The following is a 72,089-nucleotide window of genomic DNA, read 5'->3' as shown; positions in this document are numbered from 1 at the left end:
GCATGAGTCAACTGTCAGAAAGAGACTGCACAAACTTGCCCTACATGGGAGGTCAGGAAGGAAGAAGTCCGCTCTCAAAAACGAATATCAAGACCAGAGTGACGTTTGCCAGACAACACCTGGGTAAAGACCAAAACTACTGGAACAATGTGCTCTGGACAGAGGGCATCTTTTGCAAAAACAAAACACTGCCTTTGAACAGAAGAACCTCATACCAACCGTAAAGCATGGAGGTGGTAGAATGATGGTTTATGGCTGCTTTGCTGACTGAGGGCCTGGCCAACTTGCCATCATTTAGTCAACTATAAATTCCAAATCTTACCTGAGAATTCTTGAGGAGAATGTGAGGCCATCTGTCAAGAAGCTGAACCTGAACCGAACAAGGATCTTGCAACAGGACAATGATCCAAAACACACAAGCAAAGCTACAACAGAATGGCTCAACAAGAAGAAATGGAGGGTTATGGAATGGCCGAGTCAAAGCCCAGATCTGAATCCTGTCGAAATGCTGTGGGGGGATTTGAAGAGGGACGTGCATGTATGAAATCCCTCGACCATAACACTGTTGAAGCAGCACTGTAAAGAAGAGTGGGGGGGGAGGGGGATCCTCCCAGTCGATATAAGAGACTGATAGACAGTTACAAGAAACGGCTACATTAAGTTATTTCAGCAACACCAGCTATTGAAGCTAGGGATTTACATTTTTAATTTTAGATGTTTTTTTGTAATGAATAAATGATTACAAAGTATAATCTTTCAGTTTCATTTGTTAAATTAGGTTATCTTTGTCTGTCAATAGTGTTGAAGTGAAGATTACATATCCATCTGTCCAAATAAAACAACTTTCCAGGCGGTGTACTTATTTTCCCCTACTGTATTTAGAGTTTGTCTGCTTTAAGAACGCATGCAATGCTATGGTTCTGCGTCCACCATAGTTGCCGAATCTTTGCTTGAAAGAATGGTCTGAGAGGGAAAATATTGGAGATGGCACACTGAAAAGGGTTTCACTGTGAGCAGGGTTTATGGGAGGATTCAATAACACTTCACAGGAGATGGATGTGTGTGTTTTCAGGTGGCTCTCGTGTATTTAACCTACTTGGACCTGGTTCTCCTGACACCAGTGTAACTATACTGAATCTGGTTGCTTTCAAAACACACATCCTGACATGTTACTGTACAGCTTGAATGATAGAGCCTAGTGTGAAGACAGTGGAACCTTTTGCTCGTTGTGATCAAGCTAGCTTGCTAACGTCATGTACAATGTGTATCTTGCAAATCACATCCTAAAGGTGATATTTTCTGGTCTTTTGAAAGCAAAATGTATTTTGGAGAACTGTCACAAACATACCAGGGAACCGGATTCATATGTGAAAATGACCTCGAGGGTCTGGAGAGACAAATTTATGACATGATTTCAAGGTATTCATATCCCTTAACTTATTCAAGCAATCAATCACATTTATTTATAAAGCCCTTTTTAAATCAGAATATGTCACAAAGTGCTGTACAGAAACCCTGCCTAAAACATCAAGCAATGCAGATGTAGAAGCACGGTGACGAGGAAAAACTCCCTAGGAAGAAACCTAGAGAGGAACCCGACTCGGAGGGTTGGCCAGTCCTCTTCTAGCTGTGTCAGGTAGAGAGGAACCCGACTCGGAGGGTTGGCCAATCCTCTTCTAGCTGTGTCAGGTGGAGATTATAAGAGTACATGGCCATTTAAGGCAGATTGTTCTTCAAGATGTTCAAATGTTCATATATTACCAGCAGGGTCGAATAATAATCACAGTGGTTGTAGAGGGTGCAACAGATCAGCACCTCAGGAGTAAATGTCAGCTGGCTTTTCATAGCCACGCATTCAGAGGTCGAGACAGCAGGTGGGGGAGAGAAAGTCAAACAGCAGGTCTGGGACAGGTAACACATCTGGTGAACAGGTCAGGGTTCCCTAGCCGCAGGCAGAACAGTTGGAACTGGAGCAGCAACACGACCAGGTGAACTGGGGACAGCCCGGAGTCATCAGACCAGGTAGTCCTGAGGCATGATCCTAGGGCTCAGGTCCTCCGGGAGGGAAGGGAGAATTAGAGGGAGCATACTTAAATTCACACAGGACACCAGATAAGCCAGGAGAATGACACCAGATATAACAGACTGACCCTAGCCCCCGGCACATAGACTATTTCAGCATAGATTCTGAGATGGGTGGGTCAGGGGACACTGTCGCCCTGTCCGACAATACCCCCGGACAGGGCCAACCAGACAGGATATAACCCCACCCACTTTGCCAAAGCACAGCCCTCACACCACTAGAGGGATATCAATAGACCGCCAACTTACTACCCTGAGACGAGGCTGAGTATAGCCTGTGAAGAGCTCCTCCACCGTGCGAGCCAGAGGGGGCGCAAAACCGGACAGGAAGATCACGTCTCTGACTCAACCCACTCAAGTGCCGCACCCCTTCTAGGGATGACATGGAAGAGCACTAGTAAGCCTGTGAATCAGCCCCTGTAATAGGGTCAGAGGCAGAGAATCCCAGTGGAGAGACAGCAAGGGCAGTTCATCGCTCCAGTGTGTTGCTGTTCACCTTCGCACCCCTGGACCAGACTACACAACCATAGAACCTACTGAAGAGATGAGTTTTCGGTAAAGACTTAAACATTGAGACTGAGTGTACGTCTCTCACATGGATAGGCAGATCATTCCATCAAAATTGAGCTCTATAGGAGAAAGCCCTGCCTCTAGCTGTTTGCTTAGAAATTCTGTTTGCTAATTCCACATTTTACAGCCTGAATTCAAAATGGATTGTATTTATTTTCCTCACCCATCTACACACAATATCCCATAATGACAAAGTGAAAACATGTTTTTAGAAATCTTTACAAATTTATTGAAAATTAAATACAGAAATGTTATTTACATAAGTATTCCGAACCCAGAGTCAATACATGTTAGAATCACCTTTGGCAGCGATTATAGCTGTGAGTCTTTCTGGGTAAATCATTTTAAACACTATTTTGTACACAGTAAGTACATGCAACTTACGTTAACCAAATTACTCTTGAACCTATTTAGGTTTGCCATTACTAAGGGGTTGAATACTTAGACTCAAGACATTTCAGCTTGATTTTGTATTAATTTGTAAAAATGTCTAAAAACATAATTCAACTGACATTAGGGTGTATTGTGTGTAGACCAGTGACAAATCTAAATTGAATCTATTTTAAATTCAGGCTGAAACACCACAAAATGTGTAAAAAGTCCAGGGGTAGCCTAGTGGTTAGAGCATTGGGCCAGTAAAAGAAAGGTTGCTAGATTGAATCACCGAGCTGACAAGGTAAACATCTGTTGTTGTAGTCAGCCTGGAACGTGGTCTATAGAGTAGGCCTATCAAAATACAAAGACAATTGATGCAGATAAGGGATATACACAAAAAACACAAACAACAATGTGCAGTGGGCTAATTAACCATGTCCAGGTGCTGAGTAATGTTTCCTGAGACCTAAGACTGTTTCCTGAGCTAACACAGTCATTGGGGAGAACACAGTCATCGCATTAGTCATCGGGAGCTAACACAGTCATTGGGGAGCTAACACAGTCATCGGGGCGCTAACACAGTCATCGGGAGATAACACAGTCATTGGGGAACACAGTCATCGGGGCTCAGGGGAACACAGTCATCAGTTATCGGGCGCTAACACAGTCATTTGGGAGCTAACACAGTTCAGCTTTTTTGTCCAGGACTAACACAGTTATCTGTGTCCAGGAAACCAGACAAAGTGTGTTGTTAATTAGAGTGTGTGGAATGTGGATCTCCAAAGCACAGCCATCGGGAAGCTAACACGATTCCCCAAGTCAACAGGTTGTTGGTGTTTTGGAGTCTTTCACACTGTCCGTGCAGAAGAATTTTCCATTGAAAGGGCTTTTTTGTCAGCACACAAGACTGACAGACAAACAGAAAGACAGACGCAAACCCAGCCCTGGGAAAGAGATGTGTGGATTCCAAAGCACAGCACCACGGCACGATTCCACACACAACACACCACGTTGGTGTTTTGATTCCACACACACACCACCAGAAGAGCGTGATTCCACACCTGTCACACACACGACTGATTCAGACAAACAGAAAGGATTCAGACAAACCCAGCCCTGGGAAAGACGGCGGATTCCACACACACACACCACGGCAGATTCCACACACACACCACGGCAGATTCCACACACACACCACGGCGGATTCCACACACACACACCACGGCGGATTCCACACACACACCACGGCGGATTCCACACACACACCACGGCGGATTCCACACACACACCACGGCGGATTCCACACACACACCACGGCGGATTCCACACACACACCACGGCGGATTCCACACACACACCACGGCGGATTCCACACACACACACCACGGCGGATTCCACACACACACCACGGCGGATTCCAAATCTCGTCTCAGTGGTGATTGCAGGGCCTGGAGCAGAGAGCTGTGTGAACGACATGCCTTTCTAAAGCACAGCATTAATAATACTTCAGCTTGACACTTTCAAATAAACACCAGGCTACCAACTATGAGGTTATGACAATCAGGCATGATAGACTGTGGTAGACGCCAGACAAACACCAGTGCATGTAGCTACAGAAAGACCACGCCCCTAGTTAGTTATCTCTCTCAGAAATATTTCAGAGCTTAGCAGATGTCAGATAGGTATTTACAGGCTAATCTTAGTGCGTGTTATGTCAGGTAGGAATGCAGGCCAGGCAGCCATTTATAATTGACTACCTGTACATTCAAGACCTCGTAAATAGATTCTGGAGAGGTGTTACCAAGTGAGCTTGCCAGCGTGCGTGCGGTGTGTGTGAAACTGAACTAACATGGAGAGAAATCAGAGAAATCAAGCATATGGGCGACATCTCACACATGCACTCTGAACAAACATTTCCTCTTAAAAGATAACTGTTGATTTACTATACATGATGAGGGAGATATCATACTGTATGTAGTTATTTCTTCCTCGTAAGCAGTTTGTTTCTGGTCAGGACACATGGTCATAACTAGGTCTTGAACTGTTTCCTGGTCAGGGCACATGGTCATAACTAGGTCCTGGACTGTTTCCTGGTCAGGGCACATGGTCATAACTAGGTCCTGGACTGTTTCCTGGTCAGGGCACATGGTCATAACTAGGTCCTGGACTGTTTGCTGGTCAGGGCACATGGTCATAACTAGGTCCTGGACTGTTTCCTGGTCAGGGCACATGGTCATAACTAGGTATTGAACTGTTTCCTGGTCAGGACACATGGTCATAACTAGGTCTTGAACTGTTTCCTGGTCAGGGCACATGGTCATAACTAGGTCCTGGACTGTTTCCTGGTCAGGGAACATGGTCATAACTAGGTCCTGGACTGTTTCCTGGTCAGGGAACATGGTCAGGAAAACCTGGCGCTAAAAATAATCATCAGATCTCCTTCCGGTGAGAGAAATCATCTCTGTTTGGTTCAGCACAGCCCAAACCCTGACCAATAACACTGAGTTTTGTGCTGAAAGGATTCTACTTCATATTCAGAAGGAATGTGAGGGAATTGTATATTCTGCAGGGTACTTTACTACATTCCTCTCACTGTCAGATTACAACCTTGCTAAAACAACATGTTCTTTTCCAGAGGGGAGTGTTTTCCCAATGCTAGTCCTGTGGTGTCGTAGTCGGGAAGAAACACCTTAGAGCAGTGTTTCCCAAACTCCATCCTAAGGACCCCAAGAGCTGCATATTTAGGTTTTTGCCCTGGCACTACACAGCTGATTCAAATAATCAATGCTTGATGATTAATTGATTATTTGAATCAGCTGTCTAGTGCCAGGGGCAAAAACCAAAACACACCCAGGAGGTTTGTGGGAAACCCTGTCATAGGACATCAATTAGAACCTGTGTTACCCACTTCTATAAATCAGACGCATTGTAGTGTTTCCTGGTTGACTGCTTTTACAGCTCAGGTACATGAATATGATGGTTTCCTACCACACACACACACACACACACTGAGGGGCAGGAAGGAAAGTGTGCTCATTGGCTAGGAGATTTACCCTCAGGCAGAATGTGTGACTTTGTTTCCTTGTCATATCTCTCACAGGAAGAGAGGCTTTAAAGAACAATTCTTTGGGGATGAACGGAATGAATTAGATTCTGCTTGTTTCATATTTTTCTCTCGATCTCACGTCGAGAGCCAGAGGCAGATTCTTTTTTATTTCATGTCTTTGGTGCCTTTTTCTGTGCATTCAACTGTTAAAGATTCTACGGTGGATTTAATATGAAGCTAAAGCATTTCACTGCTGTCTTATCCAGGTGTTTGTAGCTTCAGGACAAACTGGCACCATTAGTAACATGCTTGTGTACTTTATCCAATCAGTGTAACACCTTACCAGCAGCTAGGCTACTAGCTGAAGGCTGAATACAACAATCTGCTGAAGTCACCAATGTCCATTTGCCTAAGTAAATAAATATCATGTCATTTTAACGTCAATTTGATGATTTACACTAAAGGTTATTGAGTTAAACTCATTCAATTAAAGTCAAAGCTCTGTCTTTTAACCCCAGGGGAGTGAGGTTGCTGAAAGCAGGAATCCTCCCCCGGCCTTCTATCCTGATCGGCCCAGGCCCCGGCTGGACTAAACCCAAGGAGGAGGTATGCAGGGCTGGTGTCTGCCAGGGGCCTTCTGGGGGTCAAATCTCCTCCAGCTGGGAGCCTATCAGTGTGGGAAACCGTGGGGGTCAAATATGTGCGTGATTGCATGTCAAATCAAAGTTTATGGGTCACGTACAGAGATTCCCAGATGTTTTCACAGGTGCACTGAAATGCTTGTGTTTCTAGTTCCAACAGTGCAGTTATAATATAAAGCAATACAAAACAATACACACTTAATCCATAAAGTAAAAAGAAGGAAATGAAGAAATATCAGAGCGAACAATGTCATATATATATATATATATATACACACACACACACTACATGACCAAAGGTATGGGGACACCTGCTCGTCGAACACATTCTCATTTACACCACTCCAGCCGACGCTTGGCATTGCACATGGTTATCTTAGGTTACTCGGCCATGGAAACCCATTTCATGAAGCTCCCGATGAACAGTTCTTGTGCTGATGTAGCTTCCAGAGGCAGTTTGGAACTCGGTAGTGAGTGTTGCAACCGAGGACAGACGATTGTTACACTCTTCAGCACTCTGCGGTCCCGTTCTGTGAACTTGTGTGGCCTACCACTTCGCGGCTGAGCCGTTGTTGCTCCTAGACATTTCCACTTCACATTAACAGTACTTACAGATGACCGGGGCAGCTATAGAGAGAGCAGAAATGTGACGGACTGACTTGTTGGAAAGGTGGCATCCTATGATGGTGCCATGTTGAAAGTCAACTGAGCTCTTCAGTACGGGCTATTCTACTGCCAATGTTTGTCTATGGAGATTGCATGACTGTGTGCTCAATTTTAGCCATGCTTGTTAAGTGTGCCTTGAATTCTAAATAAATCACAGATAGTGTCACCAGCAAAGCAACCCCACATCATTACACCTCCTCCTCCATCCACCAAATCTCAAATTTGGACTCATCAGACCAAAGGACCGATTTCCACCGGTCTAATGTCCATTGCTCGTGTTTCTTGGTCCAAGCAAGTCTCTTCTTATTGGTGTCCTTTAGTAGTGGTTTCTTTGCAGCAATTCCACCATGAAGGCCTGATTCACACAGTCTCCTCTGAACAGTTGATGTTGAGATGTGTCTGTTACTTGAACTCTGTGAAGCATTTATTTGGGCTTCAATTTCTGAGGCTGGTAACTCTAATGAACTTATCCTCTGCAGCAGAGGTAAGTCTAGGTCTTCCTTTCCTGTGGCGGTCCTCATGAGAGACAGTTTCATCATAGCGCGTGATGGTTTTTGCGACTGCACTTGAAGAAACTTTCAAAGTTCTTGAAATGTTCCGGATTGACTGACCTTCATGTCTTCAAGTAATGATGGACTGTCGTTTCTCTTTGCTTATTTGAGTTGTTCTTGCCCTAATATGGACTTGGTCTTGGACTTGGTCTTCTGTATACCACTCCTCCCTTGTCACAACACAACTGACTGGCTCAAACTCATTAAGATGGAAAGAAATTCCACAAATGAACTTTTAACAAGGCACACCTGTTAATTGAAATGCATTCCAGGTGACTACCTCATGAAGCTGGTTGAGAAAATGCCAAGAGTGTACAAAGCTGTCATCAAGGCAAAGCGTGGCTACTTTGAAGAATCTCAAATATAAAATACATTTGAATTTGTTTAACACTTTTTTGGTTACTACATGATTCCATATGTGTTATTTCATAGTTTTGGTGTCTTCACTATTATTCTACAATGTGAAAATAGTCAAAGTAAAGAAAAACCGTTGAATGAGAAGGTGTGTCCAAACCTTTGACTGGTACTGTATATAATGTGTGTACATAAATAGAAAAGGTGTGTACAGCACTAGTTATATAGGATGAGCCATGACTAGATTACAATATTTACATATAAAGTGGGTTAAACAGTATGTAAACATAATTCATGTGACCAGTGTTCAATGACTATGTATGTAGGGCAGTAGTCTCTAAGGTGCAGGGTAGAGTACCGGGTGGTAGCTGGTTAGTAACAGTCTCTAAGGTGCAGGGTAGAGTACCGGGTGGTAGCTGGTTAGTAACAGTCTCTAAGGTGCAGGGTAGAGTACCGGGTGGTAGCTGGTTAGTAACAGTCTCTAAGGTGCAGGGTAGAGTACTGGGTGGTAGCTGGTTAGTAACAGTCTCTAAGGTGCAGGGTAGAGTACTGGGTGGTAGCTGGTTAGTAACAGTCTCTAAGGTGCAGGGTAGAGTACTGGGTGGTAGCTGGTTAGTAACAGTCTCTAAGGTGCAGGGTAGAGTACTGGGTGGTAGCTGGTTAGTAACAGTCTCTAAGGTCCAGGGTAGAGTACTGGGTGGTAGCTGGTTAGTAACAGTCTCTAAGGTGCAGGGTAGAGTACCAGGTGGTAGCTGGTTAGTAACAGTCTCTAAGGTGCAGGGTAGAGTACTGGGTGGTAGCTGTTTAGTAACAGTCTCTAAGGTGCAGGGTAGAGTACCAGGTGGTAGCTGGTTAGGAACAGTCTCTAAGGTGCAGGGTAGAGTACTGGGTGGTAGCTGGTTAGTAACAGTCTCTAAGGTGCAGGGTAGAGTACCGGGTGGTAGCTGTTTAGTAACAGTCTCTAAGGTGCAGGGTAGAGTACTGGGTGGTAGCTGGTTAGTAACAGTCTCTAAGGTGTAGGGTAGAGTTCCCGGGTGGTAGCTGGTTAGTAACAGTCTCTAAGGTGCAGGGTAGAGTACCGGGTGGTAGCTGGTTAGTAACCGTCTCTAAGGTGCAGGGCATGGTACTGGGTGGAGGCTCTCTGTCCCAGCTTTGATGCACCTGTACTGTCTCCTCCTTCTAGATGGTCCTTGATGATCTTCTAGATGGTAGCGGGGTGTACATGCCGTGGCTCAGGTGGCGGAGGTCCTTGATGATCTTCTAGATGGTAGCGGGGTGTACAGGCCGTGGCTCAGGTGGCTGAGGTCCTTGATGATCTTCTAGATGGTAGCGGGGTGTACAGGCCGTGGCTCAGGTGGCTGAGGTCCTTGATGATCTTCTAGATGGTAGCGGGGTGTACAGGCCGTGGCTCAGGTGGCTGAGGTCCTTGATGATTTTCTAGATGGTAGCGGGGTGTACAGGCCGTGGCTCAGGTGGCTGAGGTCCTTGATGATCTTCTAGATGGTAGCAGGGTGTACAGGCCGTGGCTCAGGTGGCTGAAGTCCTTGATGATCTTCTTGGCCTTCCTGTGACACTGGGTGCTGTAGATGTCCTGGGGAGCAGACAGTGTGCCCCTGGTGTTGCGTTGGGTTGACTACACCAGCATCTAGAGAGCCCTGCGGTTGCGGACGGTGCAATTGCCATATCAGGCGGTGATATAGCCCGACAGGATGCTCTCAATGGTGCATCTGTAGAAGTCTGTGACGGTCTTAAGGGCCTAGATGAATTTCTTCAGCCTCCTGTTGCACCTTCTTCACCACACTGTGTGTGAAGGGACTAGTTCATCTCTTCAGTGATATGCACGCTGAGGAACTTGAAGCTTTTGACCCTCTCTACTGCGACCCTGTCGATGTGGACGTGCTCTCTCTGTTGTCTCCTGTAGTCCACAATCAGCACCTTCGTTTTGTTGATGCTGAGGGAGAGGTTATTTTCCTGGCACCACTCCACCAGGGCGTTTGTGTGTGTGTGTGTGTGTGTGTGTGTGTGTGTGTGTGTGTGTGTGTGTGTTTGCTTAATGGAGCATGTGTTGACTCTTCAGACGATAAGCATGCAGCTTGCCTGAGAATGGACTCCCATAGGCCCATTAAGGCATCATTCCTACAGAAAATGAATCCTTCTCAATCTAAGTGCAGATGCCGGCGCCCAAATCCACCCCCCTGCAAGACATTTCAGATCAAAAAACAACAGACTTTGGCCGCTTGTCTAGGTGTCATTGAGTGTCTTTGCTTTTCTGTGGGAATGATGGCTTTGATAATGGAAGTCTATTATCAGGACCAGCTCAGAACATACCATTCAGTACTGTTGTTGCGCTAGCATAGCTGTAGACTGCAGTCTGATGACCTCAGATAGTTGTTGTTCCGGGGGGTAGATCATAGCCGTAAAACATCTCTCTTCTCCATCTCCCCAGTGGGTAAAGTATCATTTGTCTTGGTCCCTTTGATCGTTAAGTGCCACAGAATGGATGTTTACTCTCTCTAGCTGAAATCAACACGGTTATTTAACTCTGAGGATTTTAGATGAAGTCCCTCAGTGGTTGGTAGTGATGTGATTGTGGAGCGTGTGTGTGTGCGTTTGAATGTTTGTATGCTCTGTATGTGTGTGTGCCTGAGAACGTTTCTCTTCCCAGAAGGAGTGAGTCAGGTACTGTTGAGTAATCAGCTGAATTGGCTCCCTCCATTGTTGATGTAAATACTGTGTGGCTATGATGAAGGAACCAGGTTATATTAGTGTCTTTGACGTTGCCTGAACAAAAGCCTTGGGAGAGTCCTGGTCAATTGTGAACGTAAGCTACCCGGTCACTTCTCCCTGTTTGCTCAAAGACCTTTTTATTGCACCATCTGGGCGCGTCGGCTACTGTCTTGTTATGCTAATACAAGAGGGTTACGTCCCAAATGGCACCCTATTCCCTATATAGTGCACTGTTATGAAACACAGCTGACCAGCCATTGTCAAAAGTAGTGCACTATATAGGGAATAGGGTGCCATTTGGGATGCAATCTAGGATATGGCAATGAAAGGATTTACGGTGCCCAGCATTGAGTGAACCGGAAATTGGAGTTGAGTTTTTGGGCAGGGATTTCCCCCTGGCAGACGATAGGCATGACAGGGAGAGGGAGGGGATCAAACACATACAGGAAGTAGATGCTGATAGAGTTGGCAGAGAGAAGAAGTATGGGATGGGAGTGCTGATGCACAAAGCGGGAAGCTGGCTAGAGTGTGACTCTAAAGGCGTCATATCCTCATTGTGCCCTCTGAAAGAACAAGCTATGGTTGACACAGCTGGTTATGACATGTTATGAAACCCAGCTGGTTATGACATGTTATGAAACCCAGCTGGTTATGACATATTATGAAACCCAGCTGGTTATGACATGTTATGAAACACAGCTGCTTATGACATGTTATGAAACCCAGCTGGTTATGACATGTTATGAAACCCAGCTGCTTATGACATGTTATGAAACCCAGCTGGTTATGACATGTTATGAAACCCAGCTGGTTATGACATGTTATGAAACCCAGCTGCTTATGACATGTTATGAAACCCAGCTGCTTATGACATGTTATGAAACCCAGCTGGTTATGACATGTTATGAAACACAGCTGCTTATGACATGTTATGAAACACAGCTGGTTATCACATTATGGCACACAGCTGGTTATCAAGTTATGACACACAGCTGGTTATGACATGTTATGAAACACAGCTGGTTATCACATTATGGCACACAGCTGGTTATCAAGTTATGACACACAGCTGGTTATGACCTGTTATGAAACACAGCTGCTTATGACATGTTATGACACACAGCTGGACATGACATGTTATGAAACCCAGCTGGTTATGATATATTATGAAACACAGCTGGTTATCAAGTTATGACACACAGCTGGTTATGACATGTTATGAAACACAGCTGGTTATGACACACAGCTGGTTATGACACATTATGTCATATAGCTGGTTATGACACACAGCTGGTTATGACACATTCTGACATATAGCTGGTTATGACATATAGCTGGTTATGACACAGCTGGTTAGGATATAGCTGGCTATTACATGTTATGACACACAGCTGGTTATGACCAGTGGAGCAGTGGAAGGTAAACGCACTTAAACGATCCCACCTTTTTATTCTGTGCATATCCCGGACGAGCCCCCAGAAAAGGGGAAACCAAGACAAGTCGCCCATGGGCATACACTACCCGTAGGTGAACTTTGTTAAATACACTAGTTAGAACTGGGTGGACCACCCACTGTATTTTTGGTTAGTTAGTTAGCTGTTGTTAAAGTAGGCTAGTCTAGCTTAGGGGTGTTTTTGAATACTTATTGTTTCTTTTCTTGGGTCCAGCTTAGCCCCTTTTCCTGCTCCCCCCATTACCGTGTGTTTATAAATAAACCTGGAGTTTGACGGTAGATTTCTGTTGTCGTGGTTATTTCGTGCACACTTTTACTTTGTCACAATAATAATTTGCATGAGTTATGTTACGGGTCTCATTACCATCCCCCCTAGACTGTCGGGCCAAAAGGGATTCGTAACATAAGTTTTTTTTTTTTTTTTTTTTTTTTTTTTTACCGTCAAACTCTAGGTTTATTTATAAACACACGGTAATGGGGGGAGCAGGAAAAGGGGCTGAGCTGGACCCAAGAAAAGAAACAATAAGTATTCAAAAACACCCCTAAGCTAGACTAGCCTACTTTAACAACAGCTAACTAACTAACCAAAAATACAGTGGGTGGTCCGCCCAGTTCTAACTAGTGTATTTAACAAAGTTCACCTACGGGTAGTGTATGCCCATGGGCGACTTGTCTTGGTTTCCCCTTTTCCCACCAGCAACAAACAAACACCATAACCAAAAACAATACTCACAGGTGATGACAAAGTGCTATGAGGTGCTTAAACAAAAGAGAGGTTAAGACACAAAGCGAGAGTGAAACACAGAGACCTACAGACATGGCATTTACAGAGAGATTGAGCTAGAGATTGAGCTAGAGATTGCTCCAGAGCAAACAAATGATGGGGTTTTTAAACCATGGGGAAGGAACTGTGATAGGGTAGGAAATAGGAGGAGGTGTGTCTTCTGATTGATGATTGATTGGGGAGTGATGGTTTTCACCTGTGAGGGGAGAAGGAGAGAAAAGAAACACACACAGGATACACACACACTCACAGGATAACTGTATCCGTAACAGTTAACCCACCTTTAGCAGAAAAGTGCATTGAAAGTATAGGGAGCTCTTCACAGTATGTCTCTTCCTTTGGTCTATACTACATCACTAGTTATGATAGTCTCCTTATCACACTCTCTTCACAGTATGTCTCTTCCTTTGGTCTATACTACATCACTAGTTATGATCGTCTCCTTATCACACTCTCTTCACAGTATGTCTCTTCCTTTGGTCTACACCACATCACTAGTTATGATAGTCTCCTTATCACACTCTCTCCTTCTCCCTATTTTTGTCATCTTTCTCCTTCTCTCTCATGTCTCTAGCCTCTCTGTTCTCTCACTCCCTATTTTTGTCATCTTTCTCCTTCTCTCTCATGTCTCTAGCCTCTCTGTTCTCTCACTCCCTATTTTTTATCATCTTTCTCCTTCTCTCTCATGTCTCTAGCCTTCCTCTGTTCTCTCACTCCCTATTTTTGTCATCTTTCTCTTCTCTCTTCAGTATGTCTCTTCCTTTGCTACTCTCTCCTTACACAGCTACATCACTAGTTATGATCCCTATTTTTGTCATCTTTCTCCTTCTCTCTTCATGTCTCTAGCCTCTCTGTTCTCTCACTCCCTATTTTTGTCATCTTTCTCCTTCTCTCTCATGTCTCTAGCCTCTGTTCTCTCACTCCCTATTTTTGTCATCTTTCTCCTTCTCTCTTCATGTCTCTTCCTTTGGTCTAGCCTCTGTTCTCTCACTCCCTATTTTTGTCATCTTTCTCATTCTCTCTCATGTCTCTAGCCTCTCTGTTCTCTCACTCCCTATTTTTGTCATCTTTCTCCTTCTCTCTCATGTCTCTAGCCTCTCTGTTCTCTCACTCCCTATTTTTGTCATCTTTCTCCTTCTCTCTCATGTCTCTAGCCTCTCTGTTCTCTCACTACCTATTTTTGTCATCTTTCTCCTTCTCTCTCATGTCTCTAGCCTGTCTGTTCTCTCACTCCCTATTTTTGTCATCTTTCTCCTTCTCTCTCATGTCTCTAGCCTCTCTGTTCTCTCACTCCCTATTTTTGTCATCTTTCTCCTTCTCTCTCATGTCTCTAGCCTCTCTGTTCTCTCACTCCCCACCCATCTCTTTTTCTCTGGACACTTGCTCCCTCACCTCCATTAAACCTGTAATGGATTTAACGAGGTGGCTGTACAAAATGATGAGCTAGTCAACTTCACATAAAACCTCACATAAAAACCTACTTACGTCAAACAACTTTAAAGAACAAAGTCTTGTTGTTGCAGTCTAGTATTTGTCTAGTCGATTTAATAGATATGGCACTGTGCATATTTTTGTGGAAGCCATTGTAGGTCTAGCATGACAATGTTTGTTTAAAGTTGAGAACTCTTCCAGATATTGCAGTCGTAAGGATGACGCTCTTAAAAAGTCCTTTGTTTAAGACAAAGTCAGACAGCCGTTTTAGCACCGCGTGTTGATATGCATTTGCAGTGATTGTGTGTCTGGGTGATTGTTCCCAAATCCTTTGGGCTAGGGTGTGAGTGGTGATTTGGTCTAAGTACAGGCCTTAGCACCACCCAGAGTAGCCTCTATACTTCCAAAATAAAGGGTCTTATGAAAGAATGTGTTCCTTTAAAAATATAGTCTGCTTCCTTTGTTTACACTTACTGTTTCAAATGTAGAGTTCTCTTCTTCTCATGTCTACCACAGGCACAGCTGAGTATATGGACATGAGATACCATCAGAATACAAATACTGCAGTGTGTCAAAACCTGGGATGGATTATTGTGCAGACAGCTTGACAGCAAGAGGTCTGTTATAGCAGAAATTCAAGACGGTGATTGTTGTCCCTGCTTGTGACCGGACTTTAACCCAACTCATCGGCCTCAGAGAGACAGATCTAAACCTCTCTCTCTCATAGCTGGAATCAGATCTACAAACATTCACTCCAGGTTAAAATGTTGCCCTTTGGCATTGATCTAGGATCAGCTTACCCCTCTCGACATCCAACCCTTAACCACTAAGGGGACACTCAAAATTGGCCTAAGATCAGTCTCATACTACTCCGCAAATAAATCATATGGAGGGGAAGCCATGCCATGACCTTCCTAGTTGGGTAGAGGCAATGATCAGCAGGCTGTCTTTGTATCTTATTTGTCTTGGGATAGACAAACCCTTGTTCTGTCCTAAGGGCAGAATTTCATAACTAGAGGGCAGCTTGTGAAACTGAACCAACTTGCTGCCCACCAGTACACATTTTCATTGCAGCCCCGGACAAACACTCATTTAACTCACTGACGGCTTAATGATTACTTAACAGGTTGAATCGAGTGTGCTTGTCCGGGACTACAGTACAAATGTGTACTGTTGGGGGAACTCGAGGACTGGAGTTCAGACACACTGTTCTAATGCATTTGATCAGCTGATTTTCATAAAATGTCCTAAGAAAATTAAATCTACAGTTGCTTCATCCATTTTTGGACTTCTGAAGCGATGCAATGTAACCATTGATTCTTGAAGAATATAACTTACAGTGAGGGAAAAAAGTATTTGATCCCCTGCTGATTTTGTACGTTTGCCCACTGACAAAGAAATGATCAGTCTATAATTTTAATGGTAGGTTTATTTGAACAGTGAGACAGAATAACAATAAAATCCAGAAAAATTTTATAAATTGATTTGCATTTTAATGATCCCTGTCGGTCTCCTTTCATTCATTTGCGAATGTGCATCAACGTATACAAACAAGAGGAACATAGGGCAGAGGATGAAAGAGAGATGTGTGGGTTGTTCATACCTACCTAGGGATGATGAAGGGCAGAGGATGAAAGAGAGATGTGTGGGTTGTTCATACCTACCTAGGGATGATGAAGGGCAGAGGATGAAAGAGAGATGTGTGGGTTGTTCATACCTACCTAGGGATGATGAAGGGCAGAGGATGAAAGAGAGATGTGTGGGTTGTGCATACCTACCTAGGGATGATGAAGGGCAGAGGATGAAAGAGAGATGTGTGGGTTGTGCATACCTACCTAGGGATGATGAAGGGCAGAGGATGAAAGAGATGTGTGGGTTGTGCATACCTACCTAGGGATGATGAAGGGCAGAGGATGAAAGAGAGATGTGTGGGTTGTGCATACCTACCTAGGGATGATGAAGGGCAGAGGATGAAAGAGAGATGTGTGGGTTGTGCATACCTATCTAGGGATGATGAAGGGCAGAGGATGAAAGAGAGATGTGTGGGTTGTGCATACCTACCTAGGGATGATGAAGGGCAGAGGATGAAAGAGAGATGTGTGGGTTGTGCATACCTACCTAGGGATGATGAAGGGCAGAGGATGAAAGAGAGATGTGTGGGTTGTGCATACCTACCTAGGGATGATGAAGGGCAGAGGATGAAAGAGATGTGTGGGTTGTTCATACCTACCTAGGGATGATGAAGGGCAGAGGATGAAAGAGAGATGTGTGGGTTGTTCATACCTACCTAGGGATGATGAAGGGCAGAGGATGAAAGAGAGATGTGTGGGTTGTTCATACCTACCTAGGGATGATGAAGGGCAGAGGATGAAAGAGAGGTGTGTGGGTTGTGCATACCTACCTAGGGATGATGAAGGGCAGAGGATGAAAGAGAGATGCGTGGGTTGTGCATACCTACCTAGGGATGATGAAGGGCAGAGGATGAAAGAGAGATGCGTGGGTTGTGCATACCTACCTAGGGATGATGAAGGGCAGAGGATGAAAGAGAGATGCGTGGGTTGTGCATACCTACCTAGGGATGATGAAGGGCAGAGGATGAAAGAGAGATGTGTGGGTTGTTCATACCTACCTAGGGATGATGAAGGGCAGAGGATGAAAGAGAGATGTGTGGGTTGTGCATACCTACCTAGGGATGATGAAGGGCAGATGATGACGAGGAGAGTAGGTACATGACATTCTAGGATGCTTCCCTTTTAACATGTGCGTGACTGGTAGATGCCTAGACTACAGAACACACTAACATGTTATTTGTATGGTGCAAATAGGCATCAGTGGAGGCTGCTGAGGGGAGGACGGCTCATTATGGCATCAAACACATGGAAACCAATTAAGGTGCCACCAACCTCTGATGGGCACATGCCTCCACTTTACAGCTGCATGGGGCTCTACATGGGAATTTAAGTTATGCAAAGAAAAATTATGCTTATCTCGTCCGAATATTAAACAGATGGGTTGGAGCAATCGACACTTTATACCCCACTTAATTTCCCAGGCAGCCGAGTGGTTTTCTGACAAGTCCCAGGCCACGTCTCTCTGCACCCTGTTAGCTTTAAGCACATTAGTCTATCTGGCCATGTGCTTCATCCTTCTAGCTATGATAAATCCAGCCCAGTCTCGACTCCATATGGTTATTACTGATTGTGGCAGTGTGTCCGAGTGCGTGTTTGAGAGAGTACAACTGTGTTTGTGTAACGTTGGGGGAGGGATTCTATGATACTGCATAAACACCACTCCCTACTACAACACACACACACACACACACACACACACACACACACACACACACACACACACACACACACACACACACACACACACACGAAAAGGATGCAAGTTGCAACCTCTATGGCAGGGGTGTCAAACTCTTTCCATGCAGGGCCTGGTGTCTGCAGGAGTTAGGTTTTTCCCTTTCAATGAAGCCTTAGACAACCAGGTGTGGGGAGTTCCTTACTAATTAATGACCTTAATTCATCAATCAAGTACAAGGGAGGAGCAAAACCCGCAACCACTCGGCCCTCCGTGGAATGAGTTTGACACCTGTGCTCTATGGTATTCAAATATGCTTTCAAGCTAATTCACATTTCCACTTACCAGGAATACTTGTGTTAAGAATTAACTCCAATTCAGGTGAGAGGACAAGACTTGAATGCAACACTTTAACTAGTTGCCTTATACACAAATTCCAAGCAACTCAACAAGCAGCAGCTGCTACTAACTGCCAATCAGCCTTCTCGCCTGTTTGCAACATTTTAAGTAGTTGTCTTGACCGCAGCTCCTCAATAAGCATCAGCTGCAGATAATTGCTAATCAGCCTCCACACCTGTCTGCACTCACCTTAATCTCCACTGCCTCCCTACCTAAACCTGACCAAACTAACATTCCTCCTCTTTGCTCTGTAGTGCATGTCAAGTTACTAGCCTTATCAAGTTGTGCATCCCATCTCCACCTTCTAGCTAGTATCTCTTGGATTCTTCCACAGATCTCCGGATTGCCATCACTATAGCAACCTAACGACCATTTCTACCTTAGACTCCAAGCCACACTCTAGAGTCCACCGATCAATCATGAGCTGCCCAAATCTGTACCACCATGAACATAAAATTCAAAACCAAATAAATCCTTAACTTCTACCACACCCTCCCCAACCCCATTAAACTGTATCTATGTCATGCTGAAACACTCTACCCTTGTTCAGCATATCAACAACCATTTGAACAGTAACATGTTACCCCTAATATCTATTTTCCCGTCTCCACAATAGCATTCAACCTGGCATTTTTGCTTTCCACAACCCAAGTCGTATTGATAACCTTAACAATAAAAGCATCCTTTGACACCGCACATTCATGAGCACAAGATTTCTGAACAGGCCTTGAAACCATGCCAGGACCACCTGAAGCACCAGCCCCAACAATAGGTCCACTTACTACAGGTACATCCATGTAAACTCCATCAGTCTGACAGTAGGTCCACTTACTACAGGTACATCCATGTAAACTCCATCAGTCTGACAGTAGGTCCACTTACTACAGGTACATCCATGTAAACTCCATCAGTCTGACAGTAGGTACACCTACTACAGGTACATCCATGTAAACTCCATCAGTCTGATAGTAAGTCCACCTACTACAGATACATCCATGTAAACAGCCGCAAGAGCGACATCATTGATCTATACAGAGAAAATAGTCGGCCCGAGAACTGAACCCTGTGGCACCCCATAGAGACTGGCAGAGGTCCGGACAACAGGCCCTCCGATTGGACACAATGAACTCTATCAGAGAAGTAGTTGGTGAACCAGGCAAGGTAGTCATTTGAGAAACCAAGGCTGTCGAGTCTGTCGATAAGAATGTGGTGATTGACAGAGTCGAAAGCCTTGGTCAGGTCGATGAAGACGGCTGCACAGTACTGTCTTTTATTGATGGAGGTTATGATATCGTTTAGGTCCTTGAGCGTGGCTGAGTTGCACCCATGACCAGCTCTGAAACCAGACTGCATAGCGGAGAAGGTACGGTAGGATTCAAAACGGTTGGTTATCTGTTTTTTAACTTGGCTTTCAAAGACTTTAGAAAGACAGGGCAGGATGGATATAGGTCTGTAACAGTTTGGGTCTAGAGTGTCTCCCCCGCTGAAGAGGGGATGACCGCGGCAGCTTTCCAATCTTTAGGGATCTCAGACGATACGAAAGCGAGGTTGAACAGGCTAGTAATAGGGGTAGCAACAATTGTGGTGGATAATTTAGAAAGAGAGAGTCCAGATTGTCTAGCCCAGCTGATTTGTAAGGGTCCAGATTTTGCAGCTCTTTCAGAACATCAGCCATCTGGATTTGGGTGAAGGAGAAGCAGGAGGTGGCTTGGGCAAGTTGCTGCGGGGGGTGCAGAGCTGTTGGCCAGGGTAGGGGTGGCCAGGCGAAAAGCATGGCCAGCCGTAGAAAAATGCATGTTGAAATTCTCAATTATCGTGGATTTATCGGTGGTGATCGTGTTTCCTAGCCTCAGTGCAGTGGGCAGCTGGGAGGAGGTGCTCTTATTCTCCATGGACTTCAGTGTCCCAGAACTTTGAGTTTGTGCTACAGGATGCACATTTGTTTGAAAAAGTTAGCCTTTTCTTTCCTGACTGTATATTGGTTCCTGTCTTCCCTGAAAAGCTGCATATCGTGGGGTCTATTTGATGCTAATTTAATACGCCACAGGATGTTTTTGTGCTGGTCTAGGGCAGTCAAGTCAGGAGTGAACCAGGGGCTATATCTGTTCCTGGTTCTACATTTTTTGAACGGGGCATGCTTATTTAATTAAGATGGTGAGGAAAGCACTTTTAAAGAACAACCAGGCATCCTCTACTGACAGGATGAGTTCAATATCTTCCAGGATATCCGGGACAGGTCGATTAGAATGTCCTGCTCGCTGAAGTGTTTTAGGGAGCATTTGACAGTGATGAGGGGTGGTCGTTTGACTGCGGACCCATTACGGACGCAATGGCAGTGATCTTTGAGATCCTGGTTGAAGACAACAGAGGTGTATTTGGAGGGCAAGTTGGTCAAGATGATATCTATGAGGGTGCCCATGTTAACGGATTTAGGGTTGTACCTGATAGGTTCCTTAATCATTTGTGGATTCAGACACGGTTAAGACATCAGGGTTGGCTAAAGCAGTAACTAAAACAAACTTAGGGAGGAGACTTCTGATGTTAACATGCATGAAACCAAGGCTTTTACGGTTACAGAAGTCAACAAAATGAGACTGACCTGGGGAGTAGGTGTAGTACTGGAGGCTACAGGGCCTGGGTTAACCGCTACATCACCAGAGGAACAGAGGAGTAGGATAAGGGTACGGCTAAAGGCTATAAGAACTGGTTGTCTAGTGGTTTGGGAACAGAGAATAAAAGGAGATTTCTGGGTGTGGTGGAATAGATTCAGGGCATAGTGTACAGACAAGGGTATGGTAGGATGTGAGTACACTGGCGATAAACCTCGGCATTGAGTGATGAGAGAGGTTGCGTCTCTAGGGGCACCAGTTAAGCCAGGTGAGGTCTCCGCATGCGTGAGACACAAGAGCCATCTAAGGCATGTTGAGCGGGACCGGGGGCTCTACAGTGAAATAAAACTAACCGAAACAGCAGCAGACAAGGCATATTGACAGAGAGGCATAAGGCAATCACAGGTATTGGTAGGGAGAGCTAGGACAACAGCTAAATGGCGATGAATGGGCAAAGGGGGTCAGTTAGGTACACACAGGGCCTGAGTTCGAGGCTGGGGTCGACAGATAAACAAAGAGGTAGTGTTAATGAACAGTCCAGCAGGTATCAGCTGTGTAGCAGAGTGATCATAAGGTCTAACGAGCAGCAATAGGAGAGTCAGGGAGCCGTTCTGTAGTCGCTACGACGCTAGGCAAGCCAGAGACACGGCATTCAGAAAGCTAGCGGGCCAGGAGATGGGACTTCGGCGACATCGCAACGGAAAGGCCTGTTGAAACCACCATTTTATTTTACCTTTATTTAACTAGGCAAGTCAGTTAAGAACAAATTCTTATTTTCAATGACTGCTTAGTGGGTTAACTGCCTGTTCAGGGGCAGAACGACAGATTTGTACCATGTCAGCTCACGGATTTGAACTTGCAACCTTCCGGTTACTAGTCCAACGCTCTAACCACTAGGCTACCCTGCCACCCCATTCGGACGTTTACGTCGGCAGACCAGTCGCGATGGATCAGCGAGGCGCCGTGTTGACAATAAGGGGTCCAGGCCAATTGGTAAGATGGAAATCCCAGTGATGACTCCCCTCAACCTAGCATAAGCGCCAGGGACAGGTCTTTTAATCTTCTTCCCATTTTCTGAATCTTCTCTTGCCGAGCCTGGCTTCCACACAATACAAACAATCTACCATTTCCAATGAACCAAGCTAATTTAACTTGACCTACCTCTTTCTCTACGGCGTTAGTTGGATAGGGTGTAAGGCCCTGTAGTCTTAACACCATCACCACTCTTGATTTCTACTTTTATGCTTTCTTTATTAGATGCTCCAATGCTTTCTGTAGCACGATCTCCCTTCCTATGTTGTTACGTACACCTCTTGGAGGGGAACACAACACCCTGCTACAACTCAACTCCCCATGGAGTGAACGATGTATGTGATTGTAGGTGCAGGTAAGGATGACAGAGGCAGAGAATATTACCGTTTACAGGGAATGGATTTCCTTAACACAGTAATGTGGGGGAAAAGGGGCTAGACAGAACCAAAGCAAAGTTAGAGTCCCCTCTCCTACCTAACCTTTTAGCATCTCCTGGCACACAAACCAAAATACAGGGGATGGTCTGCCCAGGTCTTACCTAGTGTGCATAGACAGTAAATACTACAGGTTATGTATGCCTGCAGGCCTCTTGCCTAAACACTCCCAAGGTTCCTTCTTCCCCTCTGGGAACAAACACAGAATAATTACTAACATAAAGTGAAACATTCCAATAATCAAAAACACAGAGTCCTATAGGGATTTAAAAAACGACTAAGCCCTACCTCAGAAGTAGCAGCTACAAAATACCTTCAACAAAACTGTCACTGGGAAACAACCAACACAGAACATCAAAGACGCTCCCTTCTTTTGATAAAGGAACACTGGCTTTTATCCAGCTGGAGAAGGAGTTGGTAATTGAAAACAGCTGTTTCCCCTGACGAGAGGGAGGGTTCAGAGCTCCAATCACCGATTGGGCCAACCAATCAGCTGCTTAAAATCCAGGAAGCCTTCCTGAAATACACACACACAAACACATCCAAAACACAGAAACTGGGGAAGGTAACATATGTCTTTCCACTACTGACCATTCTGGTCATTGACCATTATCCTCCTGCTCCATAACATCAGAATTGACACCCATATTGTTGCTTCACCAACTTTTTCTCCATTTCTTCCACACTACTCGCTGCCCTTTCTGACCTCGAATCTGTATGTCAGACATTTACTAGCCTTTAGTGCTGAGCATTAAGCAACATTTGGGGGTGGGTGATCACAACCAAACTGACAGGATGCATATACCGCCACCTATCATTCTCACATGCATTCCATTTTCTCAATGAATATTCTAAACCTATTTACGTTTCTGGTCCTTAAACTGTCCGTTTTCTTTTCACAGCAATTTGCATGTTTGTTTCCAACCCAATGGATCGACAACGAATGTGCATTTATTCAGATGCAATTACAGGAAAAGCAACACTCTTTCCATTCAAACTGTGGTTTCAGGCAAACTATTGATGTAGCTAGCATGAACAATGCTGTTGCATGATTGCATATGTATTAGAGAAAACACTCATATTTCAATAATAGCGTACTATCAAGTAAGTGACTATATAATATGCATATTATTGCTACTACGGTTCTGTCATCAACATGATTTTGACGAAAAAGTGCGAAAGGATATCCGGTTCGACCGGAAATCTTATATTTGGCGTTACTGCTGAAAGATATGGCTGCATACATTGTATTAGCCTGCTAACTCGACGTTTACTTTTGACATAAGCTTAATTATTCGACCAACGTTTTGAAATTGTATGATAACAAGCAAGTTATATCGCTTCTGTAGACACACAAAAAATCGTTAACCATGTTAACGACTTTCTGAGTTTTTAAAATCACGTTAGCTATCAAGCTATACAAAGGAGAAACCAGTTAGCCAGCTACTAGCCTAGCTAGTACTAGGTGGCTAGCTAGTTTAGCTCCTTACGAAGTGTTTTATTGTTATTTTGTTACCAGATAGATAAAAAAAAAAACATAGCTGGATACATTTGCTGGTGTTACAAAGAAAAAGCGCCTATCGAGCCTCAATGCCCGAACAAGGCCCAAGGATGAATGGTTTTTCCCTCGGCGAACTATGCTGGCTATTCTGTTGCCCGCCCTGTCCCAGTCGCATCGCATCCAAACTAGCCTTTCTCCCTCCCGAACCCACGTACTCCGTACACACGGATGCTAACGGGACGAGTAGCCTGCATCTAACCGAGCGAGCAGACTGGCAGTACTCCCAACGCGAACTGGACGCTGTCGAGGTGTTCAACACCAGAACCAGTCGGGGAAACCGACTGGGTTGCATGTTTGTACGATGCGCACCCAACAGCCGGTACACGTTGCTCTTTTCCCACGGTAACGCAGTGGACTTAGGCCAAATGTGCAGTTTTTACATCGGCCTCGGTTCGAGGATAAATTGCAACGTCTTCTCGTATGATTATTCGGGCTACGGTGTCAGCAGCGGGAAACCGTCAGAAAAGAACCTGTATGCGGACATCGAGGCTGCCTGGCAGGTGCTAAGGAACAAGTGAGTATAGCACTAGCCTATACAGCCAGTGTCAACAAGCTAACATGCAAGCTACATAGCTAGTTGGGTTTATTGTATTGGGCTTTGTTAGTTAGCTAACGTTTGCTAGCTACTGTACTCCATTTCTATCCCCCCTCCACATTTGGTTGCTATGACAACCACTATAACATGCCTACACAGCTTTTTTTATTTATTTGCCTACACATCTGAGAGCAGTGCATTAGCTATTCATTTATATGGCTGAGAGGACTGGTAACATTAGGTTCTGTGCACACGTTTAGGTGGTAGTTAGTTGCATAGTGATTTGATACTTCGCACATATTCAATTGATTTTGTGGCATGCTACTCTAAACATGTCCAGAAGCTTCCATGTTTAAACTTTGATGATCTGTGCAGGCCAGACAACTTCTCTTGAAGCCCACACTGGAACTTTAAACATTAATTTACAATAGTTTGCGTCTTCTACTTAATCAGGTAAAACCTTCTGAATTAGTCCAAAAACATTGATCTTCCAGAAATCATAAAAACAGGTTTGACTTGTCTCCTCTTTATGCCGAGGATGGAGAACTTTAGTTATAAACTAGCCATAGCAGATGACACTAGCTTACTAGCCCAGCTATGAGATGCTTATGGCAGGGTCAGGGCAGGTAAAGCCCCGCCTTATCTCAGCTCACTTGTCACGATAGCAGCACCCACCCGTAGCACGTGCTCCAGCAGGTATATTTCACTGGTCACCCCCAAAGCCAATTCCTCCTTTGGCCACCTTTACTTCCAGTTCTCTGCTGCCAATGACTGGAACGAACTGCAAAAATCACTAAAGCTTGAAGACTCATATCTCCCTCACTAACTTTAAGCACCAGCTGTCAGAGCAGCTCACAGATCAATGCACCTGTACATAGCCCATCTGTAAATAGCCCATCCGACTACCTCTCCCCCATACTGTATTTATATATATATTTTTTAGCTCCTTTTCACCCCAGTATCTATACTTGCACATCTATCACTCCAGTGTTTAATTGATATATTGTAATTACTTCGCCACTATGGCCTATTTATTGCCTTACCTCCCTCCCTTATCTTACCTCATTTGCACACACTGTATATAGACTTTTTCTACTGTATTATTGACTGTATGTTTGTTTATTCCACGTGCAACTCTGTGTTGTATGTGTTGAACTGCTTTGCTTTATCTTGGCCAGGTCACAGTTGTAAATGAGAACTTGTTCTCAACTAGCCTACCTGGTTAAATAAAGGGGAAATGAAAACAATACAAATACAAGGGAGCATCTGCCCTCCTATGCAAGAAGTGCCCTTTTTACTGTTGCCCTTTTTATAAACTCATTACTTTTAACATTTTATTTTTAGTCTCTTTTCTCAATTTGAAATGCAACAAATTGCCTGTCAAACTAGATACTTTCTCATGAACTCATTAATCTTGATAAAAGTCCCCTCCCTTCTGCCACCACGCGCGTCCTCATCGCATGCACCAGCTTCCCACCTGCGCTGGGCAGTGAGTTTGAAATTAATACTGCCTATAGGTTACTTTGGAACTGCTGACATATGTTCCTCAAACTGTGTAGTGAGATGAGGTTAGATACACTTTGAATGCATAGTGGTTTCACTTAGTGATGCACCAATATGACATACCAATATCCAATATTTTCCTTGCCAAAAAAACTATACCTAAATTTACAATTGTAGCTGCCTTTAAGCGTTCTAGTGCAGTTTAAATAGTTGAAACACACACACACTGACCAAAAAGTTATTTTGTCGGCATTTACATATGTCCCCTTTACCAGTAAAACATAATCAAAACCTCCTTCTTTTACTTACTTGCTGTGCTGTTTCATTGTTCATTTGTTCGGTCTCAACCAGGATTTCATCATACCTGTCAAGCAGTGAAGTTTCAGCTCTGTCTCTCTGTGGCCTCTCTTCCTCGGTGCGCACTGTCACCGTGTCCGTTTCCATCTTGTCCAGCTGTCTCTGTAACATTTCACGTAAACCCTGTTTCTTGTCTGCATCGAAGTAGAGGTCCTTGTACCTAGTATTAAGCAGGGTGGCGACACAGTAAAGAGGCTCGGAGAGAATGCCACCGAATCGCTTGTTCACAGCTTCGAGTACTTTTGCAAGTTTTAACTGCCGATACAGACTGTGGGGTTTTGTTGAGCAGGCCTTTCAATGCCATGACAGAGGGTATCCCGTCTGCTACATACGCAGTTGATTAGCTTATTTCTTGAGTCCGTTCGAATGGCGCTAGGAGTGTGTTCATGTTTCCAAGTTTCAAACATGTTCTCAAAAGCCATTGAAATGGCAGCAGTGGTATGAGAACCAGCACATTCTTGAGCATGCAATACGGCTTTCCTCAGTACGGAATCCTTGTCGTCCCACTGTTGCTGTCAGACTCCGCATGCTCATGGGGCTGACATCGCTGGTCCAAATGTCAGCCGTGAAGCTAATGGTAGCAACATGGCAAGTAACTCATATATGTGAGTTTCAACAATACTGTGTAACTCTGGTAGGGCAACATCTGAAAAAGGGCGCCTACTTGGTAGTGTGTACCGGGGCTCGACCAGTAGGCGAAAGCCTTCATCATCCACGACAGAACGGTTGATTGTCAAGGGAAATTAATTCCGTTATCTTGGCGTTAATGGATTTTGCCTTTGACTTGTCTCGCTGAAATTTCCTTACTCGTTCAAATGACTGCTCAACTTGAACTTGTTTAGTTGTTGGAAGTCTGTGCTTAGTATTTTTCAGATTTTGTTCTGTGTAGCACTGTGTTTTTCGTGGCGTCATTACGTTATCAGCTTTGACATCGGTTTTGCATATCGCCATTAAACTAGACATCGGGCCGATGCTGATTGTGGCATTTTTAGCTAATATCGTCCGATTCCGATATGTTCACCGATATATCGTGCATCCCTCATTTCACTAGCTGACCAATCTCACAATGTGTGTTAATAACTTCTTATGGCTGCAATCCCATTAACGGGACCGATATGACAACAGCCAGTGAAAGTGCAGGGCGCCAAATTCAAAACAACAGAAATATCATAATTAAAATTCCTCAAACATACATGTATCTTATACCGTTTTAAAGGTAATCTTGTTGTTAATCCCACCACAGTGTCCGATTTCAAATATGCTTTACAGCGAAAGCAACACAAACAATTGTTAGGTCACCACTAAGCCACAGAATAAACACAGCCATTTTTCCAGTCAAAGATAGGAGTCACAAAAAGCACAAATAGAGATAAAATTAATCACTAACCTTTGATCTTCATCAGATGATACTCATAGGACTTCATGTTACACAATACATGTATGTTCTGTTTGATAAAGTTCATATTTATATAAAAGAATCTGAGTTTACATTGGTGCGTTACGTTGACTAGTTCCAAAAACATCCAGTGATTTTGCATAGCCACATCGATTCAACAGAAATACTCATCATAAATGTAGATGATAATACAAGTTATACACATGGAATTATAGACATACCTCTCCTTAATGCAACCGCTGTGTCAGATTTCAAAACAACAACAAAATAAGCAAACCATGCAATGATCTGAGACGGCGCTCAGAAAAATAATCAAATTAGCCGCCATGTTGGAGTCAACAGAAACCAGAAATGACATGATAAATATTCCCTTACCTTTGATGATCTTCATCAGAATGCACTCCCAGGAATCCTAGTTCCACAATAAATGCTTGATTTGTTCGATAATGTCCGTTATTTATGTCCACGTAGCTACTTTTGTTAGCGCGTTAGGTATACAAATCAAAACGCTCATACAGGTCGAGCATTACTTCGGACAAAAACTTCAAAAAGTTATATTACAGGTCGAAGAAACATTTCAAACTAAGTATAGAATCAATCATTTGGATGTTTTTATCATAAATCTTCAATAAAGTTCCAATCAGAGAAATCCTTTGTGTCTAGAGGAGCAACGGAACGCAGGTCGATATCATGTGGAATGCGCGTGACCAGGAAATGGCTCTCTGCCAGTAACCTGACTCATTCAGCTTTTATTCCAGTCCCACAACACAGTAGAAGCCTCATTCAACTTTCTAAAGATGGTTGACATCTAGTGGAAGTCATAGGAAGTGCAACTTCATTCATATCCCACTGTGAATTCAATAGGACCAACCTCAGATTTCTCACTTCCTGTTTGGATTTCTTCTCAGGTTTTTGCCTGCCATATGAGTTCTGTTATGCTCCGACATCATTCAAACCGTTTTAGAAACTTCAGAGTGTTTTCTATCCAATAATAATATGCATATATTAGCGACTGAGGAGCAGGCCATTTACTCTGGGCACCTTTCACCCAAGCTACTCAATACTGCCCCTGCAGCCTTATTAATCTCTTAGGAATATTTTAATACATTACTCTGCATTTTCTTGGAACCATTAGTGTCCCTAAAAATTGTGAAATATAAGCTGTGTTAATAAAATCGATTCATTCTATAGGCTACATTTAACAGGCTTGATCACTCAAGTGTGAGTCTACCAGTTCAAAGCCAAGTAGAAAAGCCTTTCAATTCAAACTGTGATCCTTATTAGGTCGAGGAATAACCATTTTGCATTCTACTATTACAACTTTCAAGAGTAAGTTGAATCCCCCACCCCACACACACACACACAGACATTTTGCCAACCACGGGTCTAGACTCTAGCTAGCCACCATATACTAAAATATCCACACCAGCCACTAGCCAGCCAACCAAATATCATGGCTATATTATGAATATATTATTTAAAAGCATTGAAGATAAATCATAACCAGTAAAAATATTATAGGTCTAGCTAACTAGCAGATTTACATTCATCGTCATCAACATCAATGTTCAGCTGATAGCCTACCCTCTTTTCCCCATGTCAATCATGTCTTTGGGCCACACTGGGTGGCAGGTAGTGGTTAAGAACATTGGGTCAGTAACAGTAACAGAGAGGTCATTGGTTCTAATCACTGAGCAGACTTGGTGAAAAAATCAGTCTGTGCCCTTGATCAACCCCCTTAACCCCAATTGCTCCTGTAAGTCTGCTAAATGACTCAAATGTAATGAACTAGCTTGCAATTTGTGATGAGTGAGTGTGAGGCCTTAATAAATAGGCCTATGCTAAAATATAACTAGCTACAGAAGCAGTTTGTACAGTATGTTATGCATTTCTACATATGAGTTCTGAAAGTACATGTTTTTTTATATGGTGCTTTTTCTTTTTATCACCTGTCCCCCGAAAGGTCTGTGCACGGTCCTGCACACCACCAGTGTTCAACAAAGGACTAGGGGCCTTGGACTAGCTCCTTTTGTTATTTCCAACCGTTTTCAAGCTACCTTTTCTTATTGGGCTATTGTCGCTTGGCAGCAGTTGTCAAGCAAAGTGGTGTCAAACCAGTTTCCCTGGACTTGTTTGACACAATCAGCCTTTTCAGGAGAATTTCAGCTGTAATTGAGTGAGCAAATTAATGGCTCTATAAAGTTAAAGTGGGCTGTTGCTGCCCTGACGTGCTTCAGGAGAAGCCAGTGTGACACATTGAGAGCCTGCCTTCAGTGCCTGGTGATAAAGCCCCCTTCAGTCACAATGGCCTGGTGATAATGTCCCCTAGTGTAGGAATGCACGTGTGTTTTCAATTGTGTAAGCCTTTCATCATTCCTCTCTTAAACAGCAGTTTGAGTGATACATGTTTGCCTGCCTGTAGGCAGGACTGTGTCATTATCAACTTCCCACTATTTCAACTAGTTTAATTTGCATTCTATTCCGCTGCCTTCCGATGGGTAATGGCAGGAGCTTCTCCATCATCAACCTCACAGCCTACCTGTCTTGGGGGTCTGCCACCATATTTGTTATATTGTGTTTATTGTACTTATCAGTTCAGTGCAACCAACCGTGTGGCATCTTTACCAGTGTTGCAGCCAACTTCACATCATTCAATGCTCTGTGAGCTTTCTTTGGCCTTTTGTAATACAGCTATGATTACAGAAGAACAAATGACTTCCACACTGTAATTCATTTTGTTTGGTCGCTGTCACACACTGATCAATAATCCTCACGCTGAACCTCTTCCCTCAAATGAACATGAATTAAAAATAGGCTCGCAGAAGAATAACACGTACTCCAGCCAGGCCATCTCATCTCCCATTCAAAACATGTCTCTAATTAAAACTGGATTTGACAGATTGTCTGAATGCCATTGAAGGGAGAGCCTTTAACAAGTCCTCCTTTTGTGCATTAAACATGAAAACATTTCATTATGCCCTGACCCTCCTGAGCTGCCTGCCCATGCATGAAAACACTGTTAATCATTCCTCTCTTTGGGGTGGCCGGCGTACCTGCGGAAAAGATGTATGTTTATTCAATATCTTTTTAATCACATTTGGTGGGAAACCATTAAAATTGTGCCTGGAAACAAACACGTGCGCACGCACACAACCAATTTGATTTCTTAGAAATGAAATAGACCTACCTCGGGCTGCTCTCTTGAATTGGACAAAGTTGACTAGTGTTCAGTTATTGAGATGGCTTCATCAATACTGCTCATTAACGGCTCACTTGATGTGGTGTCTCATTCCTGTTGAGTGGTTGTAAAGCCTCTGCTGAGGAGAGCCCATATCTCCCAACCACCCTGCCTGTAACTCACTGACTTCACATCACTCGGATGCCGTTGATTTAAAGGGATTGTTAACCCAAAATATCAGTCTGTCTGCAGGTTTTAGACTTAAAGGGGGCTGTTGTGTCGATCCCACTATATGCGTTCAGAGAAAACCGCAGGCCTCAATCCCATTTGAATTGTAAAGATTGTAAATGGTGCCCATCTTTTCCACTGTTTGACTTGAGACTGTTTTTTAGGTATATGTGAAGGAATCTGTCATTCTTTTATACAGGGGTGGGTGGTGAAGTAGGCCTATCCCTTGAAGCAGGGTGCACGTTTTGGTTTTTGCCCCTGCACTACACAGCTGATTCAAATAACCAACTCATCAAGCTTTGACTATTTGTATCAGCTGTGTCGTGTTCGGGGAAAAACCAAAAGGTGTAGTTCGGAAACCCTGCCTTGAAGTATGCCATGCAGTTAGTTGGCACTATTATATAGGCTAGGCCTAGGTTAGGACCAATATACTAGGGCTGGACGGTATACCGCTATTGATGCACGGACCGGTTTGGGTATTTACTTTACTTTCTATAACGGTATTTCAGTGTTTGGTTTGTTAAATGTGATACGCCACTTAGTTTTTATAGTTTACTCCACTACTTGAGTTGTCTCGCTCCCTCTCACCAACCCCGCCCCCTGTCACTCAAGGACTGCAGTTGTTAGTATTGTAATTCCTAATTCTATGAACGCCTCCATTGAGAATCTATTAGTATTGTAATTCCTAATTCTATGAACGCCTCCATTGAGAATCCATTAGTATTGTAATTCCTAATTCTAATTTGAGAATCTATTAGTATTGTAATTCCTAATTCTATGAACGCCTCCATTGAGAATCTATTAGTATTGTAATTCCTAATTCTATGAACGCCTCCATTGAGAATCTATTAGTATTGTAATTCCTAATTTTATGAACGCCTCCATTGAGAATCTATTAGTATTGTAATTCCTAATTCTATGAACACCTCCATTGAGAATCTATTAGTATTGTAATTCCTAATTCTATGAACGCCTCCATTGAGAATCTATTAGTATTGTAATTCCTAATTCTATGAACGCCTCCATTGAGAATCTATTAGTATTGTAATTCCTAATTCTATGAACGCCTCCATGGCTTTTTCATTCCTTGTCACGTCAAACAACACTATTATTCATTCATAGTGGAGGTTGTGGACAGGTGTCTTTTATACTGATAACAAGTTCAAACAGGCGCCATTAATATAGGTAACGAGTGGAGGACAGAGGAGCCTCTTAAAAAATAAGTTACAGGTCTGTGAGAGCCAGAAATCTTGCTTGTTTGTAGCTGACAGGCCTCATCTTTTTAAGTGGGAGAACTTGCACAATTGGTGGCTAACTAAATACTTTTTTGCCCCACTGCATGTGACGCGTATTGCCAAAATAACCGGCAAGGCCCCCCCAAATGTATTTTCTGCACAACCTGCCCTGAATGACAGGTCGCCATTGTGTTGTGAGACGAGCCTGATGCTGCTCACCTTGCATCGCTCACCGGGATATTCTCTCCAAGCTACATTCATATTAATGTCATGTCAGTTGTTTGAATAGGCATGTGCAGGCCTCCGTCCTCGTGCATTATACGGTTATTTTCAACACCGGTAAGGGCAGTCACAAGGGACAGATTCCTCGAATGTCATTGCTATCAGAGGACAATGAAAAGAAAGCAGAAAAACCCTCCTTTATTGGTTTCATTCTTTTATTACTACTTGTCTTTCTCTGCCATCCCTCACTGTTGCCGGGGTAACGCTGGCGGGAGTGGAGGCGTGCCCCGGCATAGATGAAGTGTGGTTTCCCCCATGCCCTGAGACAAGATTACCTCCCCATTTAGAGGAGATGGTTGAATGCTAGGGAAGGGCCAGGCACAATATCCCCAAGCTTCCAGAAATGGTCTGTTATAATACCCTACCTGTAGAATCAATTCAAATCCAACCTTATGTAGGCCTTCTGAACATGCAGCTGAACATGCAGGTTACTCAGTGCATTAAAAGTACTGATAAGAAAGTACCAACTCATCAAGCTTTGATTATTTGATTCAGCTGTATAGTGGTAGGGCAAAACTCAAAACGTGTGGGGGGGGCAGGACAGAGTTTGAGAAACCCTGAGCAAGTACACTAGTTCTGTGTTGGCCTGAGTCACTTGGCGCTCTGCCCAAAGGAGTGCACTATAGGAAATGAGGTGCCATTTCAGACTTGTAAACTAATTTACGCCTTCTGATTTAGACTGGTCTACCTAGCTAGCACAAGATGGGCTACCTCAACCTCCCTGGCCTTGGTAATGCTCTGCAGGCAGGTGTGATATGTTTCTCCGGATTATCACAGGAGCTGCTTTATAAATGAGGTCACCCTCTGCATTAATCTGCCCTTGGGTACAGTAATATAAAGTCCTGTGGATGCCATACCCTGCCTAGTAACACACCGGCTGCATTTCATTCCAGATAGGTCCTTGCCTGCTCAACGTTTCCAAGATGGTCGTGCCATGTTATTGTTGCCATGCACAACCAGCTCTCTCTACACCAGCTCTAGTCACATCTTCTCTACACCAGCCTCACACCTGGCCATGCACATCTTCTCTACACCAGCTCTAGTCACAACTCCACCTGGCCATGCACATCTTCTCTACACCAGCTCTAGTCACAACCTCACCTGGCCATGCACATCTTCTCTACACCAGCTCTAGTCACAACTCCACCTGGCCATGCACATCTTCTCTACACCAGCTCTAGTCACAACTCCACCTGGCCATGCACATCTTCTCTACACCAGCTCTAGTCACAACTCCACCTGGCCATGCACCTTCTCTACACCAGCTCTAGTCACAACTTCACCTGCATGCATCTTCTCTACAGCTCAGCTCCAGAGCTCACAACTCCACCTGGCCATGCACTTCTTCACCAGCTCTACACCAGCTCTCTTCTCTAGCTCCAGTCACAACTTCACCTGGCCATGCACATCTTCTCTACACCAGCTCTAGAGTCACAACTTCACCTGGCCATGCACATCTTCTCTACACCAGCTCCAGAGCTCTAGTCACAACTGGTTTTTTGTGGAGGAACCCTCCTTCTTTCTTAACATGCACATCAATAAACAAGCTAGTGTTTGCTAATGTCGCTCATTAGTTCTCACACAGCCCCATCATTTAGGCTTAGCCCCATGCTGCACGTCTGTTTACGTGCAGCTAATAACATTGCACTAAATTATTCATTGGTGGGAGGCTTAGCTTTATCAATCCCGCTGAATTAATTTGACCCTTTTCCCCACCCATAAAGCATGTGAACATTGAACCATATCCACGATGGGATTAAGTCATTACGGCAAAATAATTGAAAACTATTTAGAAAAGGGGTCTGGAATATAAGTTGTGCCCACTTTCTAATCCTCCACAGCTGTCGACATGTTATGGGGATTTGGGACAAAATCAAACACTCACTGTCATGTTGGCAGTGTCTTCTCAGAAGCCCTCAGTGGTGCATCATGGTATCTTAGTGCTCCAGGGACTAAGGACTAGACAGAGCATAGCCCTACACCAGTTGTTCCATCCTCCAGAGGGGATGTGCTTTTTAATGCTCCTTTTCTACAAGCGTTAAGGCCCTTCTGCCCCACGGGGGTGGAGTAACACCATGCCCCTTTTTGTTTTCAGGCAAATAGGGTCAACAGGCCAAATGGTTACAATGTGGGTGAAGCACCAGGATGCTCCCTCAGGATGCTCATCCTGTCTCTTCCCTGTTCCCTTCCTACTGTGGCGTGGTCTGGCTAGCCTCATAGCTATGGCTGGTGCTCTGTGGGAGAAGCAGATTCTAGTCTGGACAGTAGAGTACAGGCCAAGCTAAAGAGAGGCTGGGTTACAGTTGATGGTAATGCTGTAGGCTATTAGTATTAGTAGGCTGTAGGCTATTAGACCATGTGACCTGACATGGGAAAACTCCAGGGCCTAGCTTAAAGATATCCTTTGAAAAGAAAGGAAAAGACGAAACTCTGAAATCCTCTATACCATGCAGCACCCTTCCGCCCCAATGGCCGGTGGAGTATCAGTTTCAACGCAGCACCCTTCTTCAGTTTCAACGCAGCACCCTTCCGCCCCACGGGGTTCCGGAGTATCAGTTTCAACCCTTCCGCCCCACGGGGGGTGCAGCACCCTTCCGCCCCCACGGGGGTGGAGTATCAGTTTCAACGCAGCACCCTTCCGCCCCCACGGGGTGGAGTATCAGTTTCAACGCAGCACCCTTCCGCCCCACGGGGTGGAGTATCAGCTTCAACGCAGCACCTTTCTGCCCCACGGGGTGGAGTATCAGTTTCAACGCAGCACCCTTCCGCCCCACGGGGGTGGAGTATCAGTTTCAACGCAGCACCCTTCCGCCCCACGGGGGTGGAGTATCAGTTTCAACGCAGCACCCTTCCGCCCCACGGGGGTGGAGTATCAGTTTCAACGCAGCACCCTTCTGCCCCACGGGGGTGGAGTATCAGTTTCAACGCAGCACCCTTCCGCCCCACGGGGGTGGAGTATCAGCTTCAACGCAGCACCTTCTGCCCCACGGGGTGGAGTATCAGGCACCCTTCCGCCCACGGGGGTGGAGTATCAGTTTCAACGCAGCACCCTTCTGCCCCACGATGTTGATGGGCCTGGAGTATCAGTTTCAACGCAGCACCCTTGCACTGGAGTTGACCAGTTGCGTATGGTTTGAGCCTAGATGTTGATGGGCCTTTGTGCCTCATTTGCACTCTCCACAGCCTGTGACTAGTTGTCAGATCTGTCTAGGTGGTCTCTGCCAGGCTGTTTTCCAGTGAAACGTTTGAATCATGACATGAGTAAAGACCTCACACTCCTGTGCCTCCCACTGATGGACATCTCTCCTCTTCTCTCACCTCTCCTCAGGCTGTCCATCCCAGTGCCTCAGGCATCCATGGACATATGACCTGACCAGTTGTGAATCTCCTCTGTCCTCCTAAGAGAATACTACTCATGCTGTTTAACAAGTTGTTAATGAGCATCTTTAACCCAGCATGTGATAACCTGGTAATATATGTATTAGTCTTAAATAAGACATGGGGACAATGAATGACAATTGGTGCATAAGATGAGTAGCTAGATGGAAACACAGGGCAATAGGCTGAAACGTGGCTAAAACCCAGATACAGAGAATAACTATTGTAAAGAATCAAATAACTCAATTACGACAACACAAAGAAAACAAAAACAGCCAATATACAGGAAAGGACAAAATGGTAGGAAATTAAAAAGTAAAATCTCACATTCATTATTAATGCATTGAGAGCGGCGAATGGGCTTGTAGAATGCCAAGGCTAGGTCTCGCTAAATGTCATCAGAAGTTCAAATTAAATTGTCTGTACCGACGAATACCCGAGGCCCTTGCCCCTTTGTCCTCTCCACGGAGCTTACATCCTTGGAAATGTTCTCTGAACACATTTGCACATACTGTAGGCTGCATCATGGTTTAAAGTGGCTTCCTCTCCTCGTCTTCTCCTTCATCTGACAATTTGAAGGTTGAAAGTATTGTTGGTAGTGTCTACTTGGAATTCGCATGAGTACAAATGAAGGCAAGGAGACGAGAAAACGGGAGGAAACTACTTGAGATGCACGCCTGGAATTTGCTAAATTCTTAGGCAGGATGCTCTGAATAACAACCAATAAGATCCTCTCTTCAAACAAAAGTGCTCAACTCCAACTTCTTCTAACAAACGATTCTTCCAATTAAACATATGATGTATTGTGATAGAAAACACCAAAGAAATTCACTAGTATGGGTGAGCTGGTATTTGTAGTCGTATTTCCACAACAAGTTTGGTTTTGTGATGTTTCAAGTCCAGTCTGAGGATTTAATTCACCTCAGAGCTGGGGTGTTTTCAGGGCAAAATGTAAAGACTGGCAACCGGAGGGTCAAGTTTCTGCCTGAAAACATCTGGAAATGTTTGTTTTGGCTCCCATGAGCCGTTTCGCAAAACTAAGACTACTGTATATAAGGCGCTTTATCTCGCGAACACCCTTCTCTCGCGACACAAAACACTCTTTTAGTTCATGTCCAAGGCACTTAGGGCTTGCTTTCATTATTTCTGCTACCTGTTAACTCTCTTCTTCTGGTTCTAGTGAATGCTCGAGTTCAACTCGGTGCTGGCTTTTTGACTTCAAGGTTAAGAAGGTTGATTTCAAGTCTGTATATTTGGCATGCTATGATGATTAGTCTACTGTTATAAGGATTCAGCAGCCCACAATGTAAGGACTTTTTGAGCGAGCACAAGGTTTCCCAGTACAACTGCTTTCATTCTTGCTCTGCTCTCTCTCAGCCTAACTCTTTCTCTCACCATTTATGGTAAAAAGTATGACGTGTACGGGGGAATGCAGACCTAGCCTATATATTGGGCTACAGTTTGTTGGTTTGTTATGTAGTGGACTTTCTTGAGGTCAATTCAGTGCTGGCCTGGACGTCAAGGTTGCCCTGTCGTTCTAGCCCCATTTTTCCATTGAATCTCACCAATGGATATTTGTTTATGGAAACATGGCATCTGCACTGGGCTTGACTCCTCTTTTGAATATCTCTCTTCCTCTCTAGTAGTTCTCTCTCTGTAGCTTTCCTTCCATTCAGTGCCTCTGGTGTTTGGACAAGTGTTTTCACTGAACACTTTATTTTCCCTCACTCCACATGTCACTGCGTCTCCAAGCGGTGGGTTATGATCAATTCCCTGATTAGCTTGGAATAAGAGAATGTTCTTGTTTTTGTCCAGTTTAAACGCAATTCCATTTCCTGTCCATTTTTCTCTCTCGAGCGAACAGCCCTTTTTCCAGTGATACTTTGGCAGTGGATGTCTTTTTAAATTCCACATATGAAATCACAACTTGGTGTCTCAGTGACTTTTTGACCTGTTTATCTCAATGCCTGACCTTTACTCAGGTCAGGGGTCGTTATTCCTCATGTTGGAGACCCACATGGTTTGTTTCCAGGCATTTTTTATTTTCTTCTAACCCGGTTCTAATATACCTCATTCAACTAGGCTTGAATATTCACTACATTGGTGTTAGAATGGCGTCTGATATGGTATGTTAATACTGGGCTGGAACTAAAATCCTGTACACCTTGTTGCTTTCTCCAGAACTGGGAGAACTGAGCCTTTGGGACGACAATAACAGCTGTGTCTGCAAACAAAGATGTCCAGCCTGTGATGCCTTAGCAGGGGAATTTAAAAGGGAAGTGGACTTCTCATCCTTTTAACATCCCTGGTTAGTAAATGCCTGCTTCAAACTTAAAGCGTCAATCAGCAGTCGAAACGATAACAAAGCGTTTGCTAAAAAGCTGAGGGACGGCACTATGGATGCAAGGACTGACCATCCATGATATTAAAATAATAGTTTTAACCATGTTTTAAGGTTATACAGTTTTTTTGTTTTTACATTTACTTTGTTTACAAACATTGGAGTAAAGTTTATTTTGCGTTCTGATGGGGTAGGACAGTTGAACTAAGCTCCTGAGGCATTTCTACATTATATTCTTTAAGAATCAGTGGGTCCATATTATTAATTTACAAGTCACATTTTTTGTAGCTACTGCAGCTTGCCTCTAAGGCCAAAACCATCAGCTTTTCCTCCTGGATGGAACCGTTAGATTTGGCTCGGGATCTTGTTATTAAAGCTCTCTTGGCTGACCGGCTGAAAAGCGAGGAGCATGTTGTTCACTCACTCCTGTTTCTGTGTTTATTTCTTGGTTACACTATTTTCCTCACTCACCTTCTTGCTCTCTCTAGCTGCCTCTCTCAAACACACACACACACATGGTAATTTGAAGGATCGTGGGGCCGTGACTCGTGTCCTGTAATATAGGTATCTTATTGATACCGGCTCAGTTTCCTACTGTAGGCAGTTGGCTGCCTAGTGATTGCAACATTGGAATTATCCGATGTGAATAGGTGGCAACAATGTTTAGTTTCCAAGTGCTACTGAATAAGCTCATCTGAAATGCACCAATTCCACATGATCCACATGACTCTGCTATATCAATCCATTCCAAATCTTTATACTATACATGACACGGCCGGCATATGTTGGTCTGGTCTAGGGCAGCATCAGAACTGCTGGGACCAGGCCTGAATAACACAATTTGCCTCTAATTTACTTGCATTTGCAGCGGACTTTTTCCTGCTCAAAGTGAGCCGCTGCTGTTGGAAGTCCAAACTGTCCAACTCCTTGGAGCAGCTTAATGTGCATCAGCCTCGTTACTGTGTCTTCGAGAAGGAGCGATCTGGAAGCCATCGGCCTCGTTACTGTGTCTTCGAGAAGGAGCGATCTGGAAGCCATCGGCCTCATTACTGTGTCTTCGAGAAGGAGCGATCTGGAAGCCATCGGCCTCGTTACTGTGTCTTCGAGAAGGAGCGATCTGGAAGCCATCGGCCTCGTTACTGTGTCTTCGAGAAGGAGCGATCTGGAAGCCATCGGCCTCGTTACTGTGTCTTCGAGGAGGAGCGATCTGGAAGCCATTGGCCTCGTTACTGTGTCTTCGAGAAGGAGCGATCTGGAAGCCATTGGCCTCGTTACTGTGTCTTCGAGAAGGAGCGATCTGGAAGCCATTGGCCTCGTTACTGTGTCTTCGAGAAGGAGCGATCTGGAAGCCATCGGCCTCGTTACTGTGTCTTCGAGAAGGAGCGATCTGGAAGCCATTGGCCTCGTTACTGTGTCTTCGAGAAGGAGCGATCTGGATTTCCTCAGGTCTAGGACCGGATATTTTCGTTGAGTTTCTAGCCGGACATTTTTCCAGACGGACAGCTAATGATCTTTACATCGCCTCCTGATGAATTTTATCGCTTATTAACGTTTACTAATACCTAAAGTTGCATTACAAACGTATTTCGAAGTGTTTTGTGAAAGTTTATCGTCGACTTTTTGAATTTTAAAAAATGACGTTACGTTTTGAAACAATGTTTTTTTCGTTTATCACACAGTCTACATATAACGATATCTAGGCTTTATATGGACCGGTTTAATCGAAATAAAGACCCAAATAGTGTTTATGGGACATCTAGGAGTGCCAACAAAGAAGATGGTGAAAGGTAATGAATGTTTTCTATTTTATTGTGCGGTTTGTGTAACGCCGAAATGCTAATTATTTTGTTTACGTCCCCTGCGGGTCTTTTGGGGTCTTACATGCTATCAGATAATAGCTTCTCATGCTTTCGCCGAAAAGCATTTTAAAAATCTGACTTGTTGCCTGGATTCACAACGAGTGTAGCTTTAATTCGATACCCTGCATGTGTATTTTAATGAACGTTTGAGTTTTAACTAATACTATTAGCATTTAGCGTAGCGCATTTGCATTTCCAGAGCTCTAGTTGGGACGCAAGCGTCCCGAGTAGAAGCAAGAGGTTAAGAAGTTTTAGGTTGTAGTTATAGGACTATTTCCCTCTATTCCATTTGTATTTCATTAACCTTTGACTATTGGATGTTCTTATAGGCACTTTAGTATTGCCAGTGTAACAGTATAGCTTCCGTCCCTCTCCTCGCTCCTCCCTGGGCTTGAACCAGGAACACAACGACAACAGCCACCCTCGAAGCAGTGTTACCCTTGCAGAGCGAGTGACGTTTGAAACGCTATTATCTCGCACCCCGCTAACTAGCTAGCCATTTCACTTCGGTTACACCAGCCTCATCTCGGGAATTGGTAGGCTTGAAGTCATAAACCGCGCAATGCTTGGCGCACAACGAAGAGCTGCTGGCAAAACGCACGAAAGTGCTGTTTGAATGAATGCTTACGGGCCTGCTGCTGCCTACCACCGCTCAGTCACATACTTGTATGCTCAGCCAGATTCTATGCAACGCAGGACACGCTAGATAAACTAGTAATATCATCAACCATGTGTAGTTAACTAGTGATTATGATTGATCGTTTTTTATAAGATAAGTTTAATGCTAGCTAGCAACTTACCTTGGCTTACTGCATTCGCGTAACAGGCAGTCTCCTCGTGGAGTGCAACGAGAGGCAGATGGTTATAGAGTTGGACTAGTTAATTGTAAGGTTGCAAGATTGGATCCCCCGGGCTGACAAGGTGAAAATCTGTCGTTCTGCCCCTGAACGAGGCAGTTAACCCACTGTTCCTAGGCCGTCATTGAAAATAAGAATGTGTTCTTAACTGACTTGCCTAGTAAAATAAAGATGAAATAAAGGTGTAAAAAAAAAAAAAAAAAAAAAAAAAGTGTCCAAAAATATAGATTTCCGATTGTTATGAAAACTTGAAATCGTCCCTAAATAATCGGCCATTCCAATGAATCTGTCGACCTCTAATCTGGGCAAATGTTGCCCAGTCTGGGTGTACTTAGCTGGTCCCTTATGGGAACCTCACATCTTTTGTGTGAGTGAAAATAGAAACACACATGAATTTCCCAGGATCCTGAGGATTCATTAACCCATGCAGTTTATTTGCCTTTGAAGTTAGAGCACGTCGACTGGCATTTCTATCAATTAATAAAAAGCATTAGGCATTGAGCCTGCAACATTTTGGCTGACTATCGGCTTTTCATTAATTTTGTTGGGTCCAAAAGCCAGCATTTACTGGCTAACGGAAACCCTGGCGCACACCCTCAAACACAAACACACCCAATCGCACACCTCCTTCAACCGTCCGCCTCCTTAGCTGGGCCTAAGTCTACAGCGTAATTTCATGGGTAAATTTACATGCACCTGCTCACCTTCCACATATTTAGCCATGCCTAACTGTACGGCGTGTTGCGTGTTACATCTTAGCTTGTGGTGAGTTGTGTAAGCATTTGATTCACCCCCATGCATTCCACACTTTCTTGGAGTTCTCAGAGTTCATTCTAAAAGGCCCAACAAAGCAGAACGTGACATTGAGGGCAGTCTCAGGGAACACGATGTACAGCACTCCCTTCCTCTCTGCCTTGCCTGCCTTTGTACGCACGCACGCACACACACACACACACACACACACACACACACACACACACACACACACGGGGTTCGCAGCTGTTTTGTCTCCTCGGCAACTTTCGCCATCAAAGGGGACTAGCCTTTCGAAACCTTTGTGAGACCCAGCCTTTAGGTCACGTATCAAATGTGTTTCCATTTTGTTGGCAGACTTCACCGCATACCTGACACACAGCGCCCCGAAGATCGGGTTCCCTGAGGTTTGTTCTCGCCATGGGAAAGCCTGCCAAGAGTGGAGGAGGAGGAGTGGGAGAATGAAATGTAGGGCTGTCCTCTCGCTACCTCTGTCCTCCACCCATCCATCCCTTATTTTTATCTCAATGCTCTAGCTTGAGTTTTTATAGGGCAGAACTGATGCCTGAAGTGTGTGTGTCAGTGTGCCAGGCAGACAGCTGCCCGGCCTCAGCACTGGCAGCCAGGCTTTAAAGTGACAAATGATCCTCCCCTATTCGGCCTGCTGCCTCCCACTACGAGCCTAGAGACTAAGCTATATAGTAACGTAGCTTAGCTACATACAGTGTATATATAAGTATAGCTCTGTACACAAGTCTGGATTTAACTACACAGCTCTCCTTTCACTGTGTAAACTCAACTCTAACTGATGTGCTGATAAGAGTAGATGTTTAATGTCAGTCGGATTTGATAAGGGTTAAGTATATCAGTGTTTGGTAAATAAGAATTACAGTCTCTAGAAGCTTATTTCATGACATCCTCTAGCTCAATTGGCAGAGCCTGGTGCTTGCTACTGCAAGATAGTGGGTACAATTCCTGGGACCATCCATACATAAAATGTATGCCAGCATGACTAAGTCGCGTCGGGCTAAAAGCCTCTGCATTATTATATTGCATTGTTTACGTATTACATTGTAAACTTTCTGTTATGGCGTGTTGTTGTACAGTGATGTCATGTTGGGTTAGATAGGAGATATTGTCTCCTTGTACAGTGATGTTAGTTAGGAGGTATTGTCTCCTTGTTGTACAGTGATGTTAGATAGGAGGAGGTATCGTCTCCTTGTTGTACAGTGATGTCATGTTGGGTTAGATAGGAGATATTGTCTCCTTCTTGTACAGTGATGTTAGTTAAGAGGAGATATTGTCTCCTTCTTGTACAGTGATGTTAGTTAAGAGGAGGTATCGTCTCCTTGTTGTACAGTGATGTTAGTTAAGAGGAGGTATCGTCTCCTTGTTGTACAGTGATGTTAGATAGGAGCTATGATGTTAGATGGGGGAGGTATCGTCTCCTTGTTGTACAGTGATGTAGTCTGGGTCCGATATCTCCTAGGAGGATGAAGACGGTGGTAGTCTGGGTCAGATATCTCCTAGGAGGATGATGACGGTGGTAGTCTGGGTCAGATATCTCCTAGGAGGATGACGACGGTAGTAATCTGGGTCAGATATCTCCTAGGAGGATGTTGACGGTGGTAGTCTGGGTCAGATATCTCCTAGGAGGATGATGACGGTGGTAGTCTGGGTCAGATATCTCCTAGGAGGATGATGACGGTGGTAGTCTGGGTCAGATATCTCCTAGGAGGATGATGAAGGTGGTAGTCTGGGTCAGATATCTCCTAGGAGGATGTTGACGGTGGTAATCTGGGTCAGATATCTCCTAGGAGGATGATGACGGTGGTAGTCTGGGTCAGATATCTCCTAGGAGGATGACGACGGTGGTAGTCTGGGTCAGATATCTCCTAGGAGGATGACGACGGTGGTAGTCTGGGTCAGATATCTCCTAGGAGGATGACGACTGTGGTAGTCTGGGTCAGATATCTCCTAGGAGGATGACGACGGTGGTAGTCTGGGTCAGATATCTCCTAGGAGGATGATGACTGACTCCTAGGTAGTAATCTGGGTCAGATATCTCCTAGGAGGATGATGACGGTGGTAGTCTGGGTCAGATATCTCCTAGGAGGATGACGACGGTGGTAATCTGGGTCAGATATCTCCTAGGAGGATGTTGACGGTGGTAGTCTGGGTCAGATATCTCCTAGGAGGATGACGGCGGTGGTAGTCTGGGTCAGATATCTCCTAGGAGGATGATGACGGTGGTAATCTGGGTCAGATATCTCCTAGGAGGATGACGACTGGGTGGTAGTCTGGGTCAGATATCTCCTAGGAGGATGATGACGGTGGTAGATCTGGGGTGGTAATCAGATATCTCCTAGGAGGATGTTGACGGTGGTAGTCTGGGTCAGATATCTCCTAGGAGGATGACGGCGGTGGTAGTCTGGGTCAGATATCTCCTAGGAGGATGATGACGGTGGTAGTCTGGGTCAGATATCTCCTAGGAGGATGATGACGGTGGTAGTCTGGGTCAGATATCTCCTAGGAGGATGATGACGGTGGTAGTCTGGGTCAGATATCTCCTAGGAGGATGATGACGGTGGTAGTCTGGGTCAGATATCTCCTAGGAGGATGATGACGGTGGTAGTCTGGGTCAGATATCTCCTAGGAGGATGATGACGAGATATCTCCTAGGAGGATGTTGACGGTGGTAGTCTGGGTCAGATATCTCCTAGGAGGATGACGGCGGTGGTAGTCTGGGTCAGATATCTCCTAGGAGGATGATGACGGTGGTAGTCTGGGTCAGATATCTCCTAGGAGGATGATGACGGTGGTAATCTGGGTCTGATCTATTAACCTTTATTTTGTTTCTTTCCTTTTTTTTCACCCACTTTCCTTCATCTCCTTGTCCACAACTATCGGTCTGTCTATCCCCCCATCTTCTCTCTCTCTCTCTCTCTCTCTCTCTCTCTCTCTCTCTCTCTCTCTCTCTCTGTGTCCTAACCTCCTTCCTATCCAGGTATGGAGTGACCCCAGAGAACATAATCCTGTACGGTCAGAGCATCGGCACGGTACCCACGGTGGATCTGGCGGCGCGCTACGAGTGTGCCGCCGTCATCCTGCACTCACCTCTTATGTCCGGCCTGCGAGTGGCCTTCCCTGAAACGCGCAAGACCTACTGCTTCGACGCCTTCCCCAGGTGGGTTATTATGGGGTGAGATGGTGAAGAATAGGGCTCCCAGGTCTCGGTCTCTGGCTGGCCTCTATCAGATGCCTGTATTATCCATAGGGTTTGTATTGTGTCCCCTAGTCATATTCCATAAGCAGATACTTCCTGTGCTGCTTTATTGTAAAGGGTCGGAAAACTAGAAAATAAGTATTGGTTATCAGATGGAGAACAAGCTATTAGGATGAGAAATACTGTACATTTGGTGCAGGTGGGAGGAACAGATAGCATCAAACTGTTATCAACCCTCAGCCCTGACACCTGTGGAATAATGGCATCAAACTGTTATCAGCCATGAGATCTGTGGGACAGCGGGCAGAAGAGGAGGGGGGGGGGTGGAGAGCGAGCAGAAGTTGAATCTGCAAGTGGCTCTCCTAATCTGGTACTGCTGTAGAGGACTGCTATAGAGGCCTACAGGTAACTGCCAAAATAATGGAAACACTTGAGTAAATGAGGGTTCTGTGTTCTCTGTTATGGTGTGGAGTGCATTATCCTGGCATGGTTTAGGACCTCTCATCATCCCCTTATAGGGTCTCTGTTATGGTGTGGGCTGCATTATCCTGGCATGGTTTAGGACCTCTCATCATCCCCTTTTAGGGTCTCTGTTATGGTGTGGAGTGCATTATCCTGGCATGGTTTAGGACCTCTCATCATCCACTTACAGGGTAGGGTCTCTGTTATGGTGTGCAGTGCATTATCCTGGCATGGTTTAGGACCTCTCATCATCCCCTTATAGGGTCTCTGTTATGGTGTGGGCTGCATTATCCTGGCATGGTTTAGGACCTCTCATCCCCTTATAGGGTCTCTGTTATGGTGTGGGCTGCATTATCCTGGCATGGTTTAGGACCTCTCATCATCCACTTACAGGGTAGGGTCTCTGTTATGGTGTGCAGTGCATTATCCTGGCATGGTTTAGGACCTCTCATCATCCCCTTATAGGGTCTCTGTTATGGTGTGGGCTGCATTATCCTGGCATGGTTTAGGACCTCTCATCCCCTTATAGGGTCTCTGTTATGATGTGGGCTGCATTATCCTGGCATGGTTTAGGACCTCTCATCCCCTTATAGGGTCTCTGTTATGGTGTGGGCTGCATTATCCTGGCATGGTTTAGGACCTCTCATCATCCACTTACAGGGTAGGGTCTCTGTTATGGTGTGCATTATCCTGGCATGGTTTAGGACCTCTCATCATCCCCTTATAGGGTCTCTGTTATGGTGTGGGCTGCATTGTCCTGGCATGGTTTAGGACCTCTCATCATCCACTTACAGGGTAGGGTCTCTGTTATGGTGTGCAGTGCATTATCCTGGCATGGTTTAGGACCTCTCATCCCCTTATAGGGTCTCTGTTATGGTGTGGGCTGCATTATCCTGGCATGGTTTAGGACCTCTCATCCCCTTATAGGGTCTCTGTTATGATGTGCAGTGCATTACCTGGCATGGTTTAGGACCTCTCATCCCCTTACAGGGTCTCTGTTATGATGTGCAGTGCATTACCTGGCATGGTTTAGGACCTCTCATCCCCTTACAGGGTCTCTGTTAGAGTGCCTTGCAAAAGTATTCATCCCCCTTGGCATTTTTCCTATTTTGTTGCATTACAACCTGTATGAAAGCTTCGTGGAATCTGTGTGGGTAGCTGGACAAGTAGGATGACTGACAGTGAAGGTGAACAGGTGATCATGTGTCAGGTGACAGAGGAATGGATGAGACTGAGGCAGGAATTCCTTTAACCATAAAGTGGTATATTTACTGAGTAGTCTGTGCTGCATCACAAAGGAAACAGAATAACATGTATCCAATCAAACTCATAATCACAAAGATCAAGTCATAACAATCATTCATTATTAACATAATTAGGGAATTCAACAATCCAGTTCATTAAGAAGTCAATAGGAATCATCCTTGAGTCATTTATGCTCGTAACTATTTATCATAATCATGAGAAGAAGAATACAAACAGTGATCGGTTATTCAATCTATAATCCCCATTAGTTTGATATCAGAATCGATCAGTTCAGCAAACAATGACGTTTCATATTTCACCCTTTTCAAGTGTCTTCATGTGTACATGTCATTTCATTACATATTAACCATATATCGATGGCATAATTGGCCTGTGATGATCCGTAGGGCTGTGATCATTGACCATTCACATTACACAATAGGTTTGAAGCGTGCGCTCCAAGCCGCACTCCGCGTTAATAACTATAAACAATAACTGATGGCCCACTCTCCTGATCGCAACAGATAGTTCAGATGAGAGGTAACAGAGTCGGATTAGACGGAGTTAAGGAAGAGAAAGCAGCGAGATGGGCGATGGCGATTTCCTCCTTTTATGCAGTTGAGATCTGTGGGATATTTCCACCTGACCTAATTAAAGCACTCCTGGCCCAGCTGAGCAAGTGGCCTTGAATTAAAAGATTCTTCCACCAACTCTATGGGCCTTTTCTACACTAATTGAAATTGATTTCTATTTGGATTTCACGTAATGGACATGCACAAAATCGTCCAAATTGGTGTAGTGAAATGAAAAAATAAGATGTTTCAAAAAAATGATAACTAGAAAAGTGGTGCGTGCATATGTATTCACCTCCTTTTCTCTGAAGCCCCCTGGTGCAACCAATTACCTTCATAAGTGGCATAATTAATTAAATAGATTGCACACAGGTGGACTTTAAGTGTCACATGATCTCAGTGTGTGTATATATATACACACCTGTTCTGAAAGGCCCCTGAGTCTGCAACACCACTAAGCAATGGGCACCACCAAGCAAGTGGCACCATGAAGACCAAGGAGCTCTCCAAACAGGCCAGGGACAAAGTTTGGTTATAAAGTTATAAAAAAATATCAGAAACTTTGAACATCCCACGAAGCACCATTAAATCTATTATTAAAAAATGGAAATAATATGGCACCACAACAAACTCACAGACCAGGCAAAGAGGGCATTAATCAGAGAGGCAACAAAGAGACCAAAGATAACCCTGAAGGAGCTGCAAAGCTCCACAGCAGAGACTGGAGTATCTGTCCATAGGACCACTTTAAGCCGTATACTCCACAGAGCTGGACTTTACGGAAGAGTGGCCAGAAAAAAATAAGCAAACTCTTTTGGTGTTCGCCAAAAGGCGTGTGGGAGACTCCCCAAACATATGGAAGGCGGCACTCTGGTCAGATGAGACTAAAATTGAGCTTTTTGGCCATCAAGGAAAAAGCTATGTCTGACGCAAACCCAACACCTCTCCTCACCCCGAGAATACCATCCCCACAGTGAAGCATGGTGGTGGCAGCATCATGCTGTGGGGATGAGGGGCTGGGAAATTGGTCAGAATTGAAGGAATGATGGATGGCGCTAAATACAGGGAAATCCTTGAAGGAAACCCATTTCAGTCTTCCAGAGATTTGAGACTGGGACAGAGGTTCACCTTCCAACAGGACAATTACCCTAAGCATACTACTAAAGCAACACTCCAGTGGTTTAAATGGAAGCATTTAAATGTTTTGGAAAGGCCTAGTCAAAGCCCAGACCTCAATCCAATTGAGAATCTGTGATATGACTTAAAGATTGCAGAACCCATCCAACTTGAAGGAGCTGGAGCAGTTTTTCCTTGAAGAATGGGCGAAAATCCCAGTGGCTAGATGTGCCAAGCTTATAGAGACATACCCCAAAAGACTTGCAGCTGTAATTACTGCACAAGGTGGCTCTATAAAGTATTGACTTTGGAGTGGTGAATAGGTATGCACGCTCAAGTTTTCATTTTTTTGTGTGTCTTATTTCTTGTTTCACAATATAAAATATTTAGCATCTTCAAAATGTGAGATTATAGTCTTATTCCACCTGGAATGTGAGGATCCTGCTTTAAAGCTACAATTTCTGAAGGAAGAATTCTGCTAGCACAGTCAGTGTGTTTAAGGGAGGGGAAAAGTACCTGTAATTGGGGAAAGAGGTTTGGAAGTCTCCTATTGGTATTTAAACAAATTTACCGCCTGGTGATGTCACCAGTCAGGTCAGAACTCCAGCTCTTACACTAAAAGGGCATTGTCCGCAATGTTGCTATCATTCCAACCTCATTTTGTGTGTGTGTGTACGTGTACATACATACATTAATACCAAAAAGTATGTGGACAGCTGCTCGTCAAACATCTCATTCTAAAATCATGGGTATGGAGTTGGTCTCCCCTTTTCTGCTATTGGAACATTGCTGCAGGTACATGCTTCCATTCAGACACGAGCATTAGTGAGGTCAGGCGCTGATGTTGGGCGATTAGGCCTGGCTCGCAGTCATGCTGAAACAGGAAAGGGCCCAAACTTTTGCCACAAAGCTGGAAGCACAGAATCTTCTAGAATGTCATTGCATGCTGTAATGTTAAGATTTCCCGTCACTGGAAATAAGGGGTCCGAACCATGAAAAACAGCCCCAGACCAATATTTATCCTCCACCAAACATTACAGTTTGCACTATGTATTCGGGCTTGTGACATTCTCCTGGCATCCGCCAAACCCGGATTTGTCCATCAGACTGCCAGATGGTGAAGCGTGATTCACTGGCAGCTTCAATAAATAGTACCCGCAAACACCAGTCTCAACGTCAACGTTGAAGAAACAACTCTGGGATGCTGGCCTTCTAGTCAGAGTTGCAAAGAAAAAGCCATATCTCAGACTGGCCAATACAAAGAAAAGATTAAGATGGGCAAACAAACACTGGACAGAGTTTTGGCTTTTTCTTTGTTTTGCAGGTACTATTTAATGAAGCTGCCAGTTGAGGACTTGAGGCGTCTGTTTCTCAAATTAGACACTAATGTACTTGTCCTCTTGCTCAGTTGTGCACCTGGGCCTCCTACTCCTCTTTCTATTCTGGTTAGGGCCAGTTTGCACTGTTTTGTGAAGGGGGTAGTACACAGCGTTATGAGATGTTCAGTTTCTTGGAAGTTTCTCACATGGAATAGCCTTCATTTCTCAGAACACGAATAGACTGACGAGTTTCAGAAGAAAGTGCTTTGTCTACACTGTATTTCTGATCAATTTGACATTGTATATCTCGATATATATCATATGTGTATATATCATATGTAGTGCACATAAGGTGCGCACACCCCCTCTGTATGATGTGTAGTTAATGGTTTGGCAGCATGCTGTGTGGAGTCGGTCTCTCCACCCCTGCTGTTACTGCACCGCTACAAGACCGATGGATACACTACTAATGCCCCCAAGGAGGTCCATTTGTCTTAATGTGTTTTTCTTCCCCACTCTCTCCCTTTTCTCTCTTTCTCTCCCTTTTCTCTCTTTTCTCTCCCTTTTTCTCTTTCTCTCCCTTTTCTCTCTTTCTCTCCCTTTTCTCTCTTTCTCTCCCTTTTTTCTCTCTTTCTCTCCCTTTCTCTCTCTCCCCTTTCCTCCCTTTCTCTCCCTTTTCTCTCTCTCGCTTTCCTCCCTTTCCTCTATTTCTCTCCCTTTCTCACCCTTTCCTCTATTTCTCTCCCTTTCTCACCCTTTCCTCTATTTCTCTCCCCTTCCTCTATTTCTCTCCCTTTTCTCTCCCTTTTCTGTCTTTCTCTCTGCTGCGGGGCTTTGTTAAAGCATTGATAAACTGTAACCCGTCTCTCTCCCCAGCATCGACAAGGTGTCAAGGTGGCGTCGCCGGTGCTGGTGATCCACGGCACGGAGGATGAGGTGATCGACTTCTCGCACGGCCTGGCAATGTACGAGCTGCCCGCGTGCCGTGGAGCCCCTGTGGGTGGAGGGCGCCGGGCACAACGACATCGAGCTCTACGCCCAGTACTTGGAGCGACTCAAGCAGTTCATCTCCATCGAGCTGCCCACATCCTGATCTCCTTGGCCTCCTCCACTAAAACCTAGAGGGGGCTGCGTATCAAGTCTAAAATGGCTTCCTTTTTTCTTTCCTTGATCTGTGCAGAGAGAAGTGGATTGGTGGAAATTTGATACCTGAAATCCACCATGTTGGTTTGTATTGTTTATCGGGGCAGATGTTGGAAAGGAGGGGAGGAAGTGTTGAGATGCTTCCCCCAGGGCTTAACCAGGTCAGGCTGAGCTGAGCCAGGCCAAGGCATCCCCGGCGCTCATATGTGGACAGGTCCCAGGTCTCTTTGCCAAAGAGCTAGGGCCCGCTCAGTATTTGCACTTGCTCTTCTATCTGGATCTCGATTTGATTCTCCTTCTTGCTCTCCCTCTCTGCCGGTGGGGATGTGATAAATTCCCTCTGCGATCTTGTTCTCCCTATTTCATCTGTTTCGCTCTCTTTTATGCTCATGATTGATTGACTTTGTATTCTTTTCTACCTGATGAAGAACAATCTGTTTTGCACCTCAGATACACGATTGATGTTCTTGCTTGTTTGTGTTTGTTAAATATTGTTTTGTCTTTTTTTTCCATTCAGGGTGAATTGAAATGAATGCACTTTTATTGTGCAGATATGTTCAGGTAATCATACTGTATGTTCTTTGTTATCTTATTGACATTCCATGTTTCACTACACAGAATCTCATTCCCATCTTGTTTTCAAGGCCAGTGTGTGACTGTGTGAGAGATGCGTGTGGTTGAAAAACATCATTACCCAGCTCACCCCTGGGTGTCTCACCTCCTGTAACGATGCTCTTTTTAACACACCTGATCAGCCCCTAGACAGTACTGTCTCTACACACACCTGATCAGCCCCTAGCCAGTACTGTCTCTACACACCTGACCTGATCAACCCCAACCCTAGCCAGTACTGTCCCCTCTACACACACCTGATCAACCCCTAGCAGTACTGTCTCTAGAGACACCTGATCAACCCCTAGCAAGTACTGTCTCTAGACACACCTGATCAGCCCCAAGTAGGCAGTACTGTCTCTAGACACACCTGATCAACCCCTAGCCAGTACTGTCTCTAGAGACACCTGCCAGTCAACCCCTAGCCAGTACTGTCTCTAGACACACCTGATCAGCCCTGTCTAGCAAGTACTGTCTCTAGACACACCTGATCAGCCCCTAGCCAGTACTGTCTCTACACACACCACCTGATCAACCCCTAGCCAGTACTGTCTCTAGACACACCTGATCAGCTCCTAGCCAGTACTGTCTCTAGACACACCTGATCAGCCCCTAGCCAGTACTGTCTCTAGACACACCTGATCAACCCCTAGCCAGTACTGTCTCTAGACACACCTGATCACCCCTAGATCAACCCCTGATCAGCCCCTAGTACTGTCTCTAGACACACCTGATCAACCCCTAGCCAGTACTGTCTCTAGACACACCTGATCAGACCCCTAGCCAGTACTGTCTCTAGAGACCTGACAGCTGAGTACAAGACACCTGATCAGCCCCTAGCCAGTACTGTCTCTACACACACCTGATCAGCCCCTAGCCAGTACTGTCTCTAGACACCTGATCACCCTAGCAAGTACTGTCTCTAGACAAACCTGATCAGCCCCTAGCCAGTACCGTCTCTACACACACCTGATCAGCCCCTAGCCAATACTGTCTCTACACACACCTGATCAGCCCCTAGCCAGTACTGTCTCTAGACACACCTGATCAGCCCCTAGCCAGTACTGTCTCTAGAGACACCTGATCAACCCCTAGCCAGAGACACCTGACAGCCCCTAGCCAGTCTCTCTAGAGACACCTGATCAACTCCTAGCCAGTACTGTCTCTAGACACACCTGATCAGCCCTTAGCCAGTACTGTCTCTAGACACACCTGATCACCTGCCCCTAGCCAGTACTGTCTCTAGACACACCTGATCAGCCCCTAGCCAGTACTGTCTCTAGACACACCTGATCAGCCCCTAGCCAGTACTGTCTCTACAGACACCTGATCAGCCCCTAGCCAGTACTGTCTCTAGACACACCTGATCAGCCCCTAGCCAGTACTGTCTCTAGACACACCTGATCAGCCCCTAGCCAGTACTGTCTCTAGAGACACCTGATCAGCCCCTAGCCAGTACTGTCTCTAGACACCTGATCAACCTAGCCAGTACTGTCTCTAGACACACCTGATCAGCCCCTAGCCAGTACTGTCTCTAGACACACCTGATCAGCCCCTAGCCAGTACTGTCTCTAGCAACCCCTAGCCAGTACTGTCTCTAGAGACACCTGATCAGCCCCTAGCCAGTACTGTCTCTAGACACACCTGATCAACCCCTAGGCAGTACTGTCTCTAGAGACACCTGATCAACCCCTAGCCAGTACTGTCTCTACACACACCTGATCAACCCCTAGCCAGTACTGTCTCTAGACACACCTGATCAACCCCTAGCCAGTACTGTCTCTACACACACCTGATCAGCCCCTAGCCAGTACTGTCTCTACACACACCTGATCAACCCCTAGCCAATACTGTCTCTACACACACCTGATCAGCCCCTAGCAAGTACTGTCTCTAGACACACCTGATCAGCCCCTAGCCAGTACTGTCTCTAGAGACACCTGATCAACTCCTAGCCAGTACCGTCTCTACACACACCTGATCAGCCCCTAGCCAGTACTGTCTCTACACACCTGATCAGCCCCTAGCCAGTACTGTCTCTAGACACACCTGATCAGCCCCTAGCCAGTACTGTCTCTAGACACACCTGATCAGCCCCTAGCCAGTACTGTCTCTAGACACACCTGATCAGCCCCTAGCCAGTACTGTCTCTAGACACACCTGATCAGCCCCTAGCCAGTACTGTCTCTAGACACACCTGATCAGCCCCTAGCCAGTACTGTCTCTAGACACACCTGATCAACCCCTAGCCAGTACCGTCTCTAGACACACCTGATCAGCCCCTAGCCAGTACTGTCTAGCCAGTCACCCCTAGTCTCTCTAGAGACACCTGATCAATTCCTAGCCAGTACCGTCTCTACACACACCTGATCAGCCCCTAGCAAGTACTGTCTCTAGACACACCTGATCAACCCCTAGCCAGTACTGTCTCTACACACACCTGATCAACCCCTAGCCAGTACTGTCTCTACACACACCTGATCAGCCCCTAGCAAGTACTGTCTCTAGACACACCTGATCAGCCCCTAGCAAGTACTGTCTCTAGACACACCTGATCAGCCCCTAGCCAGTACTGTCTCTAGACACACCTGATCAGCCCCTAGACAGTACTGTCTCTAGACACACCTGCCAGTACTGTCCTAGAGACACCTGATAGCCCTAGCCAGTACTGTCTCTAGACACACCTGATCAGCCCTAGCCAGTACTGTCTCTAGAGACACCTGATCAGCCCCTAGCCAGTACTGTCTCTAGACACACCTGATCAGCCCCTAGCCAGTACTGTCTCTAGACACACCTGATCAGCCCCTAGCCAGTACTGTCTCTAGACACACCTCTCTAGCAGACACTCTGAGAAACTGATCAGCCCCTAGCCAGTACTGTCTCTAGAGACACCTGATCAGCCCCTAGCCAGTACCGTCTCTAGAGACACCTGATCAGCCCCTAGCCAGTACCGTCTCTAGAGACACCTGATCAGCCCCTAGCCAGTACCGTCTCTAGAGACACCTGATCAACCCCTAGCCAGTACCGTCTCTACACACACCTGATCAGCCCCTAGCCAGTACTGTCTCTAGACACACCTGATCAACCCCTAGCCAGTACTGTCTCTACACACACCTGATCAACCCCTAGCCAGTACTGTCTAGCCAGCCAGTACTGTCTCTAGACACACCTGATCAGCCCCTAGCCAGTACTGTCTCTACACACACCTGATCAGCCCCTAGCCAGTACTGTCTCTAGACACACCTGATCAGCCCCTAGCAAGTACTGTCTCTAGACACACCTGATCAGCCCCTAGCCAGTACTGTCTCTACACACACCTGATCACCTGATACTGTCTCTAGCACACCTGATCAGCCCCTAGCCAGTACTGTCTCTACACACATCAGCCCTAGAGTACTGTCTCTAGCCACCTGATCAGAGCAGTACTGTCTCTAGAGACACCTGATCAGCCCCTAGCCAGTACTGTCTCTAGAGACACCTGATCAGCCCCTAGCAGTACTGTCTCTAGACACACCTGATCAGCCCCTAGCCAGTACTGTCTCTAGAGAAACCTGATCAGCCCCCTAGCCAGTACTGTCTCTAGAGACACCTGATCAGCCCTAGCCAGTACTGTCTCTAGACACACCTGATCAGCCCCTAGCCAGTACCGTCTCTAGAGACACCTGATCAGCCCCTAGCCAGTACCGTCTCTAGAGACACCTGATCAGCCCCTAGCCAGTACCGTCTCTAGAGACACCTGATCAACCCCTAGCTAGTACCGTCTCTAGAGACACCTGATCAGCCGCTAGCCAGTACCGTCTCTAGAGACACCTGATCAACTCCTAGCCAGTACCGTCTCTACACACACCTGATCAACCGCTAGCCAGTACCGTCTCTAGCCAGTACACACCCTGATCAACCCCTAGCCAGTACTGTCTCTACACACACCTGATCAACCCCTAGCCAGTACTGTCTCTAGACACACCTGATCAGCCCCTAGCCAGTACTGTCTCTACACACACCTGATCAGCCCCTAGCCAGTACTGTCTCTAGACACACCTGATCAGCTCCTAGCCAGTACTGTCTCTACACACCTGATCAGCCCCTAGCCAGTACTGTCTCTACACACACCTGATCAGCCCCTAGCCAGTACTGTCTCTACACACCTGATCAGCCCCTAGCCAGTACTGTCTCTAGACACACCTGATCAGCCCCTAGCCAGTACTGTCTCTAGACACACCTGATTAGCCCCTAGCCAGTACTGTCTCTAGACACACCTGATTAGCCCCTAGCCAGTAATGTCTCTAGACACCCGTGTAGATCTGAAAGGAGCCGATTTTAAGCAGTATTCATGTTTTTCTGCCTTGCTGTTCGGGGATTTCTTACCATATTGCTAAGACCTATCCATTCATTTTAGATCTAGAGGTATGTCTTTGGCGTAGGAGTTGATTTGGGATTCAGCACCAGTGTAGATGTTTTTGTTCAGAAGTTTTCCGCGAAGCCATTTTGTTTGTCTGTTCAGAATTCAGATTGTGTTTAACGTAAATGCTTTGGGTTGCTGTTTGGCAGTATGTACCTGTTCCTTTCATTTCAACACTTCAAATAAAGCCTTAAGTCTGTGGACATTTCACCCTAACATTCCTGTCGACTTGAGTTGGGGAGTCTCATGGTCTGCAGGGGGACTGACTGCTGCTATGGGTTCGGTTGGAGGAATCTTCTCAATCACTGTGAAAAGATGTTTTGGGGTAATACTGGTCAAAAAGGTACTTCACCTAATGCAATCTCAATGAGTCTTCACATGTAGATGAGAGATTTTTGAGCCATCTCACCACCATTTGCAGATTCTGGCTGTATCCATTTTGTCTGGGGGTAAAGGGGGGATTCCCCCCAACAGACCCCTTCCCTGCTCCCCATCCCGTTTCACTCCAAAGAACTCTGCAAGTGTCACCAGGACTACGTTTTGGAAGAAACACTGCATGCAAACAACTTTTCATAAAGGACATTTGAGTGTAGAGAGAAGAAGCCAGAGGAATGACTGGGTTGGAAGTCTTCTGCTAATGTTCTCAGCTGTATAATAATAATCAACATAGAAACACTACACTGCCCAAGGAGTGTCCTTTTGGAAGGAGGAGGTATAAGTGAAGGATATGTGCTGTCCTTTTGGAAGGAGGAGGTATAAGTGAAGGATATGTGCTGTCCTTTTGGAAGGAGGAGGTATAAGTGAAGGATATGTGCGTAGCAACTTGTGATTAATGTTTTGACTGACGGTGTATTGCTGTGAGGTGATGGCTGTATTTTGCGGTCGTGTTGGGTTTTCGTGTGACGAATAAAAGATTCTAGTGTTTTCGTCATAACTTACTAAGGGGCCTATGTTTTGACACAACGAGCCCTTTTAACTTAACATCTAGTTTTTTTCTGCTCGTCTTTTAAAGAACGAAAAACTGCTTTAGTCCCATTTATTGTTTTGATACTGACATTTTTACAATGTTCTTTTCCAGTAAATGTTGATAGATTTACACTCTAATGCTGGTTTGTCAGAACCATATGTAATGTATCTATATATCCTCTATACATAATATAAAACATTGATTTAAGGGCTATTCTAGCCTACTTGAGTTTAACACTGGAGTCACAGTATGCAAATCTAATGCATAAAAACAACTAGTGGGTACAGAGGTTTCTTAGTGTTAAACTGACAGAGAAAAAGCCTTAAATGTGCCGTGCTACAGATTGTCATTCATGTTGGCTGTGTTGCTTTCAGGCAACACAGTGGATGTTTTAATGCTTAATGGAATAAAGAATGCATGGAATTCCATATACTGTCTGTTCTATTGTTTTTAAATGTATTATCTCAGTCTTCTACTGTGCTGATGTTCCTGTCAATGTTCTAGCATCCATGAAGGAAGCATTTATTTGTACCTTTATTTTACACCTGAGTAAATGAGGGGTATTTTGAAAGAAGTTGCTTCTACACAGGTGTGGTTCCTGAGTTAATTAAGCAATTAACATCCCATCATGCTTAGGGTCATGTAGAATAATGCCCAGTTGATTATTATTTAGCTACCATGGCTAGAAGAGATCTGTGCCTTTGAAAGAGGGGTCTTAAAGGAGCAGAGGGGCTTTGAAGGCTGTGTGTCTCTCACCAGATCTCAACTCAATTAGACACTTATGGGCAACTCTATATTAGGAAGGTGTTTTTAGGGCGACTAGCTCAGTTTACTAAACTCTTGTTGAATAATCGCCTCCATAGTAGCCTGGAATAGTAAGCTTTATAGCCAGTCACTAGCTTTATTATAGTTCCAGTATATCGGGTGGCAGGTAGCCTAGCGGTTAAGTGTTGGGCCAGTAACTGAAAGGTCGCTGGTTCGAATCCCAGAGCTGACTAGGTGAAAAATCGGTCTGTGTCCATGAGCAAGGCACTTAAGGCTAATTGCTCCTGTAAGTCAACTGGTTAAGATGACATAAAATACTGTAGGTTCTAGGCAATACTCTTTCAGTGTTCAGAAATCTCTGTAGTCCAGGGATGGTGAGGGGAAACTTGAAGCCTCTTGTGAGAGTATAGTAGCAGCGTGAGTATAGTAGCAGCGTGTGTTGTGTGAGAGTATAGTAGCAGCGTGAGTATAGTAGCAGCGTGAGAATAGTAGCAGCGTGAGTTGTGTGAGAGTATAGTAGCAGCGTGAGAATAGTAGCAGTGTGAGTTGTGTGAGAGTATAGTAGCAGCGTGAGTATAGTAGCAGCGTGAGAATAGTAGCAGCGTGAGTTGTGAGAGTATAGTAGCAGCGTGAGAATAGTAGCAGCGTGAGAATAGTAGCAGCGTGAGAATAGTAGCAGCGTGAGAATAGTAGCAGCGTGAGTATAGTAGCAGCGTGAGAATAGTAGCAGCGTGAGTTGTGTGAGAGTATAGTAGCAGCGTGAGAATAGTAGCAGCGTGAGAATAGTAGCAGCGTGAGTATAGTAGCAGCGTGAGTATAGTAGCAGCGTGAGTATAGTAGCAGCGTGAGTATAGTAGCAGCGTGAGAATAGTAGCAGCGTGAGTATAGTAGCAGCGTGAGTATAGTAGCAGCGTGAGAATAGTAGCAGCGTGAGTATAGTAGCAGCGTGAGTTGTGAGAGTATAGTAGCAGCGTGAGAATAGTAGCAGCGTGAGAATAGTAGCAGCGTGAGTTGTGTGAGAGTATAGTAGCAGCGTGAGAATAGTAGCAGCGTGAGTTGTGTGAGAGTATAGTAGCAGCGTGAGAATAGTAGCAGCGTGAGTGTAGTAGCAGCGTGAGTTGTGTGAGAGTATAGTAGCAGCGTGAGAATAGTAGCAGCGTGAGTATAGTAGCAGCGTGAGTTGTGAGAGTATAGTAGCAGCGTGAGTATAGTAGCAGCGTGAGAATAGTAGCAGCGTGAGTATAGTAGCAGCGTGAGAATGTGTGAGAGTATAGTAGCAGCGTGAGTTGTGTGAGAGTATAGTAGCAGCGTGAGAATAGTAGCAGCGTGAGTTGTGTGAGAGTATAGTAGCAGCGTGAGTTGTGTGAGTATAGTAGCAGCGTGAGTTGTGAGAGTATAGTAGCAGCGTGAGTTGTGAGAGTATAGTAGCAGCGTGAGAATAGTAGCAGCGTGAGTTGTGTGAGTATAGTAGCAGCGTGAGTTGTGTGAGAGTATAGTAGCAGCGTGAGTTGTGTGAGAGTATAGTAGCAGCGTGAGAATAGTAGCAGCGTGAGAATAGTAGCAGCGTGAGTATAGTAGCAGCGTGAGAATAGTAGCAGCGTGAGTTGTGTGAGAGTATAGTAGCAGCGTGAGTATAGTAGCAGCGTGAGTTGTGTGAGAGTATAGTAGCAGCGTGAGTATAGTAGCAGCGTGAGTATAGTAGCAGCGTGAGTTGTGTGAGAGTATAGTAGCAGCGTGAGAATAGTAGCAGCGTGAGTTGTGTGAGTATAGTAGCAGCGTGAGTTGTGTGAGTATAGTAGCAGCGTGAGTTGTGTGAGTATAGTAGCAGCGTGAGTTGTGTGAGTATAGTAGCAGCGTGAGTTGTGAGAGTATAGTAGCAGTGTGAGAATAGTAGCAGCGTGAGTTGTGTGAGTATAGTAGCAGCGTGAGTCGTGCGAGAGTATAGTAGCAGCGTGAGTCGTGCGAGAGTATAGTAGCAGCGTGAGTCGTGCGAGAGTATAGTAGCAGCGTGAGTCGTGCGAGAGTATAGTAGCAGCGTGAGTCGTGCGAGAGTATAGTAGCAGCGTGAGTCGTGCGAGAGTATAGTAGCAGCGTGAGTCGTGCGAGTATAGTAGCAGCGTGAGTCGTGCGAGAGTATAGTAGTATAGTGGCAGCGTGAGTCGTGCGAGAGTATAGTAGCAGCGTGAGTCGTGCGAGTATAGTAGCAGCGTGAGTCGTGCGAGAGTATAGTAGCAGCGTGAGTCGTGCGCGTGAGTTGTGTGAGTATAGTAGCAGCGTGAGTTGTGAGAGTATAGTAGCAGCGTGAGTCGTGCGAGAGTATAGTAGCAGCGTGAGTCGTGCGAGTATAGTAGCAGCGTGAGTCGTGCGAGAGTATAGTAGCAGCGTGAGTCGTGCGAGAGTATAGTAGCAGCGTGAGTCGTGCGAGAGTATAGTAGCAGCGTGAGTCGTGCGAGAGTATAGTAGCAGCGTGAGTCGTGCGAGAGTATAGTAGCAGCGTGAGTCGTGCGAGTATAGTAGCAGCGTGAGTCGTGCGAGAGTGTAGTAGCAGCGTGAGTCGTGTGAGAGTGTAGTAGCAGCGTGAGTCGTGCGAGTATAGTAGCAGCGTGAGTCGTGCGAGAGTGTAGTAGCAGCGTGAGTCGTGTGAGAGTGTAGTAGCAGCGTGAGTCGTGTGAGAGTATAGTAGCAGCGTGAGTCGTGTGAGTGTATAGTAGCAGCGTGAGTCGTGTGAGAATGTACACTGGCCAGCTGCCAGGCTTAGGGGCTCCAGGCGAGGAAGGGGAGGTGAGCCAGCAACCTGTTTTACATGTCTGGGTGCCTGCCTGGAGGCCCGGGAGCTGGGCTCTGGGCCCGTGTGTACAAACAAAGATATGTGTTATTGAGGTGTTTACCTGATATGACTGTTGCCATCTGGGGTCTGAAGCCTCACATAGTAGCTACTATAAAGTGCATACGAAGGATTGGTCCTCGGAGCCGAATAGCAGTGTTTTCCTCTAATTGAAGAGGGAGCTGGATTGGTGTGACTATGTTGCGGCTACATACTGTACAGAGCAGCTTGATCAAAACGGTCTCATGTGTGTGATGTGGAGGCAACAAGCACAATTGAAAAAAGGACAAGTGAGTTTTCATATCAAAGTTCCATGATGTGAGAATTAACTGCAGAACTTCAGGAATGTTTTCCATTTCCATTGGGGATCATGATCAAGCACGTTGACACTGAGAAAACACTAGCCATCTAGTGGACCCAAGCACTGCAACAACTACGTTTGAACAAGGACATCTGTAGTTTATTTATCTTAATACACATATGGGTAATTCCACAGATACACAGGGATGTTGAGACTGTATAACAAACAAATGTATAACAAACAAAAAACAATGATTTGGTTGGTAACAGAATGACTGCACCAACAGCTCAAACTGTCATTCTGTTTCCAAACTTTGCATCTGCACTGTTAAATGTGTTTTTGTCAAATGTTCAGTGTAAGTTGAATGTCTAAGTTTGCAATCATTGGGTTTTGTTTGGCATACATTTTAAAGTGAAAAATCTGAGTCTCAATGTCACTCTGTTTTTGTGGAATGACCCATATCTAAAAACAAGCTCTGTAGCTGCAGTGATCTATTAAAATGTCATTACTACTCTCTCCTCCTCTCCCTCTCACTCCCTCCCTCCCTCGCTATACCACCCCCAAACTAAAGTAGCAGCACAAACATCAAGTTAAATGGAATCATCCCATGCAGATTTTACTGTGCAAGTCCTTCAGTAATCAACATGTAGGCTAATTAAATATTTTCTCTAATTCCAGCATTCCTCAGATAACGCCAGAAATCTACAAGGATTATTTAGTAGGAAATGACTGATTAACCAGCTAATCCATTTCTGGCTCTTGATAGATTTAAGTGATCCTTTAACCACAGGTTTAGGATCAGTTGATCATCCCCACATTTGAACTTTAAGTTAATTTCTCTTAGAGGTCATGGGCTGGTCACATCCGTACTGTACATGACTTGTGGGACGTGGAAAAGGTCTGGATGTGTGGCAGGGTGATTAAGGTTCCTGTCAACCTTTTTCCCTGGCGCAAGACAATGACCCTGGCTGGCTGTTTCCTCAGACCATCTTCCTCACGGGGAATTCTGTAAGTCCCACACTCAGCTGGAATGAATACAGATTACACACACTTCCCCATAGACACAAAGACATACACACTCACCTCCTGAAGGATTTACAGACACACACTTCCCCATAGACACAAAGACATACACACTCACCTCCTGAAGGATTTACAGACACACACTTCCCCATAGACACAAAGACATACACACTCACCTCCTGAAGGATTTACAGACACACACTTCCCCATAGACACAAAGACATACACACTCACCTCCTGAAGGATTTACAGACACACACTTCCCCATAGACACAAAGACATACACACTCACCTCCTGAAGGATTTACAGACACACACTTCCCCATAGACACAAAGACATACACACTCACCTCCTGAAGGATTTACAGACACACACTTCCCCATAGACACAAAGACATACACACTCACCTCCTGAAGGATTTACAGACACACACTTTCCACATACGCACTCACACACACTCCCAGATACCCACGCACGTCTTGAAACAGACAGCCCACCAAATCCCATGGGCATCCTCAACTAATAATGTAATGTCAAGCCTGAGCAGTGAGTTGTCCACTACCCTCAAGTCAAGTTCTATCTTCAGGGTAAATGTAATAGGCTTTCAGCCTGAGCAGGTTACTAACCTTCATAGAAGAGTGAGTCTAATGATTCAACTGTAATGCTTGGCTTTCCTTTTGTTCTAGTAACATATTTTTAGACATCCTATTGATTTATGTTTTCTTTGAGTTTCTGGCAATTTACCCTGAAACTTCTGAAGCAACATGAACCTAAGAGAGTTCACCAGCCAGGTTCCTGATGAAATCTTGAGGAGAAGATGGGGTTGGATCGTCTACACCCTCCATCCCCACCGGGCATAGGCATCCTGGAGCCCACAAGGCCCCTCCATCCCCACCGGGCATAGGCATGCTCTATCCTGGAGCCCACAAGGCCCCTCCATCCCCACCGGGCATAGGCATGCTCTATCCTGGAGTCCACAAGGCCCCTCCATCCCCACCGGGCATAGGCATGCTCTATCCTGGAGACCACAAGGCCCCTCCATCCCCACCGGACATAGGCATGCTCTATCCTGGAGACCACAAGGCCCCTCCATCCCCACCGGGCATAGGCATGCTCTATCCTGGAGTCCACAAGGCCCCTCCATCCCCACCGGGCATAGGCATGCTCTATCCTGGAGACCACAAGGCCCCTCCATCCCCACCGGGCATAGGCATGCTCTATCCTGGAGACCACAAGGCCCCTCCATCCCCACCGGGCATAGGCATGCTCTATCCTGGAGTCCACAAGGCCCCTCCATCCCCACCGGGCATAGGCATGCTCTATCCTGGAGCCCACAAGGCCCCTCCATCCCCACCGGGCATAGGCATGCTCTATCCTGGAGACCACAAGGCCCCTCCATCCCCACCGGACATAGGCATGCTCTATCCTGGAGCCCACAAGGCCCCTCCATCCCCACCGGGCATAGGCATGCTCTATCCTGGAGACCACAAGGCCCCTCCATCCCCACCGGGCATAGGCATGCTCTATCCTGGAGCCCACAAGGCCCTCCATCCCCACCGGGCATAGGCATGCTCTATCCTGGAGTCCACAAGGCCCCTCCATCCCCACCGGGCATAGGCATGCTCTATCCTGGAGACCACAAGGCCCCTCCATCCCCACCGGACATAGGCATGCTCTATCCTGGAGACCACAAGGCCCCTCCATCCCCACCGGGCATAGGCATGCTCTATCCTGGAGCCCACAAGGCCCCTCCATCCCCACCGGGCATAGGCATGCTCTATCCTGGAGCCCACAAGGCCCCTCCATCCCCACCGGGCATAGGCATGCTCTATCCTGGAGACCACAAGGCCCCTCCATCCCCACCGGACATAGGCATGCTCTATCCTGGAGCCCACAAGGCCCCTCCATCCCCACCGGGCATAGGCATGCTCTATCCTGGAGACCACAAGGCCCCTCCATCCCCACCGGGCATAGGCATGCTCTATCCTGGAGCCCACAAGGCCCCTCCATCCCCACCGGGCATAGGCATGCTCTATCCTGGAGTCCACAAGGCCCCTCCATCCCCACCGGGCATAGGCATGCTCTATCCTGGAGACCACAAGGCCCCTCCATCCCCACCGGACATAGGCATGCTCTATCCTGGAGACCACAAGGCCCCTCCATCCCCACCGGGCATAGGCATGCTCTATCCTGGAGACCACAAGGCCCCTCCATCCCCACCGGGCATAGGCATGCTCTATCCTGGAGACCACAAGGCCCCTCCATCCCCACCGGGCATAGGCATGCTCTATCCTGGAGACCACAAGGCCCCTCCATCCCCACCGGGCATAGGCATGCTCTATCCTGGAGTCCACATGGCCCCTCCATCCCCACCGGGCATAGGCATGCTCTATCCTGGAGCCCACAAGGCCCCTCCATCCCCACCGGGCATAGGCATGCTCTATCCTGGAGACCACAAGGCCCCTCCATCCCCACCGGACATAGGCATGCTCTATCCTGGAGCCCACAAGGCCCCTCCATCCCCACCGGGCATAGGCATGCTCTATCCTGGAGCCCACAAGGGAAAAGGAATAAAGCATGGCCACGCAACACTGTATGTGGGAGCTTGAGGCGAGAGAGAATCCTGGAGAGGTACTTACTTAGGAACTAACAGGATTAGGTACAATGTGGAACTTCCACAAGACAGAACTACTGCGGACGATCTTCAGCCTTTATGGAGATGGTGTTCCATCACAGACCACAGCGCTTCATCTCCTTTTCCACTGTTATTCTCCAGGTTTTCTTTTAGTCTGGAGAAAAGTACCTGAAGAAGAGTTTTATTTTTATTACCTTTATTTAACTAGGAAAGTCAGTTAAGAACAAATTCTTATTTTCCATGACAGCCTAGGAACAGTGGGTTAACTGCCTTGTTCAGGGGCAGAACGACAGATTTGTACCTTGTCAGCTCGGGGATTAGAACTTGCAACCTTTCGGTTACTAGTCCAATGCTCTAACCACTAGGCTACGCTGCCACCCCAGAGTGGGATTAGGGTTGACAAATTTGACAAATCAGCACCTTTCCCAAAGTTGCCAGATGTTCCAGAAATACCAGTTGGAAGATCAGCAGGAAATCCAGAATCCTCCAACCAGGATTTCTGGAAAACCTAAGAATTAGTGAAAATTGCAGACATTATGCAACCCTACATGGGATGGAGAGGAGTCATCGATGACCTATGCTCCCTGCAGGAGTGATGAGCCTGTAAAGTCATTTCAATGTTCTTCCACTTTGTTGTATGTGTAGTCATCAGATTTTTCCCAATAAACTTCCTTTAGCTTGTGGATATAAATCCAATAACATATTGTTGATGTGGACAGTCTTTCCTAATGTATTTAGGTATTACTCTACACACGAGCATGTGCTCTAGCGTACCTACCTACCGAGAAACAAGTTGGAAAACTCAGTGAGTGGTTCTTCCACCTTGAAGTAGTTGTTCCATTGGTGTCAATGACACTAAGGTATATTCAAAGCATTAATGTCTCACTGCTAAGCTCTGCTCTCTGTCACTCCATCTTGCCTTTCTCTCTATCTCACTCGCTCTCTCTCCGTCTCACTCCTCCTTCTCTTTCCCTGTCTCACCCCTCCCTCTCTCTCCCTGTCTCACCCCTCCCTCTCTCTCCCTCTCTCTCAGGTGGAAGGAGGGAAGGCGAGGGAGGAGGGAAGGGGAGGGAAAGAGGGGGGTAGATGGAGGGAAGGTGAGGGAGGAGGGGATGGAAGGAAAGAGGGAATGAAGGGTGAGGGGACACAGGGACCAGTGTTCCCTTCTAGTTCCTCTCTATCAGTAGCCTAAAGTAACTCTCTCTCACACACAAACACATATGCACAGGAGGTGGTCAGAGTTGTGCAAATTGAGAGATGACACATTGTGTTTTTTCTGTTATATATCTTTCCTTTGGATTGGCCATTTTCAACACAATCTTGCATGAAGAGTTATAATTGGACATACTTTATTTTTTTAGGCTATTTGTTTATTTGGACTCTTTTAACGTTTAGGCCACCCATGCTGTACGTTATGCAAGTAACCGCGGAAGAGCGGCATAGTCTAGTAACTAGAAACGCTGGTCTGGTTGAACACCTGTATAGATAACGTTCTAACACCGTAAATGCCGGGTGCTCAGCCCGGCCATGTGAATTCAAATGTCCTCTCACAACGACACAGGGAGAGAGCGAAAGGAGAGGGAGATCTGTAACATTCTCCTATTAGCCGGTGCGACTGAAAGCCAACATTTCAGTGAGGATAATCGGTCTCCAGCAACAACAAGGAGGCTAGGCCAAATATGTGCGCCGTATTTAATGAGGACCTCTGACTGTGTGGAAATTACATTACTATAGTATACTTTTTGATTGCGATAGTAGGCCTGTCATGCATTTTTGAAAACGCATCGTTGTCTCTGCTGTGATACAGTATCTTCAAGCGGAGATGGGAGCTGTATAGCAATGAGGATTTTATACAAACGCGACTTTTTGGCATTTTACACTTAATTAACTTGGAGCGTGCCGCAGTGTCTCGGTATTAGGTAAACATGACGGGCCCGGCTGCCAAACGCCGGTGTTAATTCCCCCAGTACTGTCCCTTGTTCCTGCTCTGAAGTTAGAGCGTTAACTTCTGACAGACGCAGCGCTCTTTAGCTCTGGCGGGTCTCACTTTATTCAGTTATCAATCGGTATTGATCAGGCAACGTTTCATAATCAACTGATTAAAAGTAATTCTATAGTTCATAGTCTATTCATAACTATGTTTATAGCCTTGATCATTTAAATCATTTAATTATTGAACCGTGTTTAGCCGACTCATCTACGGAGACTTCACCTCAGCCGTCCCTTCTCGAAATATACACAGCCTGTATACAGTTTCATTGCTCAAATCCCATTTAACAGCGGCCCCTACGGATGAATACTGGGACATATTTGACAGAATTTCCCAGTATCCCGATTCATCCTGATTGCAGCTGCTTACAGGGATGGGACTGTTCCAATGAGGTGGTCTTTATGTTGCCTAAGGCTATGGCAGTACTCAGCGGGGATTCCTGAAGGCGGACTGGTCGGCTATGCAGACCTGATCCACACTAAGTTTTTGGTTGACAGGTGGGTTTTACTTAAACCGTGTCTAACCAGAAAGAAGTATGATAACGTTGGTATTGTCTGTAGCAGTGGTTCCCAAACGTTTTATAGTCCCGTACCCCTTCAAACGTCCAACCTCCAGCTGCGTACCCCCTCTAGCAGCAGGGTCAGCGCACTCTCAAATGTTATTTTTTTTTTGCCATGATTGTAAGCCTGCCACACACACACACACTATACCATACATTTATTAAACATCAGAATGAGTGTGACTTTTTGTCACAAACCCGCTGCTCTTTATTTAACCATCTTACATATAAAACCTTATTTGTTCATTGAAAATTGTGAATAATACACCACAGGTTAATGAAAAGGTTGTGCATGAAAGGATGCACAAAACTCTGCAATGTTGGGTTGTATTGGAGAGTCTCAGACTTAAATTATTTTCCACACAGTCTGTGCCTGTATTTCGTTTTCAGGCTAGTGAGGGCCGAGAATCCACTCTCACATACTGTAGGTACGTGGTTGCAAAGGGCATCAGTGTCTAAACAGCACGATTTGCCAAAAGAGGATACTCTGAGCGCAGTCCAATCCAGAAATCTGGCAGTGGCTTCTGATTAAATTCAATTTTCACAGAACCGTTTGTTGCAACTTCGATGAGGCTTTCTTGTTCAGATATCGGTAAGTGGATTGGAGGCAGGGCATGAAAGGGATAACAAATCCAGTTGTTTGTGTCATCTGTTTCAGGGAAGTACCTGCGTAATTGCTCACCCAACTCACTCAGGTGCTTCGCTATATCACATTTAACATTGTCCGTAAACTTGAGTTCACTTGCACACAAAAATCCTACAATGATAGAAAGACCTGTGTGTTGTCCTTGTTAATGCAGACAGAGAAGAGATCCAACCTCTTAATCAGAGCCTCAAGTGTGTCCCGCACATTGAATGTATTTGTGGAAAGTCCCTGTAATCCTAGATTCAGATCATTAAGGAGAAAAACTTCACCCAGTCTATGAGACACTCGTCATCATTCAAGCGGTCAGACAAGTTCAAATGATGGTCAGTAAAGAACTTTAAACTCGTCTCTCCATTTAAAAAAACGTGTCAATGCTTTGCCCCTTGATAACCAGCATATGTTGTAAAAAGCGTTACATGGTCGCTGCTCATATCATTGCATAGTGCAGAAAATACACGAGAGTTCAGGGGCCTTGCTTTGACAAAGTTAACCAGTTTCACTGTAGTGGCCAAAACACTAGATGGTTTAATTTTATTTTTGGCAGTGAAACTAGGCTAATCAGGCGAGACAAAAAAACTCACCCAAATATATAGCCCCATTGGAAAATATAAATGGACTGTTTTTTAATAAATAAAAAGGTGAATCACATTTTTATTTGGTGTACCACCAACAGTATTGTCCATGTTATTGCTTGCTTCATATATGACACCCCTAAAGGTTTTATATGGAACCTTTTGTAGGGTTCCTTGATCAGAACCCCAGGTTTCATTTTTCACTGAACCAAAATTGGTTCTATATAGAGTCCATGGGTTCATAGAGTAGACGAAACAGTACATGTAAATCCTGAAAACTCAAATTAGAATGATATGTTACTTTTGGTATGGTTACATGAAACAGAAGGTCTCTTAGGGAAAAGGAGGGTGGTTAGGGTTAGGTTTAGCTAAAAGGGTTAAAGTTAGGGTTAGGTTTAGCTAAAAGGGTTAAAGTTAGGGGTAAGGTTAGCTAAAAGGGTTAAAGTTAGGGGTAGGGTTAGCTAAAAGGGTTAAAGTTAGGGGTAGGGTTAGCTAACATGCTAAGTATACTGAACAACTATATAAACGCAAAACATTAAGTGTTGGTCCCATGTTTCCTGAGCTGAAGTGAAAGATCCCAGAAATGTTTCAGATGCTACAAAAAGCTTATTTCTCTCAAATTTTGTGCACAAAATTTGTTTACATCCCTGTTAGTGAGCATGTATCCTTTGCCAAGACAGTCCATCCACCTGACAGGTGTGGCATATCAAGAAGCTGGTTAAACAGCATCATTACACAGTTGCACCTTGTGCCACTTTAAAATGTGCAGTTTTGTCACACAACCCAATGCCACAGATGTCTCAAGATTTGAGGGAGCATGAAATTGGTATGCTGACTACGGGAATGTCCACCAGAGCTTTTGCCAGATAATTGTTATTTTAGAGAATTTGCCAGTACGTCCTACTGGCCTCACAACTGCAGACCCGTGTGGCTCAGTTGCTCGAGCAATGGTGCTTGCAATGCCAGGGTTGTTGGTTCGATTTCCATGTAGGACCAGTATGGGAAAAAAGTATGAAAATGTATGCACTCACTGCTGTAAGTTGCTCTGGATGAGAGTCTCTGCTAAATTACTCAAATGTAAATGTAAAATGTGTGGGCGAGCAGTTTGCTGCTGTCAAAGTTGTGAACAGAGTGACCCGCGGTGGGGTTATGGTTTGGGTAGGCATAAACTATGGACAATGAAGACAATGCCATTTTATCAATGGCAATTTGAAGAGATACCGTGACGAGATCCAGAGGCCCATTGTCGTGACATTCATCTGCAAACATCACCTCATGTTTCAGCATGATAATTGCAAGGAAGCTGAAAATATCCCAGTTCTTCCATAGCCTGCATACTCACCAGACATGTCACCCATTGAGCATGTGTTTGGTGCTCTGGATCGACAGCGTGTACCATTTCTCGCCAATATCCAGCAACTTCACACAGCCATTGAAGAGGAGTGGGACAACATTCCACAGGCCACAATCAACAGCCGTATCAACTTTTTGCGAAGGAGATGTGCCGGGCTGCATGAAGCAAATGGTCACACCAGATACTGACTGGTTTTCTGATCCACACCCCTACCCTTTTCTTTAAGTTATCTGTGACTATCACATGAGTATCTGTATTCCCAGTCATGTGAAATCCATAGATTAGGACCCAATTCATTTATTTAATGGGGTGGGCGGATAGTGAGAAAGATGGGTGGGCAGGTAGTGAGAAAGATGGGTGGGTGGGTAGTGAGAAAGATGGGTGGGTGGGTAGTGAGAAAGATGGGTGGGTGGGTAGTGAGAAAGAGGGGGGTGGGTGGGTAGTGAGAAAGATGGGTGGGTGGGTAGTGAGAAAGAGGGGGTGGTGGGTAGTGAGAAAGATGGGTGGGTGGGTAGTGAGAAAGAGGGGTGGGTGGGTAGTGAGAAAGAGGGTGGGTGGGTAGTGAGAAAGATGGGTGGGTGGGTAGTGAGAAAGAGGGGTGAGTGGAAGTGAGAAAGAGGGGTGAGTGGGTAGTGAGAAAGAGGGGTGAGTGGGTAGTGAGAAAGAGGGGTGGGTGGGGAGTGAGAAAGAGGGGTGAGCGGGAGTGAGAAAGAGGGGTGGGTGGGGGAGTGAGAAAGAGGGGTGGGCAGGTAGTGAGAAAGAGGAGTGAGTGGGGGAGTGAGAAAGATGGGTGGGCAGGTAGTGAGAAAGAGGGGTGAGTGGGGAGTGAGAAAGAGGGGTGGGCAGGTAGTGAGAAAGAGGGGTGAGTGGGAGTGAGAAAGAGGGTGGGTGGGTAGTGAGAAAGAGGGGTGAGTGGGGAGTGAGAAAGAGGGGTGGGTGGGTAGTGAGAAAGAGGGGTGGGTGGGGAGTGAGAAAGGGGTGGGTGGGGAAGAAAGAGGGGTGGGTGGGTAGTGAGAAAGAGGGGTGGGCGGGTAGTGAGAAAGAGGGGTGAGCGGGGAGTGAGAAAGAGGGGTGGGTGGGTGTGAGAAAGAGGGGTGGGTGGGGAGTGAGAAAGAGGGTGGACGGGGAGTGAGAAAGAGAGTGAGGTTATGAGAAAGAGGGGTGAGTGGGGAGGAGAAAGAGGGGTGGGTGGGTAGTGAGAAAGAGGGGTGAGTGGGGAGTGAGAAAGAGGGGTGGGTGGGGAGTGAAAGAGGGGTGAGTGGGGAGTGAGAAAGAGGGGTGGGTGGGGAGTGAGAAAGAGGGGGTGGGGAGGAGAAAGAGGGGTGGGTGGGTAGTGAGAAAGAGGGTGGGCGGGTAGTGAGAAAGAGGGGTGAGCGGGGAGTGAGAGAGGGGTGGGTGGGTAGTGAGAAAGAGGGGTGAGTGGGGAGTGAGAAAGAGGGGTGGGCGGGGAGTGAGAAAGAGGTGGGCAGGTTATGAGAAAGGGGTGAGTGGGGAGTGAGTAGGGGTGGGTGGGTAGTGAGAAAGAGGGGTGAGTGGGGAGTGAGAAAGAGGGGTGGGTGGGTAGTGAGAAAGAGGTGAGTGGGGGAGTGAGAAAGAGGGTGGGTGGGGAGTGAGAAAGGGGGTGGGGAGTGAGAAAGAGGGGTGGGTGGGTAGTGAGAAAGAGGGGTGGGGCGGGTAGTGAGAAAGAGGTGAGCGGGGAGTGAGAAAGAGGGTGGGTGGGTAGTGAGAAGAGGGGTGAGAGTGGGGAGTGAGAAAGAGGGGTGGGCGGGGAGTGAGAAAAGGGGTGGGCAGGTGAGAAAGAGGGTGAGTGGGGAGTGAGAAAGAGGGGTGGGTGGGGAGTGAGAAAGAGGGGTGAGTGGGGAGTGAGAAAGAGGGGTGGGTGGGGAGTGAGAAAGAGGGGTGGGTGGGTAGTGAGAAAGAGGGGTGGGTGGGTAGTGGGAAAGAGGGGTGAGTGGGTAGTGAGAAAGAGGGGTGGGTGGGTAGTGGGAAAGAGGGGTGGGTGGGTAGTGAGAAAGAGGGGTGAGTGGGTAGTGAGAAAGAGGGGTGGGCGGGTAGTGGGAAAGAGGGGTGGGCGGGTAGTGAGAAAAGGTGGGTGGGTAGTGGGAAAGAGGGGTGGGTGGGTAGTGGGAAAGAGGGTGAGTGGGTAGTGAGAAAGAGGGGTGAGTGGGTAGTGAGAAAAGAGAGGGGTGGGTGGGTAGTGAGAAAGAGGGGTGAGTGGGTAGTGAGAAAGAGGGGTGAGTGTGTGCAGAGGGATTGGGAGGGAGTAGAGGAAAGAAGAGAAGGGATAAAGGTGTAGGTCATGCGGATATAGGTGGCAAGGATATAGGTGGCAAGGCAGACAGAAGAAATTCCAGTGCACCAAACACTCACACAGTATTTCTACTGGCAGCTCATGTTCCCGAGCACCAAGTCACATCACCAGTAGTGTAGGCTAC

General features: G+C 45.7%; 1 protein-coding gene and 1 long non-coding RNA gene across 3 annotated transcripts; one reads left to right on the top strand and one right to left on the bottom strand.

Moving 5' to 3' along the window:
* Positions 1–23,651: 23,651 nt before the first annotated feature.
* Positions 23,652–50,969, top strand: LOC115125888 (alpha/beta hydrolase domain-containing protein 17C). Its single transcript, XM_065015205.1, is given in 5 exon segments — positions 23,652–24,535; positions 44,931–45,110; positions 50,707–50,725; positions 50,758–50,834; positions 50,836–50,969. Coding segments are annotated over 5 exon segments (882 nt in total). The 5' UTR covers positions 23,652–24,050; the 3' UTR covers positions 50,957–50,969.
* A 556-nt stretch (positions 50,970–51,525) lies between these two features.
* Positions 51,526–52,017, bottom strand: LOC135568329 (uncharacterized). Of its 2 annotated transcripts, none has more exons than XR_010462615.1 (2): positions 51,987–52,017; positions 51,526–51,825 (listed from the first exon to the last, which is right to left on the bottom strand). It is a non-coding gene; the product is annotated as an uncharacterized LOC135568329 (long non-coding RNA). The 2 variants fall into 2 exon arrangements; XR_010462614.1 differs by lacking the exon at positions 51,987–52,017 and adding an exon at positions 51,874–51,891.
* Between the last annotated feature and the right edge of the window lie 20,072 nt (positions 52,018–72,089).

Source organism: Oncorhynchus nerka, unplaced genomic scaffold (genome assembly GCF_034236695.1).
Source record: "Oncorhynchus nerka isolate Pitt River unplaced genomic scaffold, Oner_Uvic_2.0 unplaced_scaffold_1613, whole genome shotgun sequence".
In the NCBI taxonomy this organism is placed as follows: Eukaryota; Metazoa; Chordata; class Actinopteri; order Salmoniformes; family Salmonidae; genus Oncorhynchus; species Oncorhynchus nerka.
Note: the sequence above shows the minus strand (reverse complement) of the source record. Positions and strands in the feature narration are given on the sequence as shown.